Source organism: Otolemur garnettii, unplaced genomic scaffold (genome assembly GCF_000181295.1).
Source record: "Otolemur garnettii isolate 467f Iridium unplaced genomic scaffold, OtoGar3 scaffold00001, whole genome shotgun sequence".
In the NCBI taxonomy this organism is placed as follows: Eukaryota; Metazoa; Chordata; class Mammalia; order Primates; family Galagidae; genus Otolemur; species Otolemur garnettii.
Window position 1 is genome coordinate 35,781,661 of NW_003852396.1, and position 72,089 is coordinate 35,853,749.

The 72,089-nt window shown below is 38.3% G+C and overlaps 2 protein-coding genes and 1 pseudogene across 3 annotated transcripts; all 3 read left to right on the forward strand.

Moving 5' to 3' along the window:
• The first annotated feature begins 11,916 nt into the window (after nt 1–11,916).
• Nucleotides 11,917–39,677, forward strand: NLRP14 (NLR family pyrin domain containing 14). Of its 2 annotated transcripts, none has more exons than XM_012801917.2 (11): nt 11,917–12,268; nt 13,411–13,482; nt 15,578–17,174; nt 19,936–20,106; nt 23,574–23,744; nt 26,271–26,441; nt 26,876–27,046; nt 28,514–28,684; nt 31,078–31,248; nt 38,458–38,628; nt 39,329–39,464. In XM_012801917.2, exons 1-11 carry the CDS (start codon nt 11,977–11,979, stop codon nt 39,462–39,464), a joined length of 3,294 nt encoding a protein of 1,097 aa, XP_012657371.1. In that variant the 5' UTR covers nt 11,917–11,976. The 2 variants fall into 2 exon arrangements, with proteins under 2 accessions (XP_012657371.1, XP_003781107.1); XM_003781059.1 differs by having other exon boundaries at nt 11,949–12,268; nt 19,942–20,106; nt 39,329–39,677.
• An 8,301-nt stretch (nt 39,678–47,978) lies between these two features.
• Nucleotides 47,979–48,407, forward strand: LOC100965024 (annotated as a pseudogene).
• A 10,839-nt stretch (nt 48,408–59,246) lies between these two features.
• RBMXL2 (RNA binding motif protein, X-linked like 2) lies at nt 59,247–61,175 on the forward strand. Its single transcript, XM_003781060.2, has one exon. It carries the CDS (start codon nt 59,383–59,385, stop codon nt 60,562–60,564), a length of 1,182 nt encoding a protein of 393 aa, XP_003781108.1. The 5' UTR covers nt 59,247–59,382; the 3' UTR covers nt 60,565–61,175.
• Nucleotides 61,176–72,089: the final 10,914 nt, after the last annotated feature.

Consider the following 72,089-nt stretch of genomic DNA (forward strand, 5'->3'; position numbering starts at 1 on the left):
AAAAATAAAAATAAAAATACAAAAAACTGAGGCAAGAGGATTGCTTGAGCTCAAAGAATTGGAGGTTACCGTGAGCTATGATGAGGCCATGGCACTCTACCCAGCTTGAGACTATCTCAAAAAAAAAAAAAAAAAAAGTTGATAAAAGCAAAGAAACTAATGAATAACAAAATGATAGAAAATCTCTCTGTGTTAAAAATTTGTTTAAAAAGCTCAAATCTGCAGATCTAAAGAACACTCAGACTAGCCATATAAAGGTATAATTCCTATACTCTTAAGAGTGAAGAGAATACATGCAAATTTTCAGGCAAAAGGGGCAAGTTATCTGAAAGAAAAATGACATTGGCCTTCTCATTTTTAATGCTGTAAGCTAGAAAACTGTACAGAAATATGTAGACCAATAAAAAGGCTGCAATCTATAAGCCAAAATATATCCTAGGAAAAGACATATTTGAAAATTTGAAGAATTCAGAGTTTGTATTGCTCAGTTCTCCCTCATCTGAAGAAACAATTCAAGAAAGGACTCCAAACAACAAATAAACCAAAAAGAGAGATCCCCCACAAAACAAGTATGGGAAAGGAAACAGAGAAAGCCATAATATAAAATAAATAATAAACCTAAAGTAACATATATAAAGAATACAATAAATTATCAGTAGTTATGCTAAGTTGAATGGTCTGTATTTTCCTATATATTTTTATTTATTTACGTATTTAATTTTATTTTTTTCTGAGACAGAATCTCACTCGGCCACCCTGGGTAGAGTGTAATGGCATCAGCCTAGCTCACAGCAAACTCAAACTCTTGGGCTCAAGAGATCTTACCTCAGCCTCCATAGCTGAGACTATAGGTACCTGCCACAAAGCCCAGATAGTTTTTCTATTTTTAGTAGAGATGGTGGTCTCACTCTTACTCAGGCTGGTCTCTCACTCCTGAGCACAAGCAATATACCTGCCTTAGCCTCCTAGAGTGCTAGGATTGCATGCATGACCCATCACGCTTGGCCGAAATTCCCCATATAAAGGCAGAAGCTGTCAGGCTGGGTGAAGTAACGATATCCAGCCATGTGCTATTCATAAGAAATACCAGTGAGTTTGGTTAAAAAGATATCAAACAAGAAGAGCAACTAATTCAAGAGTAATTTGAGAACCAAAGAAATATGTTGACTTTATATATTGATAAAAGGCACAATTTATGAAAAAATATGGTTTGCCGAATATATGCAGCAAAAACGTACAAGTTTGAGACCTTCACAAAAAATACAATTCTGTGGGAAAATTCAATACGTTATGTCTCAAAATTACAGACAATAAAGCCATACAGAAACTAAATAGTATAATTAATAAACTTAAGAGGTATATATAGAAACTTTCATCCCTGGAATAGAGGATATATTTTTAGTATCAATAGAACATTTACAAAAAGTAATTATGAGCTTTGCTGTCTTCATCCCCAGATGCTGAATGTTTTTAATTGCCCTGAGAAAACAAGCAATCAAAGTGAACTTCCATACCCAACCTCACCCACTACAATAGATTCACACACCTTATCTGCATCAGTGGTGATTTGGTCTATTCCTTACTATGAATAAAAAAATGTCTGTGCTCCTGGCTAAGAAACACATCCACTTAGTCATTAGATTCTAGCCATTCTTGCCCACATGTGGACCTACTCCAGCAACTTCCCTCTCCTACAACATGAGTTTTCCTTTTTTAGATCTGTCCCATCAACAAGTGTACTTTCATTTCTTCAAAACAAACATTGAAACAAAATGAAACGTTCTAGGGCCCTGGGATTCTGCAACAAAAAAACCAGAAATCATGTGGCTTATAAACAACAAAAGCCAGGCGGTGCCTGTGGCTCAAAGGAGTAGGGTGCGGGCCCCATATGCCGGAGGTGGCAGGTTCAAACCCAGCCCCAGCCCAAAAAAAAAAAAAAAAACAACAAAAGCCTATTGATAGCTCATGGCTCTGGAGTTTGAAAAGTCCAGTATTAAGACACGAACAAGATTTGGTGTCTGGTGAGGGCATGATGCTTGGTTCATTATAGCCATCCTCTTGATGAGTCCTCACACGAATGAAGGAGGCAGGGAGTCTGTGGGGACCTCATTTATAAGGGCCCATTCATAAGGGTTCTGTTGGTTATTCTTTTGAGTTACTTTTTATATAAATTGTATAAGGTAGACCCCTGATTTCTGACTGTAATTGAAGTTGTTTGATCCATCTTGTTTACTAGCATGCTGAGCCCTGAGCTCCTTACAGTATACGTGTGCTTAATGTCAACGAGTACTGATGCCTAAGTTGCCAATAAAATTTAAAGCTCTCTGTGAAGATTCCAGCTTAAGAAATGCTACCTTAAACGAGGTGATGGTTAACTCTTGAATCTCCCAAGTCTTGCTGCTTTGTGAAGAAGTTTTTCAAATGGGTTATTCTTTATACTTTATCCTGTAAAGTCTAAAAAATCAAAGGTTTCTTGGAGAAGCCCAAGGACACTCCTACGAGGCCTTCCCCATGGTAACCCAGCCCTTAAGAATTTGTAAAACGTAGCTACCTAGGTCCTTGAAACTAAGGTTTTCTGCTTGCTTCTCCTTCTGTAAACCCTGCAGATGATTGGACACCTCCTGTGAGAAATAATATGGTAATTAATTCGTCTATCTACTTGTGAGTCCAATAGAAGGACAGGGACAGAGCTGATGGCCTGCTGAGTTTCTCCACTGGCAAATAGAATTCCTTCCCCTATAATCTTTGGTGAGAGTCTATTTGTTTTAATTTGCTGGTCCTGCAACAAAACAAGAAGTCGTCCTAACAGAATACCCATTTACCCATTTGATCCAGAGGCCTTTCATCTAAGAATTAGATAATTCTAATTCCTGATGCTGCTGGATCTATTAATTTCTAAGTCTGTCTTCTGGGGCCAAGGGCATGAATTCACCCAAGAGCAATTGTAGTCATGTGGGATTTGGACGAAATTGCCTGTTCATAAATCACCAGATGGTGACCACAGTGGTTGATTTCACTGAAATGTTACTCAAATATGTCAAGTAGGCTTTTGCCTGTGGGCCTCTGCACTTGCTATTTCTTCCTCCTGGACTGTTCCATCTTCCAGATGCCAGCGTGGCTCATTCCCTCACTTTCTGCAAATGCCACCTTCACTGGGTCTTCCTTTTCCATTCAAAGAGAACTAAGACCAATCTCTTCCTTCCCACCCCAGCACTATATCCCTTACCCCACTGATTTTCTTCACAACAGTGATCAACAACTCATATACTACAATTCATTATCCACGCTTATTCAATAGAATGTAAGCTTCCTGGGGAAGAGGGTAGGAGAGCAGAAATAGTTGTAGTCTAGAGAGAGCCCAGAAAACTTCCAGGCAGGAAGTAGGTGCTCAATAATTGTATGGATTATTGGATGGGCCAATTAAGGGATATTGCTTATTAGGAGTCATCCAGGCTGGAAAAGGTCATCGGAAGCTATGATTCAATTCTCCAACCCTTCTTTCCCCCAATGTTATCATTCATTAGAAAAGGAAGGAGGAAGGCTATGTGCCAGCAGATGTACTGAGCATAGGGGATCCTATATTGAACAATGTATCTTCTCTGGGGGAGATGCATGGTAGGAGTCTGCCTCCGGAATAGCAGGATTACAGCCACAGTGCTAGCTCTTTTTAAAAACAGTTTCATGCTAGTTAATTTGATTCTGTTTTATTTGTCAACGTTGGTGTTAACTTTTATTTTTAGCTAAACTTAAAGCTCTGTTTTCTTTCTTAACATTTTAATATCACCAAACTAATTAGTCGCTCCTAAATGCAATAAATTTGATTATTTGCCATATAAGTTTGTCACTGAAGCAGAGTATTTTGACTCTGTTGATTTGACCATTCAGAATATTTTTGTATAGTACTAAAGACAGTTATAACATTATACAAAAAGTGACCCAATTGTATGGAAAAATTAGATTAACAGTATATTAGGCTTCTAGTTACAATGGAAGAATTTGGAGTGATCAAAAAATAATGGCTTAAAGTGTGAGTTGTTTCATGGTTAAAGGAAAAAAAGTTGCTCATTTTCTCATGCATTTTCTAAGAAAGAAATACAAATTATCAGTCTTTTGTAAAATTCAAAATGAGTATTACTGTTAAGAATGACATCAAATAAAAATGATTTCACTAAATAAGTAAATAAATAAATAAATCCGAGACATAGATCGGGAGGAGAAGAGTGGGAACACCACTCTTGGGCCCCGCCAGCCAATGGAGAGAGAGATTCGCTGATGGGCGTGGGCATCCAACCACGCCCAGCCCGCTCCCCAGCCCTCCTGCGTCAGGGTTTGGTCAGGGTTTGCTCGGCTAGCCTGGGAGGAGGAAGATGAGGCGTTAAGAGCCAGGGCTTAAGCTTCCCTTTCTCATCTAACAGCAAGTGCCTGTGGAGCTTCTACTTTCCACTTTTCCTTTTTCCTCTTTGACTCCTGCTTTTCAGCGCTGGGATTTAACCTTTGCTACCCACGCCCACTAAGGCCTAAGGTATGGAATAACCCTCCACTTCTCTGGATACGTGTTTTTCACCTCCAGAATAGGAGGTTGGACTCTGTAGGAGTCCTTCCAGCGCCCAAGTTCCACGTGGAAGATAGAAAGGGTCGGACCTGGAATGAGGCCCAAGAGCAGACGTTGCTGGACCCCCTGGGGTGAGAAATGTTGGTGACTTTCAAAAGTGGTGCAGGCGATGACCAGGCCGGAGAGTGACTTTCCAAGCGAAAGGCGGTGGTCACCTGGGAGTGGAGGGTGGGGGTCGGGGGTCCTGAGTCTAGAACGGGAGTTCACACGTGGGTAACGAGTAGCTTGCAGGTGGATACCAATATGGCCTTTAACTCCCGTGCAGTGCCGACTCCTAAACGTGGTAGGAACAGCCCCACTTTGGTTCTGAGGCCTCAAACACGCCCCTCTCGTCTCTGCTGGGAGCAGGTGTTAGTCCTTCCATCCTAGGCTTTTCCCGCCACCTGGGTTCTGCAAACATTCCTCCACTCCGGGCCTCCTCTAGGCCCCTTTCGTGATTGAAAATGGAATACATCGCCTGAAAACTTTACAGTTCCCCTGCTCCGCTCTACATGTCTCTTTCCCTCCTCTCACCAGAGGTCGAAAAATAATAACGCATGCTTGCTCCCTGCGTCGGACATCTCTGCCCAGGGTAGTTTGTCTTTATCACTCCCGCTGCCTCTACTCCAGAAAAATTGCTGTCTCTACAGAGGTTATTTATATCGATGATCCCTAATCTACCAGATTTCAAGCACAGTTGGCGGCCTCTTTGGAATTTGCCAAAAGGATATTTGTCTTTTTATCTTTTTATTTTTCCACTTTTTAAAGAACTGTGTTCTGCTTTTTCAAAAAGTCACAAATTGTCCTAAACTCCAAAACCGTGATTAATTTTTATGAGGCAGTTTTGTTTTAATGTCTTAGTTGTAAGCTTCATATACCTGCCATCTGTTTGGAATTGTGCACGCATTGTATTGCTGCATGGTAAGATCATTGTAATAACTGAAAACTCAAACGTGTTCTCTATTTTTATGCATTTAAATCACAATTGGATTATTAATTTGTTGACAGTTATTCTTTATTCAAAATAAACACCCTTATGCACAAAACTTTGTGTATTGGGGATTCTTTTCATTGGAAAATTTCCTAGAGAAGAAGGTACTGCTTGAAAAGTTATGCATGTTTTTAAAAGTCTGGGTAATTGTGAACATGTAGTTTTTCAGTTTTGTAGCAATTAACATTTATACTAACAATATCTGCTTCACTCCATTCTTAACCATTATATGGTCTTGTTTTCTAAAGCTTATTTTTTCCATTTTGATAACTGAGAAGGTTTATCTCCTGGTTTACATTAGTTTTGGTATCTGCTTAAGTCTAAAATTTTCTGAAATACTTGTCAGCCATTTGCTTTGCTTTTTCCTCTGTGAATAGGCTATTCGCAATAAATTTGCTTTAGATCTCTTTTGTATGTTGCTTTTCTGGTGATAGGAATTTTTTATGTTTTTCTCTGAGGTAGAGTCTTGCTCTGTCCCCAGGGTAGAGAGAAACGGCATCATCGTAGCTCATTGCAATCTTCAACTCCAGAGCTCAAATGATTCTTTTGCTTCAGCTTGCTGAATAGCTGGAGACTATAGGCATGTCAGGGTGCTCTACTCTGCTAATTTTTGTTTTCTGTCAGGGGCAGTGTTGCTTCTGCTAGGGCTGGTCTTGAATTTCTGAGCTCAAACAATCCACCCGCTTTGGCCTGCCAGAGTGCTAGGATTACAGGCATGAGCCACTGTGCCCAGCCAATAAGAAGCTTTTAAAAATCATATTTCAGTGTGAACTATAACTCTTTCAGAAGGGTAAAGTAAGCATAAACGTGTAGCTTAATAGTTGATTATTATCACCCATGTACTACAGATGGATTCTTAGATCTTGTTCCAATGTTTAGGAATTGTAAACAATGTTGTTATGGTTATTCTCTATACACATTTTCCTAAAGACTATAATTGCTAGGTCATAGGATATGGATATCTCCAACTTTTGAAAAATAACCATTTTATTTTAGAATAACTGTTTTAGAATTACAAAAAGTTCATATATGCCTCTCACCTAATTCCGCCTATTTTTAACATCTTTCATTACTATGATATATTTGTCACAATTAACTGAGACAATTAAGTTGCATTTCATTTGGATTTCCCTAGTAGTGTTCTGTTTCTATTCTTGGATCCTATTCATTATACTGTTTTGCATTTAGCCATTTTATCTCCCTGGTCTCCTCTTGTCTGTGAAAGTTCTTCAGTTGTTTCCTTGTTTTTGATGACAGTATTGGTCGGGTATTTCTCAGGTCAGATATAGTCTCTTCTCTGGTTTGAAGTATTAGCTATTTACTGTATATAGGATTTATTTTATAAGAATACCAATTAATTTTTGTCTGAATGGTTTGCAAGTTATCCTAATGAATTTCTCTGACTGCTTCCCTTCCTAATTATGGTAATTAGAGTATCTCTTAAAATCTCCTGGGGAAGGCCTTTTCTGAGCCATTTACTCTGTTTCTTTGATTTGTTATGATTTGATTTGTCCTTTGATTATGGTAGAAGTTGTGCACTCAGTAGTAGAGGGTAAAGCTTTAGAAGTGGCTTCAGCTGGCAGCATTTCTCTGCCCTGGGGATATTTGGCAATGTCTGGAAACTTTTTTTTTTTTTTTACATCTCAATGTGTGTCCTATTTATTTAGGCTCTTCGTACATACCTTATGTCAGACTTTATCCTTAAGTATTTATTTTTCCAATACTTTATCCTTAAGTATTTATTTTTAATACTATCATAAGTAGTTTTTTACATTTCAATTTATAATTGTCAATTCTACCTTATAGATATACAGTTGATTTTTATTATTATTTTTTATTGTTGGGGATTCATTGAGGGTACAAAGAGCTAGGTTATACTGCTTGCATTTGTTAGGTAAAGTCCCTCTTATAATTGTGTCCTGGTCCCAAGAGATATGCCGCACACCTTGATCCCTTGTCCCCTTCCTACCTTCCCCCTCTCCACTCCCCCACTCTCCCACCCTATCATGTACTAGCAAAATTGTCCTCATATCAGAATTGAGTACATTGTTTTCCTCCTTCTCCATTCTTGTGATGCTTTGCAAAGAAGACTGTGTTTCAACTCCATCCAAATTAATACAAAAGATGTAAAGACACCACTTTTTTAGTGGCTGAATAGTATTCTGTGGTATACATATACTATAGCTTGTTAATCCATTCCTGGATTGGTGGGCATTTAGGTTGTTACCACAATTTGGCAATTGTAAATTGAGCATCAATAAACAATCTAGTTCAAATGTTCTTATGATAAAATGATTGTTATGTTATGATGTTCTTATGATAAAATGATCTTCTGGGTAGATGCCCAGTAATGGGATTGCAGGATCAAATGGGAGATCTAGTTTGAGTTCTTTGAGGATTCTTCATACTTCCTTCAAAAAAGGTTATATTAGTTTGCAATCCCACCAGCAATGTAAAAGCATTCCCTTCTATCCACATCCATGCCAACATCTGCAGCTTTGAGACTGTGATGTGGGCCATTCTCACTGGGTTAGGTGATATCTCAGGGTGGTTTTGATTTGCATTTCTCTTATAATTAGGGACAATGGGCATTTTTTCATGTATTTGTTAGCCATTCATCTGTCTTTACAGAAGATTCTAATCATCTCACTTGCCCATTGATATAAGGGATTGTTGGCTCTTTTTATGTTGCTTAATTTGAGTTTTCTGTAGATCCTAGTTACCAAGCTTTTGTCTGATTTATAATATGTAATTCAGCACAGGGTCTTGGTATCAGAAAACGTGGTCACACAGATTCCATGTAACTCTGAATTCCTAATGCCTAGGAAAATGAAGTGAAATTAAAAGGCAGTGCCACATAGTAGAAAGAGAATTAGCTTTGTAGTTTAATGAGCCATTTGTCAACTTTGTGAGCTAGGCAAGTTTCTTAATTTCTGAGCCTCTGTATCTGTAAAATATGAGTAAAACCAAATTTTCAAGACTATTTAAAAAATGGAGAAAATTTTCATGAAGAACCTTTACATAGTAGGTTCTCAACAAATACAGTCATTATCAATATGAGCTTAATTTATATTGAGCAAATGTGCTTTAATTATCATAGTCAAAAGTTCATATCAATAAATTTGCAAATTGAAATCCTTGTAGACTATAGGTTTCCATTTTAGTTCAGTACATTTAGGAATGAATGTATGCCTTCACATAAGAGAAACACACACACACAAAAATCTGTTTTCCTCTTTCTAAAAATGTAAAAGAAGACCGGAAAACAAAACAAACAACTTCAAGAACACTGTAAAACCTTTGTGAAGGAGGCTATAGTATATTGTACTCTGTCATAATTATAGATACATATCATGCTATAGAAACCCTATTGCAGCAATTCTCAACCTGTGGGTCACGACCCCTTTCTTCCATTTGTAACAGCATGGCAATTAGGAGGTTTGAGAACCACTGACCTATTGGCCACTGACCTAAACCGCTATAGACCTTGCTGAAAGGTATGTCCAAAAAGGGAGGAGGAAAATGAAGAAAGTTTGCGATTATGAGAGCCAAGGGGACATAGAATATCAGGGTGAAAGGCATTTTTATACATGGGTCATTATGAAAGTTTTGAGATACACAAAAATCAAGAAACGTAAAACCCACGTGGATGGAAACAAATGAAGCCCTCCCAGCAATATCAACAAGCAGAGCAAGTTGAAACTTGCATGGGTGAATCAAAATGGATGCTGCTCTGTTTCTTGGAAGTGAAGTAATGGACCGTAACACAGTCTTAAAACGTTTGTAATGACTATGTACTACCATTATTAAATGTATGACACCTTGTAAGTTAAGTGCATACATTAGCTTCTTTAATCCATGCAGAGGTAGGCACTCTTATTCTTCTATTTATAGGTATGAAAATTGAATCTTGGTTCATCTTGCAAGGGTACAAGTGAATCTTTCTATGAGTAGAATATGAATGTTTTGACATAATAACTAAGAAAGTTACATGAAGGCTATGTTAACCAGTTTGATGGAAGTGTCTTGGATTTTCTATGAAAACACCACACTGTACCCCCAAAGTGCATCAATGTACACAGTTACCATTCAATAAAAAAAAAAAAAAAAGAAAATTGAATCTTAAAATGTCTCTTGGGACATTGGAACAAGATACAAGTTGTTATGAGTTGTCTCAGTAGAATTGTAGTGACAAAAGTTAGGTTACGGGTGGCACATATATTATAAAAGATAATTATAGAAAACTCTGAAGAAGTTTGATTACAAAAATGAAGGGGATGTGGAATACAGGGACCATTTGTAGAAGACTAATTTAGATTTGGGCATGTTTTAATGTCAGTGAGGACTTAGTGGACAGGAAAAATTTGAAGCTAAGAAGAAAAAGATCATTGATGGATTAAATCCCTCAAGGGAGAGTTGCTACTGAAATTCGGTTTACAAGAGCGGAAATGAGCTCTCTTGTAAGAGAAAAGAGAGAGCCCCCTTTTCTTTGTTACAGGAAAGAAGAGGGAAAATGTAGGCCCACACATGTGGTGACATTTGTGAATTTCTAGGTACAAAGTTGAGGGTGTTGTGTTCTATGCCTCACTTTCCCTTACCTACCATATTCTGTATGTCCTAGACAAATTTCACTGTCTACTTTGAAGTTCCCTCAAATTTATCCTTTATTTCTCCTTTTAAAAACACTACCAATAGTGAGATCCATCAATAATCTAGACTATTTCTCCGGTGTAGTTAAACTTTTGTGAGATCCATCTTTTTGTGAGATCCATCTTTTTGTGAGATCCATCAATAATCTAGACTATTTCTCCGGTGTAGTTAAACAACCTTAAAGCAGCCAATCGCTCATCAATTATTATAGGATAAAGTCCAGATTTATCATGTAATTTTTGAGATAATTCACCTTCTGTTTAAGAGGTAAACTTATATTTTTGTTTCCCTATTTCTGTTTTCCAATCCCATTAGCAAGAGTATGGAGAGGATTATGAAAGGCTGGGGAAGACAGCAGGTTTAGAGAAAGATCCAAGTTGAGTTTTAGCTTGTACCACTTATAGCTGTCTCTTCAGGCAGATCACCAAAGAGGAGATGAGGAACTTGAAACTGTGAAGGAAAGTGTGCTTTAAGTGATTCATTAACTGGAGTGTCCATGCTAAATAAAAAATTGAATAAGGTTCTTAAAATGCTGGTAAATAAGGGGCTCACAGGGATTTCATGGTGTTTGAAAAACCGTCACAATGAGAGTGAGGGCATGAAACTGCTCAATTAACTGGATTATGGGAGTTTGCAATTCAAGAGTTTGAATAGTTGTTGCTGATAAAGAAGAACAACTTGAGAGGGGTGAGAGCATCAGAGAGAGCTGCCAGAGTGCAGTAAGGTCATGAGAATTGATGTCATGGATATAAGAGAATGAGGTTTCAAATGAGCTTTAACCCTCAACTCACCCAGAATAAATGTGGTGTTGGGCAGTGGACATGAAAGGAGCTTGTCATCTAGGAACAGACCCTCAGTGACTACGTATAGATTTATGACCAGAGATAACATGACAAGAAGAGGTAGATGATGACACATTCTAATTGCATGTGCTTCAAGAGTAGTAATATGTTGGTGGGAGTATAAATGTTTTTAATTTATTTTATTTATTTATTTTTGAGACAGAGTCTCATTCTGTTGCCCTTAGTAGAGTGCCATGGCATCACAGCTCACAGCAACCTCAGACTCTTGGGCTTAAGTGATTCTCTTGCCTCAGCCTCCCAAGTAGCTGGGACCATAGGTGCCTACTACAGTGCCTGGCTATTTTTTGGTTGTAGTTGTCATTGTTGTTCGGCAGGCCTGGGCCGGGTTCATACCAACCAGCCCTGGTATATGTGGCCAGTGCCCTAACCCCTGAGCTAAAGGTGCCGAGCCTATAAATGTTTTATGAGCTGAGATATATATTAAGTGTTGGTGGGGGAGAGAAGGGATGAAGGAAGTTACCGATACTCAGGAAATAGTATGCCAGGTGATACATGAACCATACCTTGTTTGGTCCATACTACAGTCCTCTGAGATTGAGTCTAATATCTTCATTTTGCAGAAGAGTAAACTGAGGTTCAGGGAGATGAATTGCCTTTATTTTTTAATAGTTCATAAGTGGTAGGACTAGAAATACATCCTGGCAAGGTGGAAGAAATATGCAGTATTATATATTAGAGGGATGCTTTATGAAAGAGAATGTGTTACATTCTCTCTTAGGATGCTAAGTTACTATGAGCCTAAGATAGTGGGCTTTATTAAATATTAGTTGAATTAATCTATTTTGATAGGTCTTTCATTTTCCGATCTTTCCCATGTGTCCCATTTATTCCATGTACTTTTATATTCCCTACTGAAGCCCGAATACTGATCCACGGATAAGATGACAGATTCGTTGCCGTCTTCTTCATTCTTTTCTGATTTTGGGCTGCTGTTGTATTTGGAGGAGCTAAACAAAGAGGAGCTAAATAAATTCAAGTCACTCCTAAAGGAGACCACAGAACCTGGGCGCTGCCTAATACCCTGGACTGAAGTGAAGAAGGCCAGGCGGGAGGATCTGGCCAACTTGATGAAGAAATATTATCCAGGAGAGCAGGCCTGGACTGTAACTCTCAGAATCTTTGGCAAGATGAACTTGACCCATCTGTGTGAGAGAGCAAAAGCAGAAATCAACTGTGAGTGATGCTAGGGGCAAATATGGGGGTTGGCAGGAGGAAGTGTTTCCTGGAGCCCATTGGTATGATTCTGTTAATATAAGCGGGACTTAGGCATTAAATCATTCTGTAGAACACAAACTCCATGGTGGTCTTGTATATCATGAGCACGTTAGATCATCTGAGGAACTCTAAAGAGACTGGCAAGTTTTGAGTACTGTTACTCAGCCTTGCTGCCTATTTGGGGGCAATTTATCCATCTTGTACCAAATCATTATCAAAGGAATTGCATGATATAAATGTACTACATTGAACAATTTTTTTGCCTTAACTAAAAATCATAAATCAGGTTAAATTTTAAGTAATCTTGGCTCGGCACCTGTGACTCCAGTGGCTAGGGCGCCAGCCACATACACCTAAGATGACAGGTTCAAATCTAGCCTGGGCTGCCAAACAACAATGACGGCTGCAACCAAAAAAATAGCCAAGCGTTGTGGTGGGCGCCTGTGGTCCCAGCTACTTGGGAGGCTGAGGCAGAAGACTGGCTTGAGCCCAGGAGTTGGCGGTTGCTGTGAGCTGTGATGCCACGGCACTCTACCCAGGGGGGCAGCTTGAGGCTCTGTCTCAAAAAAAAAAAAAAAAAAAAAATTTCAGGAATTTCAAATATAACTTAACGTATTTGCTGAAATATGAGGAATGAGCTAAAAATGATTAAAGGATATAAGCCAAGCCAGTATTTTTAGTCATTCCCAAGTGTGAACTTTTGAAGACACTTAAAATTTCTTACTCATTTACAAGGCTTTCCAACTACAAAATATATATCCATTATCTCCTTTGAGCCTCAACATGTCTCTTTGATGTCAACAGGAACTGAGAATTCTATTGAAACTGAGGCTTATATGCAGTACTTGCAGTAGAATTATAAGGGGTTTGTGTCAGGGGAATGTAGCAAGAAGTCTCCTACCTCGGTGTTGTTTGTATCATACTACTTCTCCCCTCCACTAAGCTTGTTAGAGTCTGAGGCTCTGTTGCACTAATTTTCTTAAACCCATATGGTCATAGAACTGAACTACTGAGGAGAATGCTGGCCTCTCCTCTGGCCATATTACCAAAGTGCTTCTTAGTTTTAGTAAATCTCATGGTCTTCTTGGAAACCATTACAGGGGCAGCTCAGAGCACAGGCCCAGAGGGTGCCACAGCCGGAGAGACACAGGACGATCAGAAGGCAGGGCTGGGTGAGTAGTAAGCTTTTGTCAGATTCAGGAGGTATTTAAACTTTTGAAGCAGGACAGGGTGTTTATCTATGCAATGCTTATTCACTTCTACTACCCCACCTGTTCCCTGAATATGATTCAAAGAGAATCAACAGACTGGCTCTCTGGTCAGGGTCAGAATTTGGGCCATGTTAAATCAGGGCATAAAGAGAACAGTATTGGGAAATGCCTGGTCAAAAGTTGACAGTTTTATGCACAAAAGTATATTCATGTTTGTGTTTACGGACTTAACACATTTTTACCCTTCCATTGGAGAAGGTGCTCTGAGTTCCAGGAGTGGAGATCAACAAGTCCACATAAAACCTAGAACCAGATCTCAGTTTTCATTTAATTCAATTTCCATTCCCTCACTTTGTTTTGAATTCTAAAAAGTTTAACTCCAGTTTCTATAAATAGAACTATAGTAAAAAGAAAACTGGACCAGGTAAGAAACTTTTATTATTAACCCAGTTATACTGCTTTCTAATAGGGCACATTATTTAATTAAAGAAATAATTGAGAACTTGCTGTATCTCAAACACTGACAAATAAACATATTTTAAAACTTTGAATATAACTTCATGTTCTGACTTTAATTTGTGATTTGGTAAGGAATTTATGTTTGTGGTATTAGAGGAAACTAATGGCTATTAGTTTTTGTGATTTTATTATTTCAAACCTAGTGGTTATTTCCCTCATATGTGCACATATTTGGACACAGATAGCTAATTAAAGGTCTCTAATTTATTCCTTGAAAGTTTGTGATAAAAGAAATCTGTACTTATTATAGTAACTTTGGACAGTAAGTACCACAATGAATTACTGATAACGCCTCTCTCTGTGTTAACACCACACAATTTTAATTATTGTAGTTCCATGATGCTTTAGTTTTTGGTAAATGGTATTGCCCTCTTCCCTTCCTGGCCAGTCATGATTTTTGTTCTTAAAATTTTTTAGGCTATTGTTTGTTACTTTATTTATATCTTTGTTGTTAAACCTCACATAAGCAAAATAAGATTCAAATATAATTAAAGCATATAAAGTGAGTTTTTCACTCGCTCCATTTTCCATCCCCAGTCCTGCCATTTGACCAACATTAACATTTTGATGCATATCGTACAGATTTTGAGATATGTAAAGTTCATTGTTTTCTAATACGGGGTTATATTGTACATCTTTCCCTGAAGCTTTATTTATTTATTTATTATTATTATTTTTTTTGGTTATAGCATAGACTATTTTTTGGATCTTCGTAAATACAGTTGTACCTTATTTTATTCAAAAGTTACAAAATATTCAATTTTATGATTGTATTTTTTCATTTTTTTATTCAAATATATTTGACACCATGTGTGCAAGGAGATGTATTAGACACTGGAGATGCAATGATGAGCTACAGATGTGTCTCTAACCAAGCGCATCATTTCTTTAAAAAGTAAATATACAAATTATGATTTGTGACATGTGCCGTGAATGAAAAATATACTGTGTTTTGAGAATATATGAGAGAACTATTCTAATGTTGGGGTTCAGAGAAGGCTTCCCTAAGATCATGTCATTTAAATGGAGATCTAAAGAAATAACAAGACCTAACCAGGTAAAGATGAACATATTTTCTTTCTGTTTAGATCCTTAGGAATTCTTTTTCTTCAGAATATTCTTTAGGCTATGCTATAATGTTTATTTCTATTAACTTTCTTCTTGTATAGTCTATTTTGGTCTATAGATTCCCAGCTCTCTTAGTTTTGTCCCTGTTATTGTTAATTGTTGTCTCTGTTCTTAATTTTAATTTGTATTACAACTCTGTCATCATTTTTCATTGTGGAAGAAAGAAATATTTCTACAACGAATATTTTTATTTTCTATCACAAATAGAAATTTGTTTTTTTTTTTTCATTTGAATTCTGCTTATTTGATTTACATTACGTTTAAAATATAAGCCAGCTTTGATTTTGGACTATATTATTTCTTATTTCCAAGTTTAATGTTCTTAACATTGTAATTCATAGCATTGTTTTGATCAAATATATCTTTGTTTCTGTGGGCTTTTTCCTCTGGTCCATTCTAACTGACTTAGGTGATAGAACAGAATACAGAATTCAAATAAAGGAAAAATTTGGCATCGTATGGGATAGGAACTCTTTGCTTGGAAAACCTGAAGACTTCCATCAGGGAATTTCTCAAGGTCAAAAACTATTGGAACATTTGTTTGATGTGGATGTAAAAACTGGTGAGCAGCCACAGGTGGTGGTGCTCCAGGGAGCTGCTGGAGTTGGGAAAACAACCTTGGTGAGAAAGGCAATGTTAGATTGGGCAGAGGGCAATCTCTACCAGCAGAAGTTTGCCTATGTTTTTTATCTCAGTGGGAGAGAAATCAACCTGATGAAAGAGAGAAGCTTTGCTCAATTGATATCACAGGACTGGCCCAGCATAGAAGGCTCCATTGACAGGATCATGTCCCAGCCAAGTAGCCTTCTCTTTATTATTGATAGCTTTGATGAACTGAACTTTGCTTTTGAGGAACCTGAGTTTGCACTGTGTAAAGACTGGACTCAAGAACATCCAGTGTCCTTCCTCATAAGTAGTTTGCTGAGGAAAGTGATGCTCCCCGAGTCATCACTATTGGTGACATTGAGACTCACAGCTTCTAAGAGACTAAAACCTTTGTTGAAGAGTCACTACCATTTTGTAGAACTACCAGGAATGTCTGAGGATGCAAGAAAGGAGTGTATTTACCAATTTTTTGAAGATGAGAAGTCGGCCATGAATGCATTCAGTTCCCTAAGAAACAATGAGATGATTTTTAGCATATGTCAAGTCCCCTTAGTGTGCCGGCTCATTTGTACTTGTCTGAAGCAGCAAATAGAGAAGGGTAGCAATGTCTCATTGACCTGCCAGACCACCACAGCTCTGTTTACCTGCTATATCTGTAGTTTGTTCACAGTGATAGAGGGACACTTTCCTAGGCTGCCCAGCCAAGACCAGCTGAGCAGCCTGTGCCACTTGGCTGCCAAAGGAGTATGGACTATGACATATGTGTTCTACAGAGAAGATCTCAGAAGGCACGGGTTAACTAAATTGGATGTCTCAATTTTTCTGGACATGAATATTCTCCAAAGGGACCCAGAGTATGAAAACTGCTTTGTGTTCATTCACCTACATGTTCAGGAGATTTTTGCAGCTATGTTCTATGTGTTGGAAGGCAGTCAGAAAGCCAGGGGGCATTCCTTCCAGCCTTTTGAAGACATAACGCTGTTACTTGAAAGCAAAAGTGATGAAGACTCCCATTTGACACAGATGAAGTGCTTTTTGTTTGGCCTTTTGAATGAAGATCTAGCAAAACAACTGGAAAAAACTTTAAACTGTAAAATGTCACTGGAGATAAAATCAAAGGTCCTTCAGTGGCTGGAAGCATTAGGAAACAGTGAAAGTTCTCCACCACAGTTGGAATGTCTGGAGTGGTTTCATTATCTGTATGAGACTCAAGATGAAGCATTTGTAAGCCAGGCAATGAAGTATTTCCCAAAGGTTGTTATTAACATTTGTGGGAAGACTCATTTATTTGTATCTTCGTTCTGCCTCAAGCACTGCCAATGTTTGCAGACCATCAAACTGTCTATAACTGTGGTATTTGAGAAGAAGATGTTAAACACAAGCCTCCCAGCTGAAACTTGGTAAGTGTGTTAGGTTAGTTCTCCGGAAGTAGCCCATGGAGAAGTGAAGGAAGTAGATTTTGTTGGAGGGATGAGTTGGTTAGCTGAGGTTCAGCTGGGATAACCCTTCAGAGTTGTTCTACCTTGAGGCAGGGAGGCCAGGCATTTAAACCCCTATTGACCAGTAGTGATTGCTGGTGCAAAATGGACAAAAACTTCTCAGAGGTGGCTTTCTTGGCCTGAAGGCAATTCCAGGAGAGGAACTGGGCTGAGACCTCTCAGCTGTCAACTTTCCCAACAACTTTAATCCTCCCAACAGCACTCTAGTCCTTAGAGAGAATGTGATATAGCACACACATCAATTACAGTAACATATTTAATTTCTAAAAATAATGTCCTCTAGAAGAATGAGGAACCAGACATGTCTCTCTGAACCTGGTGTACTATCATCTATTTTTATTATATTTCTCAGAACTTTACTGACCTAGCTCACCTTCCTCTTCACCAAGACATAGGTCAATCTTTACTTTATAGTTCATGAAAGGTTTCAGCCCTTTAATGCCTAACTGGAGACAGCCAGAGGTTGGTAAGAAATAGGTTCTGAATGAATATTTTTAAAAGAAGAAATGAACCTTCAGCATTTCATGTGTATTATTCTATCCTATTCCCTTCCTCAAGTTTTCTTTGTTAACTATTCATCTAAATATAGGGAAAGAATTGAACTACAGAATTCGCTTTAAGATTTAACTAAAATTTGTTGAAGGCTCACTATGTGCTAGTAAACTGGATACTTAACATATCCATTCTATTTTAAAAAAGATGTGCTTGAATCCAGGGCATTAGAATGTCTTTCATGCCTAAGATAATATAACCCCAGTGGCAACCGTATCTTAATTTAGTTTAAAGATCACAACATAGAGAGAGAGGTTTATCAAGAAAGTAAGTATACTGTTTTTGATTCAAACACACATCAAATAATAGCTAATATTTACTGTGTACTTGCCACATATCTGACAGTCTTCTAAGTCCCTGAATTCATTTAGTCTTCCAACAGTCTTGTGAAGGAACTGCAGTTATTTCCATTTTTCTTATGAAAAAAGTAAAGTACCAAGAAGGTATCCTGAGGTCACACATCTGATAAATCCTTTGTTTGCTAGCTTTACCAGGCTGTCTTATTGCCATTGCATACAACTGAAGAAATATTCCTCTCTTTTAAGCACGTACATTTCATTTTTCTCTTAACTATGGGAGTAGAACTTATGGGCAGGGGCTACCCTGATTGGGGGGTTGTGAATAATTGTTAGTTATTTTTCTTAATTCTGACTTGGGCATTCTATTTTAAAAAGATGTGCTTAAATCCAGGGCATTAGAATGTCTTTCATGCCTAAGATAATAGTAAATGTTGGAAAGGTATTCTGGCCACTGCTAGATTCCCTCATCTTTGTTGTAGAGTAGTTTTTTCTTCCTTTCTTTTTTTTTTTTTTTGGCCGGGGCCAGTTTTGTACCTGCCACCTCTGGTATATGGGGCCAACGCCCTACTCCTTTGAGCCACCAGCACTGCCCTTTGTTGTAGAGTAAAACACTAGAGTTGGCATTGCTGCTAAAATTAAAAAGGCGCCTGAGAACTCAGTGTGCTAGAAGAGACAGTGTAGGCGACTTCAGTTTCTTCTACCACATAAGTACATTGTAAACTTTACAAGGGCAGGATCTCTGTCTTGTTTACCATTTTGTCTACAAAGCACTTGAATGTTTGAATGAATAATTTCTTGTTCACACAAATTTAAGACCTCCAGTGATTGCAACTCACTCTGCAGTGTCCTTCATTCCAATGTAAGGTATGGGAACCAGTATTGAGTAGTTATAATATATATAAGGCAACACACTAGACTTTCACATATTTTAATACATACAATAGATATTGTTAGGAACACTTACCACATGAGACAGTTGCTAAACATTTTTTATAGATTGCTTTATTGAATCTGCACAGTATTTCTAAAGAATGGATACTGTTACCTTCATTTTTCAAGATGATGAAGCTGAGGCTCAGGTTGGTTAGTAAATTTGTCCAAATCACCTACTGTAGTTAGTGGCAAAGCTGAGTTGTGACATTGGCTGCTCCACTGTAGAGCTTATGCTTATAATCAGTAGGCTATCCTTAGGTGCATCTCTGTTACTCATTATTTATCTATAATGAGCCTGTTAATGATATACCTAATAATTAAATCATCCAGTATTTTAAAGCTTACCAAGTGCTTTTGTGTCCCTACTAAAATAGACCATTAAGCCTGCAAACCCTGTGAAGGGAGGTTTTCTTCATTTTATATATAGAATTGATTTGACTTGCTCAATATAACATAGCTAGTAAGTAGTAGGCTTGGGGCTCCAAGCCTGTGGTTTTTAATTTATACCACATTATATTTAATGCCTACCCACTAATCTTTAAGCTTTTTTTTTATGTTTGCTTATATAGTATTTTTCTTCTTGATATTGGCTCTTCGAGTATTTGGAGTCTTCTCTCTTGTCACTTGGAACTCTTCCTCCAAAGTAAAGCCTCTCTGGTTTTTATTTTCTGTGTGTTGAGGGTGTGGGTAGGAGGTTAGGGAGCTATTGGGTGAATAAAGCATCTGGAGAGCCCAGAGGAAGACTTGGTAGATTGTGTCCATGATAGAGCTGCACTGGATGGTCTTACAGAGCAACTTAGTTTTACCTCATACCATCTTCTCATGGTTGCCTGGGCTAAAATACATTCACTGGTCTTTTCTTTTTAAAAATTGTTTAGGCAAAGTGATGTTGATCGCATTACTCATTACTGGCAAGAGCTCTGTTCTGTGCTTCATACAAATGAAGACTTGAGAGAATTGGAGTTGTGCCATAGCAACCTTGATAAATTAGCAATGAAGATCTTTAATCAAGAACTAAGGCACCCAAAGTGTAAACTACAAAAACTAAGGTAAGTCAGACTTGAGAAAATTGAATGGAGTTATTCAAGCTTCTTTCTTTGTCTCACCTTCTACTTGTTAGGGGAAGCCAACAGTAAACAAATACTTAAAGGCCATTGTATAAAATCCTGGAAGTGGATGGAAATGACTGGGGCTGTGGAAGTTTTACTAACTTGTTTTGGGAAAGATTCCACAGAGTGTACTAGCTGTTGACATAGATTTTTCAGACTTGATTCGGAATTTTCTAGCTGAAGAGCACAGTATTGAGATAGTCTCCGCAGGTCAATAAAGCATGTTCAAAGACATGTTCTGGAGCTACTCTTTTTTCTTAATTTTTTCTACTAAGGAATAATTTACACTTCATAAAATACACAGATATTAAATGTTCAGTTTGTTGAGGTTGGTGGTGGTGGTTGTTTTTGAGACAGCATCTCACTCTGTCACCCTGTGTAGAATGTCATGATATCCTAGCTCACAGCAACCTCAAACTCTTGGGCTTGAGCAATCCTCTTGCCTCAGCCTCCTAAGTAGCTGGAACTACAGGCATGTGCCACCACATCCAGCTAGTTTTTCCATTTTTAGTATAGATGGGTTCTTACCCTTACTCAGGCTGGTCTTGAACTCCTGAGCTTAAGCAATCCACCCACCTCTGCCTCCCAGAGTGTTAGGATGACAGGTATGAGCCACTGTGCCTAGCCCAGTTGGTTGACTTTTGAAAAGTGTATAAACATCTATAAAACCAGCACCCAAAACAAGATAGAAAATATTTCCATCACCTCAGTGAGTTTCTTTGTACCCCTTTCTGTTCAGTCCTCTTACCCCATCCAGTCCCAGAGGCAGTCATTTTCTAATCTGTCACCACAGATCAGCTTTCTCTTCTTGGAAATCAATTTTAGAATGATTCATATAATATGTATTTTGTGTGTGTATCCATCTTCTTTCACTCAACAAAATGTTTTCTAAAATTTATTCATGTTTAATGTTTCAATAGTTTCTTTTTTATTGTTGATCAATATTCTGTTGTAGGAATATGCTTCAATTTATTTATTCATTCTTTTGTAACACCAGTTTTTAGCCATTATGAATAAGGCCACTATGAATATTCTTCACATGTCTCTTTTGTGATATGTTTTCATCTCTTGAGTTAATACATGGGAATGGAATTGCTAGTTTGTAGATGTATGTTTAACTTCTCAAGATGTTGCCATACTGTTAGCCAAAGTGGTTGTACCATTATATTGTCCCACCAGCAGTAGTTCCAACTCATCCTCATCCTTGCCAACATTTGCTGTTTTCCATTTTTTCCAAATTTTATTTTATTATAATTTGATTTGGGATACTCTATCACTTTTTAACATTTGCTTATTTATATTGTCCTTTACCCTCTTGTCTATTGGCTCTCCTAGGAGCTAGAATAGATCCTATTTTCCTTTGCATTTTTTAACCTATCAATGAGCCCAAGGTCCATTTGGTACTTAGAAGTAGTACAGTAGAATCTCCATAGTTGACCACCTCCTTAAGTTGATCTCATTTTCATAGGTACATGTGGTACATGTCCAGTCTATCAGCACAGAAGGCCTAGTTGCCTATGTTTGTTGGCCACCTCTTATGTTGACCAATGTGTTACAGTCCTTTGGGTGGTCAGCTTAACAGGTTCTACTGTATATACTGAATGCTGAACAAATGATAGATCTTTGTTTCCTTTAGCACTAAAATAGGTATTCTTTGGGTGGAGGGGGGTCAGGCTGTTCACCAAATCTTTTCCAGAATCTGGATTTTTTAATGACTAAAATAGGTTGGTCTTGCATAGGGAGATAGAAAGGCAATTCCATCTGTTGCTATGGTTAAGCCATTCCTAGAAGTCTTTTTTTCACCCATCTGTAAACATCTCCTTTACGTAGCCCTGTCACTGAATGTCACTAATCCAATGGACAATAGTCAATGCCTTATTTGGAGGTATATGGCTTCCTCTTTCAGAATATAAGAGTCCCTTGGGGGATAAAACCATGATAACTATTCTTAGTCTTTGCTCCCTTTATGTAGTTCCTTTTCCCTAACAAGCAAGATTGTGCTTTAGTGTATATTTACTGAGTACCTTAGGTATTTTTACTAGATGAAGATGGTTAGTGCACAGTGGGTAAAATCTTTATTTTCTTGTGTGTGCTTGGCTAGGGGCACAGGGAGTAAGGATGGGGATCGGGGGTGGGTAGAAAGGAGGGGAAAGTTGCATTACAAAGGGAGGTTTTGAACAGTTAATGAGCACTGTACAGGCATTGGGGGCTAGCAGAGGCACTATAGAAGAATCAGAAGTATTTAACATTGAGTTAGGAGATAGAAAATAGGAAAGAAAATTGGCAAGATTTATCCTACTTGATATTTTGTTTTGGCTACCTCTTTTTATTTAACAGAGTCCACAGGTGATGGCCTATTTTGCAATAATGTGTTTTGCTCTTGATGCACATCTAATAATTGATTATTTAAAAGATTTAGATATTGTAAATAAATGTTGTTACTGCATATGTGGAATGGCTCTGATAATTTCTGAAAGGTGTAAACAGTGACACCCAGAGATGAGGCCACAGAGATGTTCAGGCCAGGTTTATTGAAAGGGGAGGGTGACCCACCTGGGCAGTGCGAAGGTGGTGGGTGTGCCCAAGGGACAGTTAGATGGGGCTGTGGGGGGTAGCCACATTTGACAGGTTGCTTGTCAGGTTAGGGTCTTTTCACTGGTACTTCTGGGAGTGGGGATAGCTAGATCCTTTGTGCCTTTATTTTAGAAGGAGAGAAGGAAGATGGGAAGGGGGAAAAGGTTTGTGTGGGACTACATTAGGCCCCGCAAAAATTTTGGGGAGTTATTCTTGGGATGAAGAGATAAGAGGCTCCTTTTCTGCCTTTCCTTATATTCACTTTCTTTTCCTTTAATGTAAGAAAAAAAAGTTTAGAGTATCAGTCTTTGGGATATAAATGGAAGTCGAAATTGTAAGCCTATTGTTTTTCTAAATAATGTCTTAAAGATCAGATTTATGATTTGACCTGGAATCTGAGAAATCCAGAGTAAGATAAGAGATGAGAATAGAGGCTCAGCGCCTGTGGCTCAAGTGGCTAAGCCACCAGCCACATACACCTAAGGTGGCAGGTTTGAATCCAGCTCAGGCCCACCAAACAACAGTGACGGCTGCAACCAAAAAATAGCTGGGCATTGTGGCGGGCACCTGAGGTCCCAGCTGCTTAGGAGGCTGAGGTAGGAAACTTGCTTGAGCCCAGGAGTTGAAGGTTGCTGTGAGCTGTGATGTCACAGCACTCTACCCAGGGGGATAGCTTGAGGCTCTATCTCAAAACAACAACAACAAAAAAAAGAGATGAGAATAGGATAAAAGAATATTCATATCATATGCAAGTATTAGATTAGAAAAGAAAGATTCTATGATCATGGACAAGGATGATTTTGTAATTCCTCCTGTATATCTTTCTTCCAAAGGTTGAGTTTTGTCACTTTCCCTGTAACTGCTTGTCGGGGTATCTCTAGTTCTTTGACTCATAACAAGAATCTAATGCATCTTGACCTGAAAGGGAATGATATAGGGGATAATGGAGTCAAGTTATTATGTGAAGCTTTGAAACATCCAGAATGTAAACTACAGAAACTGAGGTAAGTCTTGAGTTTTTTTTAATGAAAATTTAGACTTTTTTTCTGTCAATATAGATTCTAACAGCCTGGCCTTACTGTTCACAGGGCTTCCCTAAATCTACTCTTGTTATATAGAGTAGCAAGGATCAGTAGAATCAGGCTGATTACCTCCTGGGAGGATGTCTCATTCCTCCCATCCCCCCACTGAAGAGTTCTCATTGTATAGTTCTGAGCCTTCATCTCTTCAATCCAGGGGAAAAAATGAGAGAAGACCAAGAATTTATAAACATTTAACACTTTTCATATTTAAGCATTGGAATAGATTCACTGGGTCTTTAAACTCTTGTAGAAAAGAAGGCACAAATGCTAACTAGGAACAGTGCTAGGACAGGCTCAGTTTTACTTGATTTCTGATAGTGAGTTCTTCTTAATCTATAACCACAGCTCAGTGACCAGGCCAGAGAGTTGACAAAGAGCAGTGTGGCAGTTGTCAACTGTCAAGGAACTTGCATGCTATCACACACTATTGATCTTAGTGGTGACCGGCTGATTATTCTTTCTCTATGAATATGAGGGGATTACAATCATTCATATTGTGTATCAGGTTTTAAGAACTCATAGTCCAATGAAAGGCAATTAAATCAGTAGCTTACAAAACTAAAACAAAATAAATTATTACAGTAAATTTTACTTTGGAAGTTTTTGTAATTCCTGGGCTCAGTTTCCAGGTGAGTGATACATGAAGGGCCTTGGTAGGTCTGTATTTATGGGGAGTAAATTATACTCCATGTGTAGGGAAAATACCTGAAATCGAAATAAGACCTCATTTGAATTTTTAAAAATACTTAATTAGTTTTTTATAAAATGGAATTAAATTTACTGATAGACGGTCTGGAAAGTTGGATAATTCTTGGACATGGATTGAGTTCAGTTGTCAGTAGGCCATGTCAGAGTTAGAGGGGTCTCTCTTGTTTAGACTGTTTCAAACTCCTGAGCTCAGGCAATCTACCCACCTTGACCTCCCAGAATGCTAGGATTACAGGCTTGAGCCACTGCACCTGGCAATGTTGTCTGTTTCTAACTTAATTGGTGGTTATTTATTACCCTTCAGATTTTCCTCCAAAACATATGCTTAAACTATGAAATTCAAAAAGTTTAGACATTTAAAATATCCTTATTCAAGGGAATACATTTGGCATACTCCATTATATAATTTCCAGTACGTTAACTTAACCTGGGATTATAGGAAATAGATTTCTTTCTTTCTTTCTTTCTTTTTTTTTTTTTTTTTTGAGACAGAGTCTGACGTTGCCCAGGCTAGAGTGCCATGGCATCAACCTCCCTCACAGCACCCTCAAAGTCCTGGGTTCAAGTGATCCTCCTGCCTCACCTCCCTAGTAGTTGGAACTACAGGCATCCACCACAACACTTGGATAATTTTTTTCTATTTTTAGTAGAAATGGGGTCTCCCTTTGCTTAGCTGGTCTCCAACTCCTGAGCTCAAGCAATCCACCTATTCAGCCTCTGAGAGAGCTAGGATTACACGTGTGAGCCACCACACCCAGCCTTCTCAAAACATTTTGAAGAGCTCTATGTGCACCTCTTCAGCTTCTCTTTCTCTTTTACTTATTATTGGAAACTTTTTTTTTTTGAGACAGTCTCACTTTGTAGCCCTTGGTAGAGCGCTGTGGCATCACAGCTCATAGCAACCTCCAGCTCTTGGGCTTAGACAATTCTCTTTCCTCAGCTTCCCAAGTAGCTGGGACTACAGGCACCTGCCACAACATCTAGCTATTATTTTGTTGCAGTTTGGCTGGGGCCGGGTTTGAACCTGCCACCCTTGGTATATGGGGCCAGCGCCCTACTCACTGAGCCATAGGCGCCTCCCCAGGAAACTATTTTCTTTATAATTTATTTCTGTTTTCATTCTTAAGGACTATTCCTCAGAAAACATGAGTAGGCTTTCATGAATAAATTAACTCACCAGTTACAGTTTTTTTTGGAGACAGAGTCTCACTTTGTCTCCCTTAGTAAAGTGCCGTGGCATCATAGCTCACACACCAACCTCAAACTCTTAGGCTAAGCAATTCTCTTGCCTCAGAGAATTGAACCGGTGAGCTAAGGCAATCCACCCACTTTGGCCTCCTGGAGTGCTAGGACTACAGACATGAGCCACCGGACCTGGCAGTGACATAGTGTTTGCTTCTGACTTTCTGTCCATCTCTGTTGTTGCAGAAGTCAGAGCATACAAGGGTACAGTCATCCTTCAATCTATCTTATTCTAGTCGTAGTTAGAGAAAACTCTCAGATTAAAAAATATTATCAAAGAGAATTGGGGAGGTGAGGATGGGTGAAACAAACTCTCTTTCCCTACCCTTTTAACTCTATTAGAGCCTTATGCTTTAGTTAAATAACTCCCATTCTATGTAGAGAAGCTGGGTTTTTCAGGTAAAGTTCTCCAAAAGACTGGGAAACTTCTGGCTAGAGTTTTGGTTGTACCTCTTCTGTGAAGAAATAGTCATTTCTGTTTTTTGTATTGTTTTCCAGCTTAGAATCCTGTAACCTCACTGAAGTTTGTTGCCTAGATATATTTAATGCTCTCATCAGAAGCCAGAGCCTGATATTTCTGAATCTGTCAACTAATAATCTACTGGATGATGGAGTGAAACTGTTGTGTGAGGCCTTAAGATATCCAAAGTGTTACCTAGAGAGACTGTCGTGAGTCTGTTTTGTTTTCTGTAGAGTCTTTTTTCCCCTTGTGTCTATATAGATTAATTATGATCAGCTGGGGAAACTGCTTGGGTTATGATAGTAACTAGCTCAGTTATCAATCCTGGATGAGCGTTACCTGCACCCCACTTTCCTTCCTCTACCTCCCTGCCCTTTATACTTAGCTTTTAAACACTCCTTTTCTTTCTGATTGACCCCGTATTTTGTTCTTTTCTGGACGTCTCCTCTCTCCTTTCCTGTTTTGTTTCATTAATCCCTACATAACAACTATGGTGGAATCCATCATTTAAGTAAGTTTGTTGAGGTTGCTCCTATAGCTGAGGGATAGGTTGTTAGCCATCAGCTCATTTCCCCATGAAGGAGAAGAAAAGCGTGAACTTGAGAAATGGACAGATGTCTTCTCATCTTTGTTCCTCCTTCAGCTTAGAAAGCTGTGGCCTCACCGAAGATGTTTGTGAGGATCTTTCTTTGGCTCTCATCAGTAATAAAAGGCTGACTCATTTATGCTTGGCCAACAATGCCTTGGGAGACAGTGGAATAAAGCTTATGAGTGATGTCTTGCAAAATCCGTGTTGTACTCTGCAGAGCCTTGTGTAAGTGTCTACTGTTTTCATCCTTCCAATATAATGTCCATTTTGAAATATAAAATGGGAAATTATTATGAATATATTCTATGCCTTGCCTTTTTCCCATTACCCTAAATGATAACTAAGAAGATAATGATATTAATAATTGCCAATAATAGTTAATAATTATGTCCTTACCCTATATCCGATCCTGTGTTAAATTTACTTAATCTGCACAACAGTACCTGATGGTATCAAATTGGTTACCTGCTTTCTAGGTGCCTCCCTGTAGGGGTGAGGAATGTGAGGTTTAGGAAGATAATGCACCTTTCTACTTCCTGAAGCAAGGATGAATTCACAACTAAAGTCTACCACTTTTCTAGCCCCGTACTCTGGGCTTGGAATAGAAATACAACATTCCATAGTATGGCTGATCACAGTGAGATTATTTGGTCCATTTTTGTTACATAATTTCTTAGGCATGGAATTAATGAGCCAAAGGTTTTATTTTGTCAAATATGGTTAAATTGCCTTCCAGATACATTGATTATATTCCCCATGGTAGTCGAGGGGCCTGCATTGTAATACCTTCACTAGGTATCCACAGGTTTTTTTTAATCCATATTAATTAGATAATTAAAAAATAACTTTTAAAGTAATTTGATGTTGAGCATCTTTTCAAATGTTTTCTGCCTTTTACATTCAGGAATTGCCTCCTTATAGGCTCAATTTTCTTTTGATATTTTCTGTTATACATATTACGGTTATTAATATATTGAATATATTGAAAATAATTTTCCTAGAATATTAGTGACTTTATTTTTAACTTTCTTTATGGTTATTTTTAGGATATAGAGGTTTAAAATTTTTGTGAAGTCAAATTCTGCTTTATGACTTGTAAAAGTTTTGTCATAATTGGAAATACCTTTATGAAAAAAAACACTATAATTTTCTCAGATATGTTTAATTTTAACATTCACGTGTTTAATTACTCCAAATTTATTCCCAATTTACCATTTACATGTTATTCAAAAATTTATTTTGTTATAAGGTTGAAACTTATTTCCCTCAGTATAAGATTTGTTGTACAAAACTCATTAAGGGTATAATATGTCTTCTCCTTACTGTTTGAAAATGCCACTTTTATTATGTACAAAATGTACTTATTTTATTATAATTTCTCCAGTTCTCCATCTGCCTGCTCTTTATGCTTTTGCAACAGGATACTGTATTTATATGCAATGTAAAGAGGCTAATGTTTGCCTTATATATTTAATATTAAGAAAAATTCTGAAGAATATGAATCCACTTGTAGCCCAATTGGATGTAAGCCTTAGTTTCCTGAGTTAAACAGGCTGGCAGTGAGGGTGCTTTCATCTGAGCTGGAGTGTTGGCATGTAGATAAGGTATTATAACATGAAACTTTTTCAAAGATACCAATCTCCGGGAAGTAGAGTAATGATTCCAACTTTCCTCCCATTGTCCTTCCCACAGGCTGAGGCATTGCCATTTCACTTTGCTTAGCAGTGAGTATCTCTCAACCTCTCTGCTACACAACAAGAGCCTGACACATCTGGATCTGGGATCAAACCGGCTGCAAGATGATGGCGCAAAGCTTCTGTGTGATGCCTTTCGGCATCCAAGCTGTAATCTTCGGGACTTGGAGTAGGTTTTCTGTGACTTTTGTGTAGTTTCAACTACAGAGTGTCTATGAAGGGAGATTGGAAAAGAAAGCCTGAGAACTGGGGAACTAGTAGAGAAAAGAATATGCAGCATATTTTCTCTCTCTCATTCAGCCAGAGACAAACTGGGGAACACTGCTCATCAATTTCTTAAAATAATTACCAGAGCAATTATAGTCAGCTCCCCTCAGGTACGGAGGACCAGAGGTATCAGGCTGAACAGTAGCTGTTTTATTTCTTCCTTGGTTGTGCCCTAGTGAATCTACAGTGTATCTTCCACTTGATATCCATGAAGCTGAAATTACTCTGAGTTTTTCTTTCAGTTTTATATTTAAACTCAGATTTATGATTAGGTAGGATTTCAAAGAAATTGAGAAAGGAATTTAAAAAAATATTCTATAATCCATTTTTAAACATTGACCATTTTTAGTACTATTACGTTCTCTGTTAGTCTGTGAGCAGGTATACAAACATATACATGGTATATGTAATTGTGATTATTGTATACACATGACTTTGGAGTTTCCTTTTCATTTGGCAGTATTTCAGAAGCAGATTTAAATACTTATTTAAAAATCATCTTTTTGACTTATTTCGTTAATGAAATATTATTGTGGCTAGAGTGAAGCCAGATAGAGGTGTCACTTAGCTATCTCAGCTCAGTCATTAAAATAAATCAAAAAGATTGTTATTTCATTAATGAAATGTTAAATATCATGGCTAGAGCGAAGCCAGACAGAGGTGTTGCTTAGCAATCTCATTTCACTTTCCCCTTAGAACCTCCCATGGGACTAGTAGCCTGAGTGAGTCATTAAAGGCCTAACTCCATCATAGCTTTTAAGAACTATAAACTCAAGCTTGTTTGTATACCCAGAAGTGTTTGCCTTGACTAGACTGACTCATGATAACCAAACTTTGGAATGAATTTAAAATTAATTGTGTTGTCTATAAACACTAAGGTATTTGAACTCTAGGATCGAATAAGCATCTGTGCTTGCTTTAATAAAGTGTAGATGATATGGGTTATGTGTAATTCTCTGAAATTTCCTTGATCATTATTCAAATGGAAGGCAGTATTTTACCTAATGGACGTTATCATTAAATACGGTGCTTTCATTCAACTACAGAGATAATTTCTAGGTAACCTATTCTCAGAGTCTGCACTCAGCCCACCTTCTTTCTTTAGCATTACTATAAACACATGGACAAATTTGTACTTTCTTAGTTACCATCATAGCCTCTCTTCAGGCCATGCCAATACTCTCAACCAATATTTGCAACAAATAAGTGCTAGAAGCTGAGGGGACTAAAGGTCTTGAAGGTGATGCTGTCTTCCTCAAGTAACACACAATGCTAATGACAGGAAAATAAGTACAAAGACAACTGTAATAAATTCCGTATGTTGTTATAAGGTGGCGAAAGTCTCAAAGAGCAAGGGGTCGGACTTCACAGTGGTAACAAAGTTACTTTATGCTTGAAAGATGAATAGGATTTTGTTTTGTGGGGCTATCCTAGGCATAAGGAAAGGAGAGAGCATAGAAGGGGAATAACAACAGATGTGGTATATGTGGAGAAGAATGGGGAGAAAAATGGACGTGCATGATGAGAGAGTAAGGTGGGACAAAGTATGTAAATAGAAAGCTTGAGGCCAGGTAGTTATGGCATTTGAAAGCCATAGAACCTGGAAGAAATATCTTCATATGTGGTTTGCTTCTTTCTTCTTTGGAGGTAACATTTTGAGATAGATTGCTGGAAAACATTTTATTTCAGAAATATATTAAAAACTAAAAGTCTAGAGATGTATGAGTTCTTTAAGAAAGCATGTGTCCATTTTTTAAGTATTGGTAAAAATAATGTTCATACCCTTGATTTTGAAAGCTTTGTGGTAACAACCTGTTTCTTCTGCTCATTAAGAAATCTCTTCTGGGCTTGGTGCCTGTGGTTCAAATGGCTAAGGTGCCAGCCACATACACCTAAGGTGGCAGGTTCAAATCCAGCCCAGGCCCGCCAAAAACAACAATGACGGCTGCAACCAAAAAAAAATAGCCGGGCGTTGTGGCGGGCGCCTGTGGTCCCAGCTACTTGGGAGGCTGAGGTAAGAGACTCGCTTGAGCCCAGGAGTTGGAGGTTGCTGTGAGCTGTGATGTCAGCACTTTACCCAGGGGGACAGCTTGAGGCTCTGTCTCAAAAAACAAAAAAGAAATCTCCTCTGGCAATATATCACTGTCTCATTTGCATCCTGGATTGTATATAGAAAAGAATCAAAAAAAGAGGTTCAGATACTTGAGCATTTCTCCTGAGAAGAAACTAATTAACAGTTTCTGTGATTAATAGCTCACGACTGGAGGATTCACTTCTCTGTTTTATTTCTTGCAGATTGATGGGCTGTGTTCTCACTAGTGCATGTTGTCTGGATTTGGCTTCTGTTGTTTTGAGCAACCCAAACCTGTGGAGCCTGGACCTTGGAAAAAATGATTTGCAGGATGAGGGGGTGAAAATTCTGTGTGATGCTTTGAGACATCCAGACTGTAGCATTCAGAGGCTTGGGTGAGTTCAATTTCCTATTAGGAAATGATACCTATTTGGCTGGTATAGTGAGAAGAAATTTAGTACATGTGCATGGTGAGAGGATGAAACATAAATGGGGCTAGAAGTGAAGTTACTCTGAGAAATAAGAATGTAAATTTCAAACATATGGATCAATGTATTGTGTGTTCTTTAGTATAGAAGCTATATCTCACATTTCTTTGTATTCTTAGTGCCTTGGGTAGATTGTATTAAGTGAATGATCCCTCACTGGGGGACTTCATACTCTGTCACCCTTCAGATATTCTATTTGTCCTTGAATTAATTTCTTTATTGAAGATTTTACTAATCATCTTACATCTGTAAAACACTATGTGTTTTATAAGCTTAAAGAGCTTATAATCTAATAAATGTTTTTATTAAATGGATAGCTTTTTATAACGCCTTAGTTAGGGCTATTAAATGTGCCCATCACCCAAATAGTATTCATTGTACCTGTTAGGTAGGTTTTTACCCTTCCCATATTTCCTTCTCCCCTTTCTTGATTTCCATCAATTGTTACTTCTTTTTGTGCCCATGTGTGCCCATCAATTAGTTGTCAATTATTAGAGAAGACTTGTGTTGTTTATCCATTCCTGAGATACTTCACTTAGGATAATGGTCCCAGTTCTATCCAATGCTGCAAAAAACATGAATTCGTGTTTTTTAATGGCTGAGTAAGTACTCACTGGTCTTTGTATGTGTGTGTGTGCATGTGTGTGCATGCACATATGTGTATAATTATCACATTTTGTTAATCCACTTATGAATTGATGGACACTTGAGTTGATTCTACATCTTTGCAATTGTGAATTGTGGTGCAGTAAACATTGGAGTACAGCTTTATGATAAAAATGATTTCTTTTGGGGGGAGGTTGAGGGGAATTGCTATCTAATAGTGGGATTGCTGGATCAAACTTTTAGTTCTTTGAGAAACCTCCATACCAGCTTCCACAGAGGTTGTACTAATTTGCTGTCCTACCTACGGTGCATAAGCATTCCTTTCTCTCTGCATCTATGCCAATATCTATTGTTGTTTTGAACTTTTTAATAAAAACAATTCTGATGGGGTAGAGGTGAAATTTCATCACAGTTTTAATTTGAATTTCCTTGATAACTAGTGCCCATTGAGCATTTTTTTCTTATATATATTTTTTTGCCATTTGTATATCTTCTTTTGAAAATCTTCCATTCATGCTTTTTGCTCACTTCTTAATGCAGTTGTTTCTTTCTTGCTGATTTGAGGGGTTTTTGTATATTCTAGATATTAGCCCTTTATTAGAAGAAGTTTGCTAATATCTTCTCCCATTTTGTAGCTTGTAGATTTGCTGTGGAGATTTTACCCAATGCTTTTTGATTTAATCAAGTCTTATGTATTTGTTTTTGTTGTTGCTATAATTGCCTTTGGAGTCTTAGTCAGAAATTCTTTGCCTAGGCTGATGTCTAGAAGAGTTTTCCCTATATTGTAGAATTTGTATGATTTCTTGCCTTACATTGAAGTATTTTATCCATTCTGAATTAATTTTTTTTAAGTGATGAGAGATAAGGATCCTGTTTCATTCTTCTGCCCACGGAAATCCAGTTTTCCCAGCACCATTTATTAAATAGGGCTTCTTTTCTCCAGTGTATGTTGTTGTCTGCGTTGGCAAAGATTAGTTGGTTGTATGTTGGTAAATAGATGGTTTTATGTCTGGGTTCTCTGTTCTTTCTCCCATTGTTCAATGTCTCTATCTTTATTTAATCTTGAACTGATTTGGCTGGTGTGTTCTCACTTATACAACATGAATCATTGACCTCTGGGTCAAGAACTGTGCTCTTCATGTGGGAAGCCAGAACATGATCTGTTTTCCACTAAAGGAATTTTAAAGTTTCCCACAGAAATCTATTCTGACTCTTTCAAAAAATTCTTCTTTTCCTATTGACTGTTTACATATCTTTATTAGAACAATGATGAAGTTGTAACTGTTGGATCTGAGATTTAATTTTATCTTGTCTATAACCTTATAATCTAGTATGTTAGCCTATTGTTGTTTCATGGATTCAGGCAAAAACTACAAGACTCCTATCAGAGACAAAGGACTTTATTACTTACAGCAAGTGCACAAACATTAATAATATTTGTATCAGTCCCTTTCATCCCCCAAGTCTCACAGAGGGAGACTGACATGGATTGAGATGGGTGCCTACACATGCGATGGGCTGCGCCCAAGAAGAGCAACATGTGTGAGGGACCCACCCTCAAACTATTTACTTATAGCATGCAATAAGTAAGCTTGCTCTTTGTCCTGGAGGGAGATGTTAACTTCATTCCTCAAGGTTGCTCATTGCAATCACAACCCTAGGAAATGGCCCATGTAAAGAGTTGTCAGGGCTTTGCATTGTTGCTAGAGAGAAATTCCTATGGAAGAATGTCTACCAATATCCACCCCTCATTTCCACACAGTACAGTTTTGGCTTCTGGTGAATTGTCACGTGGTATGTCACTGTATTGACCACTCTGATTAATCTGACCTGCAGAGGCTATGACCAAATCTATTCAGTTAGTCTCATATACCATTTAATTAAGTTCACTATTAACAAGACTTCAAGCACAAGGATAAGGTCAACTTGTAGTATTGATTTCAACCAAGCCTCAGGGTCCTAGGCTCAGCCAACTGAGTAAGTCTCACGGAAAACTAACAGTTCTTTGATCCATTAGAAATCCACACAAGGAAGTCTAGAATGCTGATTGCTGGTATCACTGGCAATAAAGGGCAAAAGATTGTATAGTGGTCCAAAAGCAACCCTCATGCCCAGTAAAGAGGCATTTAGTGACCCACTGTTCCCCACATGCAAACATATAACCCAAAGGAGCACAGGTCACTCTAATTTGAGATTTGTTATTTGATCTGGGTCATCATTATACTAGTATGGTTAAGCCATACAGTCTTACTGGTAGTCATGGCTGCCTTGTCCACCATACACAGTACAACCCAAGACTGTTTTGGCATCAGAGAAGCCTATGAATTTGTTTCAATCATATTGGAATAAGATTATGCTGCTGTTTGTATTTGTACACATAGGATAGGATCCACATTTGGAGGTTGATGTCATCAGGCACAGCAGAATAGTTCATGACCTGCTATGTCCACATGAGATTTTCTGTTTTCATAGCATGTGGACAGCACTACAAACCAGGCAGTGGGTCAGATTGCCAGCCATGGCTACTGCTTGACTCATACAGACCATATAATTAATTTGCCAGTGTTGGATCTGGGGGCGGGGAAGAGCATTAATTGGTCTCCCACTCTCTGTACGATCCAGGTTCTAAGCTGTTCCTTCTCTAATATTGTTGCTGCTCTTCCCCATACCCATGGTATCAGTGTGCTCCATACCAGTAGCTATAATTTCACCTATTTTCTAGTCATTCCCCACTTGCACCCAGACTGTTGGTCCAGAAGGATCAAACAGGAGGGAGACAAAAGCATCTTTATAATATTTATAGTAAACCATTATATTCCACACATTATATTTCTTTTTTGTAGAGACAGAGTCTTACTTTATTGCCCTGGTAGAGTGCTGTGGCATCACACAGCTCACAGCAACCTCCAACTCCTTGGCTTAGGTGATTCTCTTGCCTCAGCCTCCCAAGTAGCTGGGACTACAGGTGCCTACCACAATGCCCAGCTATTTTTGTTGTTGTTGTTGTTGTTGCAGTTTGGCCAGGGCCAGGCTTGAATCCACCATCCTCGGTATATGGGGCCAGCGGCCTACCTACTGAGTCACAGGCGCCACCCACATTATATTTCTTATTCTAATACATTGTCTCTTAAATGTCAAAGGCAAATAATGAAGTTTTGGGGTCTTTATCTTTTAAAAGCATGGTTGAAGATAAAGTCCAATTTACTATTTTACCTCTATAGATAATCATTTTTTTATGGCAAAATTTATTGAAATTTCTCCTTTCTGCTTGGCAGGGGTAGTTACCTTTGTCATAAAATCATACTTTCATTGGTGCATCTGTTACTGTGTTTTCTTTTCTTTTTCTGTTTGTAATTCCCAGTCCCAACAATGTACTATCTTAATTAACAGAGCTCTATGATAGGTCCCAATACCCATTAGACCAAGTCTTCTCATCTTGAAGAGAGTTTAGGTTCTTCCCCTTTGCATTGCCAAATTGAAAATAGCAGCTTATCAAGTTATCCATACATGCACATGTACCCCCTGCCAACCTCCCATTCATTCCATTTTGAATGGAATTGCATTGATTATTATTTAATGCCTCTACTGATACATCATTCTGTATGTATCTGAATGATGTACAGATACTTAGGCCTATCAGTAAAACTTAGAAATTTTTCTTTGTGCATTTCTGTATTTTGTTGTCATTCAACTTTGTTCCAAAGTCTTTGCTATACGTACATATTTCATTGCTGTTGTAAATAGTTATTTTTTTTATTATTTTTTTCACTGTTTATTCCTTATACATAAAAACACAGTTGGTTTTTGCATGTTGATTTCATATCCAGTAGCTTGCCACATCCTCTTGATTTAATTGTTAATTTGTAGATGTTTTTGGACTTTCTAGGTATACAATCATATCATTTGGGAATAATACAGTGTAGTTATTCTTTTCCTTCTTTCTACATATATATACATACATACACACACATATATATTTTTATTGCCTTAGTAAATATTAATATATGTGATATAATGTTAATATGTCTGGGGATAGTGGGCTTTCTTCTGCTGTTCCCAATTTTGAAAGCAAAATTTGAGTTCTCCTATGTATCAATTTAAGGAAATTCCTTTCCACAGCTAGTTTGCTAGGAGTTTTTTTTTTTTATAATTTTTCTTTTTAATTCATGAATAGATGTTAAGCTTAAGAAATTTGCTAAATGTGATGAATCATATTAATTTATGTATTATGTCAACCTTGCATTTTTGGGCTAAAACCAACTTAGTCATGGTATCTCTTATAAACTTTGTGTGATTTATTTTGTTAATAAATGACTATTTAAGCATTTTTGTTTGTAATAGAGATTAGGTTATAATTTCTTTGCCCTCAATCAAAATTACAGTATTTTTATAAAATGAGTTTAGGTATGTTCTTTGTTTGTTTGTTTTATAGTTTCCTGGGAGAATTTTTTTTTTTTTTTAAAGACAGAATCTCACTTTATTGCCCTTGGTGGAGTGCTGTGACGTCACAGCTCACAGCAATCTCCAGCTCCTGGGCTTAGGTGATTCTCTTGCCTCACCCTCCTGAGTAGGTGAGACTACAGGCACCCACTACAAAGCCCAGCTATTTTTTTGTTGCAGTTTGGCCGGAATTGGGTTTGAACCTGCCAGCCTCGGTATATGGGCACAGTGCCTATGGCTCAGTGAGTAGGGCACTGCCCCCTGGGATAATTTTTATAAGGCTGGTATTATTTCTTCCTTAAATTTTGTTAAAATTTCAGGTGAAACTATCTAATCTGGAATTTCCTTTTTTAGACTTCTAATTTAATTTTTGAAATAGTTATACATTATTTGGGTTTTTTCTTTCTCATTGAATACTTTTTGGCAAGTCATATTGATTTTATCCATTTCATCAAAATTTTAAAACCTACTGGCAGGTATATAATAATTTATTATTATCTGCTTAACTTTTTTAGTGATTTCTCCTTTTTCATTCCTGATATTGGCGATTTGAGCCTTTTCTCATTTTTCTTTTCAAAGAACACAACATAAGTCCTTTCTATTATATGTACACATTCTATTTTAATTTTTTTTGTGTGTGTGTGCTTTTGCTGGGTTTATCTTATCAGTCTTTTTCTAAAATCTTGTGCTGGATGCTTAGATCACACATTCCCATTCTTCTTCTCCATCACAGATACTTAAGGTTATTATTTCCTTTTATCACATTGACTCCATCCTGCAAGTTTTAATATTAAATGCAGTGTTTTTGTTGTTTTTTATTTTGTTTTTCTTCAGTCCATTCATAATTTTAAAATGTATGCCTTAATTTTCAAACATAAGAGGGTTTGCTTGCTATCTTTTTATATTTAATCTCTACCATTGTGGTCACTGCACATGACTGCAGCTTTTTGAAATGTGTTGGCATATGCTTCATGGCCCAATCTATAGTCAGTATTTGTATGTGTTCCATAGTGCACTTGAAATAAATATGAAGAATTACTGGTTGCAGTATTCCATATCAGTTAATTGAGATTGTGAATTCCTTTCAAACCATCTATATCTTTACTGATTTTTGTTTGCAATATCGAAAATTTAGTTACTATGAAAAATATATTAACATTTCCATTATAATTATGTGTCTTTGTAGTTGTTAGTGTTTGTTTTCTCTATTTAGAGATTGTTATTAGTGACTACAAATTTAAAATGATTATGTTCCTGATGAATCCTTGATAATTATGTCTTATACTGCTTTTCTCCCTAAGGTGCATTTTGTGCAGTGCTTATGTATTTGTAACATTATTAGTGGGACTATCTCTTCACACTGTTAATGTGAGTTCCATGTGGGCAGCAACTTAAATTTTGTATGCTCTGCACCCATGTAGGTATTCAGTGTGCAGTGGCTAGGTAAACATAGAGTGACAATTAAACTCAATTGGTTGGGGGAACATCAGCTACAGAAGGTTGAGTTTAACATTCTTCCTCAGTTCATGTATTGCACTATCACTGGCTTGTCCAGAGGCCCTTGATTGACTGACAAGTTGATCAGTTTGGTTAATTTCTCTCCATCAGCAATTCTCCTTCCCACCTACTATCACAAAATGTCATAGAATTATGACTATTCTTGTAAAACATACAATACTGGTTTTTGGTATGTGCATTTTATTTGCAGAAATGTTATGGTACTAGAGACCTATCATTATATTATCTGCTTTTAAAACATTCAATACCACATTTTAAAACTACTTATGTTGCTTTATTTTTAATGTTCAAAGATTCAACTGCATCATGGTATTTTATAGTGTGTATATTTTATTTATTCCCTGGACTAAAATTATAAATTTGTAAAAGCATGATTTTGGATATTCATAATAATGAATATTATAAGTACTTGTAGTCTTTGAATTTAACTGTGCTCATATTTTTAAGCTTCTGGACCTATCCTCTACAACAAGCTCACGGATCTTTTGTGTGCTGCTTCTCTGTCCTGGGATAAGGTAGGTCATTTTTGTCTTTTGTCTGTCTTCTCCACAGGTTGGAATGCTGTGGTTTGACCTCACTGTCCTGTGAAGATCTCTCCTCTACTCTTAGCAGCAACCAAAGACTGAAGAAAATGAACCTGGCACAGAATGACTTACGATGTGAAGGAATTAGGAAGTTATGTCAAGCCTTGAAATCTCCTGACTGTAAACTACAAGTTCTAGGGTAAGTCTTGATTGACTTCTCAGGGGAGTAGTTCCCTGTAATGAGGGATCTGGGGAGCCATTCATTTATACAGGCCTCAGAATCAACCTCCTAGTATATCTTTAAGTATTTATCAGGCACATATTTGTTTTTCTCTCATACAACACTGAAATTTAAGAAGATAATGTAGCATTGTAGTAGCATAGTAGCACAGTAGTTTGGAACCAAATTACCTGAGTTTGAATACTAGCTCTACCTTACTAAATATTAAATTTAGGTTATTTCCCTAATCTCTCTATTTTGGTTTCCTTATCTGTAAAGTGAGTGAAATGATTAAAATCTACCTATAGGAGGATTGTGACGATCCGAGTCAATATAGGTCAAGTGCTTAGAACAGTGCTTTGGATAATAAGCAATGAATGCCTCAACTGGTTTTATCATTTATCATTAGTGGTAATATTTTTCTTGGCTTACAAAATGCTCTTGAAGGAGACTTTCATATTTTTGTCTTTTTCCCTCCCTATATTCCATTTTCCTTCAGTTGCTATATCTCCCTCACTATATCTCTCTCAGTTCCTTTCCCCGCTCCCCATCTGTGTTATAATATTCTCTTTCTACTTCAACACAACGCTTTTTTCTTCCTCCTAAAATCCTTCACAGAGAAAGGAGAGGCTATAGAGAAACTGAGTTCAAAGAAAGAGATGTTCCCTTGTTTCCTCAGGTTGTGCAAAGAGGCATTTGATGAGGAAGCCCAGAAGCTGCTGGAAGCTGTGAGAGTTAGCAATCCACACTTAATCATTAAGCCAGATTGTAACGATAATAATGAAGAAGATGGGTCCTGGTGGCGGTGTTTCTGATTTGAAGAACTTGACATTCCTTAAAATAAATAAATAAATAAATAAAACCTCAGAAGGAATGAGGACTTGGGTTCTTAGCTTTAGATATTCTATTCCCAGAGATACACACTTGATCTTTGTTAGACACAGGTCAGTCCCTTCTCTGTAAAACGTCTGTTCAACTTCACCTGGGACTTAAATAGGCTAAAATAAAATGAAAAACATAAAGCTCTCCGAAAAGTGTAACATAATTTTAATTGGATACAGTGCTTAAAAACTCAGGTGAGAGAAATCTAAACATGAGATTGTAAGATGGGGCCAGGGAAGATCAGATAAAGCGCTTTATTTTCTTTCCCATTCCCCCTGCCATGGCTTAGTTCACAACTTTGACATCTCTGGTGCCTTTTATTGGAATGTGTCTCCATGTGTGTTCTCAGGACTACCAGCGTCAAGATCACTTGAGTGTCTATCTTAAAACACAGATTCCTGAGCCCCACACAGATTTAGTGAATCAGAATGTGGGCGTGAGGGTCCTTAGTAACCAGCGTTTTTAATAATTTCCCAGGCAAATTCTTAGTTATTCTAATATTTGAGAATCATTCGTTCCAATAGAAATAGGATTCCACTTCCACATTGAATGTTTTTTGTAGCCTTTGCAAAAGGAAAAAAAGGCTTTTTCTTTTGCACAAGCTACAGAGGAATATGAGTTTATTTGGATTAGAGCTAAAAATAAGTTTTTCCATTTGGAAAAAACGTGACACAATAAAATTGTCTGTGAAAGACTGTTCTGATTATTTATCTCTGTGTAACCATCCCCAAACTTACTGGTTTGAAATAATAACTATTTCATTAAATCTCAAGACTTAGTGGATTGGAAATCAGAAAGGGCTCATCTTAGCATTTTTTGTACTCCACATGGTATCACTTGGGTCTCTTGCAGGTATTCAGCTGGCAAGCAGGTTGCTCTGGCAGCCTCAAGATAACTTTTACTCACATATTTGATGCTGTGACAAGGATGGCTGAAAGGTTTGGTTCAGCAGGAACCTTCCTCCTCTTTAAGGGCCTCTCCACATAATCTTTCCAGGATGGAGACTCAGGCATTACAAGGGCCAAGTGGAAGCTGCCAATTATTTCAAATGCTAGGCTCAGAACCAGTGTGAATTCACTTCTGTCATCTTCATTGGTGAACACAGTCCAACCCAGCCAAGATTCAAAGGCCATCATTTCTTGAGGGCAGTAGCATCAAAAGAATTTGTGGCCTTCTTTAATCTACTACAAATTCAACTTTTTAATCCCTCTATGTAGGCGATAAGGAAGCTCTCAACTGATTATAAAGGAACAAAAAAAAAAATCACTTTTTCTCATACACACTGAACCCACACACTTTTGGTTGTCAAATGTGTGGGGTTTTACTACATTTACTTATGTAGTAAATAATAGTTATTATTTTCCAACTCCGACTGTGTGGCCTACAATTTAATTCAATTCTGACACTATTTGGAGATAGCATCAGATCCCACAGGCTAATAGTTCAGCCCCACAAAACTTCCCCCCACTTTTGATTGTAACTCTCAGGTTATGACCTGTACTTCTGACTAAATGGCTATAAATTGAGGTTCCCAAAACTGTCTCCTTGGATTCAATAATTTGCTAGGATGTCTGATAGAATGCAGGGAAATCATTTATTATAAAGAATGATCCAAATGAACAGTCAGATGAAAAAGATATACAGGGTGAAATTAGGAAGGATACTTCTCCTGTGGATTTGGGGTACAGTACCCTCTCAGCACATGGGTTTGTTCAGTAACCAGGAAGTTCTCCAAACCTAATCCTTTTTAGTTTCTGTGGAGGATTAACTAGGTAGACACGTTTGATCATTGGCCACTGATGAGAGTTCAAGCCTTTTAGTAACAGGGTTGGTTCCTGTGGCAACTAGCCCCAATCTGAGCCCATCTATCTATAAGCCCCCACCCCCCCATCATCTCACTAGCATACAAAGATACTAATCATAGAGATTCCAGAGGTTTTAGGAGCTATATGCTACTAAAAGGAACATAGTATCACACTGGTATTATAGCCCCTGGATCAGTATGGCAGAGCTAGAGATAAGAGTAGATCATGGGAGTTAGAAGGGGGCAAATTACAATCTTATGAAGATTTACAGGAACTGATACGTACACAAAACAATGACACCATTGACATTTGGCATAGATGATACAATGTGGGGAGGAGCATTGCTGAGGTTGATTCACAGTGATGGGAATTATTAGAGAAATCTAACCTGGAAGTGTCATAACACACACAGAAAAGAAGGTATGCAGTGAATCAATGGCACCTCTTTCACACGGCAGCCTATTTTTTTCCTGTAGTTTGAGCACTTAACTCTGATCTTCTTCATTTGTCCAAAATTCCTTTCTAAGAGGGCCTAGTGAGTCACACCTACAATGATAACATCTCACAAAATAGGGCTAGTTAACCCAATATAATGTGGTTTATTTCCCAATCTGATTCCAGTACAGCATCATGTGAAAGGCAGAAGACCCAGTCTTCAGCATTTCCTTTCCACGGATGCCTAGTCTTTTAGACAAAGCCTAACTCAGCCAGTTATCAACTAATGAATCCCTAAACTCACCTATGATTTGTAAGCCCCCACTTCAACATGTACTGCCTTTTGGGGCTAGACCAATCTATGTCTTCCACGTACTGATTTATGACTTTTAACTCCTATCTCCCAAAATGTATAAAACCAAACTGTACTCCAACCACAGCAGTGTACCTACTCAAGGCTCCCTGGGTGTGGCTCTGAGTCATGGTCCTCAAATTTGGCTCAGAATAAACCTCTTTAAATTATTTCAGAGTTCAGACATTTTCTGTTTATAAGTTTTTTAGATATTTTGAGTCTTTGGTACTGGGTAAGAGGTGAGAGACGTCTCACAGGCAGCTCTGACCTCACAAGCTTTCATCTTAGCAACCAAAGAGAAAAGATACTTTTATTCCTCTGCTTTACATTAAAATGTCTTCCAGAGACACTAATTGATCCAGTATGGATCCAATGATGCAATGAAAATATAATTTTCAAGAAGATTAAAACTTGGTTCTTTTAAAAATACAGAATAAATGCTTGTCAAAGATTTATTTTCAAAAAAGGAACCAATAAGATGGTAGTTCAAAAAAAATTTGAGGAACAAGGGTTTACATATCCATTAGAAAAAGCATTTTAAAAAATGTTAGAATAACAACATTGCTAGGTAGACACAAAACTAATTAATGTCCAACAAGGCAATAACCTTTGGGATTATGTTTTTAAAAATATAATTTGTACTACCAGCTAACAATTATTTGCATTGCTATCAGGTTCCTACAAATCTCTACCATTACCAAGTTGTAAGTACTTGATCAACAGCTAATTAAGAGTCAAGTAAAGATACACATCTCTAATCAGAAAATCTCCAATCTGCTAGTGCCTAGATTACACAGAAAGAATATCCAGTTATCTCTTTTGTCTATCTTAGATTTTAGATAATTTTTCTTAATATCTTCCAGAACACTGGATCTCAACTAGAGGTGGGGATTTGGTTACTGAAACCCCATTTTGGTGACCCATAGCAATCATTTTTGGTTATCACAACTGAGGATTGCTACTAGCATCAAGCCAAGAAGGCAGCTAACATGCTATAATGCACTTAAAATCTTCCTACTGTTAGGGACAGATAGGGAACAAGGTGAGAGAGGGAAGAAGAAAAAGGAAGAGAAAAAAAGATTGTTAGCTTAGATATGAACAGGGTAGAGAAGATAGACTCTTGTAGGCTAATACAAAAGCAGAACTAGCTTAGATTGTGGTTGAAAAGTTTTAAAATTCAGAGACTGTTCAACTCCTAAGGCCCCTACAGAAGATTGATCAATAAGAACTTCTTTAAAAAAAAAAGCTAGTCACCATCCCATGATTAATGAATGCTCTATTAATAGTTTGGAGATTTTCCAAAGGAGAAGTTAGTAAAGAATAGGGTGGAGTCAGTTTGATCAAGACTGTAGGTAAAAAGAAATGCATAAACCTTAGAAGTAAGTGGAGCAAAGCTAGGAATTAGAGAATAAATACAAGAGAAACCATTCATAATGGGTTCTTCTTCATTCACAAGGAAGAAACCCCTACCTCTCTCTTAAGCGCATGCTATTTGCTTAAAAAATTAAACTTTTCTGTTAAATTGCCACTCGGCCTGACTTCTTTTCATGCCAGCTCTGCTGCTGCTTGGTTTCCCTTTTTTGTGCCTTTTGTGAGCCAAAGTGCTTTCTGATTCTGGGGGCCACTTGCTAGTGGCATCCAGAGAAAGCCCAAACTGGGGCTGAGGTCTTCATAGCCCCCTGACATTACAGCAAACAAGTATCCAGCCTAATCTTGACAATGCCAAGGTTAAGAAACTTGTCTTAGACTGAGCACTAAGATTAAAGTTGAGATTGTTATGATCAATCCAACTTGGAAGGAGATTCAGAATTGCAGATGTACCTCTCCATAGCCAAATATGGAAAAGCTGAGTTCTAAATTGTGCCTCCTAGCAGGTAGAAAATAAGGGACCATGGAAAGAAGTAGAAAAATAAACCTGTGAACCTGGAATCCAAAGATGTGGGATTTAGACCTATTACTATTAGCTACAAGCTCTGAGATTTTGGAAAATATATTACATATATATATATTTTTCCCCCCTACAGTTTTTGGCTGGGGCTGGGCTTGAACCCACCACCTCTGGCATATGGGGCTGGTGCCCCACTCCTGTGAGCCACAGGTGCCACCTATATGTAGTAGGCATTATCCATCAAATGGATGTCTCACTAACTCCCTTGATTGTTAGCCTAGAAGAAAGTGAACTTTAAAGGTGGAGGAGGCGGGAGGATAAGGCAGAGTAACCATTTGTATCCTTCTGTCATCAATATATACTTCTTCAGAGTGAAAGAAAATTACAAGGGAAAACTAAGTTGAAAAGATTTCTTCTTTCTAATCCTCTTACCATAGTTTAAGTCATTTCCTACCTAGTCTTCTGTCTTCTCCCTTATTGCATTCTACTCTACCAGCAGTTTCAAAGTAGTTTTCTTTGTGTATGTGTGTGTGTGTGTGTTTATTTGGGATTCATTGAGGGTACAAAGAATAAGGTTTCACTGATTATATTTTTAGGTAAATTCCCTCTTACAATTGTGTCCCACCCCCAAGTACCAGTACTTTCAAACACGATACTGCCGTGTTAAAGCTCATTGTTTTGTTCCTGTACTCCTTTGCATGTATTATTCTGTAATGTTTCTCTCTTCCTATCTTACTCTTTATTCCTTTATTCCCTGTACATCATCATGGATACCTTTCCAGAATATAAGTATTGCTTTTAAGAATAAAGGATAAAAACTAGCACAATGTTTTGTTATGTAACAACAGAAGAAAGAAAAAAGACTATGAACTCAAATAGTACTTCTCTTTCAGATGCAATTAGTTTAAACATCCCCCTTACTATTTGTTTTCCTTCAGACTATCCAGACCTAGCATAGTGCCTTCCATATGGTAGGTGTTCAATAAATATTTGTTGAATGAAAGCATAGATGATGTTAGAGCTGGACTAAATTCTTTTTATTCAAAAGACTACGTAATTTGGTTTCACTTTCAAATTTGGCACTCTCCCCCCTCACTTCTGAAGTCCTTCAATACTACAGGTTTTCGTGTGCTTGAGATCCACTCTGTCCGCTGGCTTCTGAACTGTCCCTTACACTGAAGTTTAAATATCACCTCCATGGAGAAGTTGAACACTTATCTTAAATACCACCATCAATGTCCCCCTCCCCCACAAAACACTGCATTTTTTTCCTCCCACTATCACAAAGATTTAATTATTTCTTATTGTTTATTTTTCCTCATCACAATGAAAGTTCTGTGAGGTTGGAGACCAGGCTGGTTCCTTCCCCGTTCATTTCCAGCCCACAGCAGCACCGCCTTGCACCCTGTAGGCTGTTACTCAGTAATGAGGGAGGGAGGGAGAAAGGGAGGGAGTGGAAGCAAAATACCCTGCTCTCCTGGGGAACATCTGTCTGTCCAGCTTCCTAACAGCTCAGAGGGGTGGGTTACCGTGGGACATACTGTTACAGATGCCCAGCTTCTATGGAGACTTCTGGAATCACATCAGGCGGGATGGAGTTACTGGGCATTTCTCAGTTCTAGTTGGCTTTTGAGATTTATTAATTTAATTGGGTGGATGAATCGGCCCTCAGATTGCTTGACAAGGCCCATAAAGGAGACGGGGGCATTCGCACTTCTGGCGCACAGGAGGAAAGGAAGCCAGCTGCACTCTCGGGTGCTCAGAGTACAGAGCCCCTCCACCGCGTGTCAGCGGGGTCCGGTTGGAGAGCAGCGGCCTGGCCTGACCTGCGGGAAACGGGGGAGGCGGGTCCTTTGCTCTGAAGTACACCAAGTACAGCGGGATGGATGGACCCTGCCTTTCCACTGCCAGAGTCTTGGTATCTCCCTTAGCCAGGTGCTCTCGGAATTCAGCAAGGGGAATTCAGCAAAGCGCGTCTCATTGGGACATGAAAACAGCTGGCAAGGAGGTGACCCTCCCTGGCCTCCAACAACAAAGAAAGCAGGACCCTGGACAGCGCTTAGAAACAAGACCTGTCGCCTTGCATTTCTCCTCTTAGTTTATTTCTACACCGTCTTTAAGCTCAGGAGCTCTTCCGTTCACAGGGTAGACCTATTCCTTCTCCAGAATGTTCTGTGCTTTAATAAGCTTTGGCCCTTTGCCTGCTTGTACCTGCTCATTAACTCCCTGGACTGGGTACCAGTAACTATTTGTCAATACTGGAAACCATGAACCAACTTAACACTGACCTAACATGGCTTCACACCTGACAAGGGCAAGAAAGAAAAACTTAAAAACTTCAAAAGTTGTCAGTCATCTTTTTCTGTGGGAAAGATTACATAGTCATACCAGCATTTTCTCTCAGTCTCTCTCCTTCCGGTCAACCAGAAAAACAGGAATCTGTCTAGGGGGGATACTCTCATCCCTGCCCCCTCCAGAGTATGAGCATACGCTCATGAAGGCCAGCCCTTCATTCCTTTATGTTCTCCCATTTTACTCAACTAACATTTCAATGGCCTGTTCTAATTCTCTATCAAACTGTTACTTTAAAGAAGATAATTCTTTGCTTATTGTTGAAATTACAGTTTGCAAAGGGCATTACTTAGTCTGAGGAAATGTGACTTGGTAGTCCAAATTGATGAAATATCTCCTTTTCTGATGCTTTTTAGGCAAGCTAAACATTTGCATCTATCATTAGGTACACAAAGCCCAATCCAGTCAGTGTACATTCCTGTCAGCCAGCATTAGTCACACTTACCAGCTATGTTCAAGGCCTTTTCCCAGGGATCTGAAATAACCATCTACAGTCTCTGCCTCTTCTGTTGCAAGACGAAGATTTTAGTAGTATTTTATGCCTCAGTGGTACAATAATAGGAATATATTTATGTTAGATTCAACCATCTTTGCATTGCTGCAAGCCTCCAGTGTCCATTTATTTCCTAGACCCAAGTGGCCACCTCAGGCATACACACTGGGATATCCACTAGTCAATTCAAGCTACCTTATGAACCTACTGATAAATTCTTTTGATGGGAATCAACATTTTCCACTTTAAAGTACTCCTCACATTCCCATGGTGATTCCATATGGGCAACCCTGCAATAAGCCAGTTTTCCATTGCATCTCCCAAGCCATCGCCATTCATTAGTTAGTAAAAACTCAAAAATATAGGATGTTGTTATTGTTCAATTCTTCCATTACTGCCAGGAAAACAGCATGTGCTTTAGTCCATCACATTAATTTGTTTTTACCTTCTTCAAACACAGAGGTGGCCTCCCAGTGAGGATACTGTCCTATGCAACTGCTATCCATAAACCAAGCAACTCTTTACTAGTCCTTTGAGAACTGTTCACAGGGTACTAGCCATAGAACAGAAGCTAGCAGGTTCTCACAATATTCCAAAATCAGTCATAGGGGAACATAGTCTACTTGCTTGTGAATCTGCTGAGTAACTCTCTGCATTCCCCCAGTAGCATATTCCTATTTTGACATAAGAAACATATATTTGTAATCTGTTGAAAGTTGTTGACACAAAGTTTCTAAAACCCCTATAATCTCTTGAGCAATGGGGTGCTGGAAGCATTTTTTGTTCTAATATGTGGTCTTTTGCCCAAGTTTCCAACACAGAAACCTTATTTTTTTTTATATTTCCTGGGTGATAGGATTGTCCTTTATTTTAATGAGGTGACTCTTGGTGGCCTCCTTAATACCTCTGGGATGAAGGCTGTTCACTAGAAAGGCCAGACCATGAATGGAAGCTTGGAACTTTCAGCCCCACTTCCCATCTTCCAGTGAGGAGAAAGTAGCTATAGACTGACTTAATCAAGGGTGTCTATGTCATGAAGCCTCCACAGAAATGCACAAAAGGTAAGGTTCAGAGAGGTTGGTATAAGAATACATCCACTTGGGCTTCAGAGTTACTGCCATCATGGCAAGTCAGTCGCAGGAGATCCAGCAGTTGCTGTAGACCGAGAAGCGGGCCAGCAAGAAGGTGGCCAAGGCCCGCAAGCAAAAGAACCAGAGGCTGAAGCAGGCCAAGGAAGCAGCTCAGGCTAAACTTGAACAGTACCACCTGCAGAGGGAGAAAGGGTTCAAGGCCAAAGAAGCTGCGGCACTGGGATCTCTTGGCAATTGCAGCAGTGAAGTGGAGAAGGAGACCCAGAAGATGACCATCTTCCAGACCTACTTCCATCAGAACAGAGATGAAGTCTTGGATAACTTCTTGGCTTTTGTCTGTGACATCCAGCCAGAAATCCATTAAAACTACCGTATAAATGGATAGGAGAAGAAGAAAGAAATGCCTGTTCCATGAGTTGGCATTTTAGATGCCCTCATGGAGTGTGAAGCTTTAGCAAAGCTCGAGCTGTTCTTATGAAAAGCATTACATTATTTCTGTATATTATACTATACAGATCCCTTCACTTTTTGGAGAACAAATCTGGCTTCTTTGGAAAGATTTAGAACTCATCTAAAGATTTCATCTTTTTACCTCATATTTCTTAGAAATTTAATAGGCATATGCTATCTGTTTTCCAGTGCTTTTTAGCTCAGTTACCATATTTATCAGTGCTGACTTTCTTAAGTGCTAATTTAAAAAACAAAACAAACAAAAACAAAAATTCTTTGAAGAAAGGGATTAAGTAATTTTTTTCCCTTAATGCTTTCTTGAAGGTCAGGGGCTTTATCTATGAAAAAGTAGTAAGTAGTTATTTGTAACCTGTGTGAAGCAGCTAGCCTGAAAATAGCCTATTCTTGCTATTAGTTAGAATAAATGGATACTAATATAATTGTTAGGGCTGCTTTTAGTTTCTGTTACTCAAAATTACTAGATGATAGACTTCAAGAACTTGTTACATGTTATTACTTGGTGTATTGGTGTATAATCATTTGGTGTATTGGTGATAATCATTTAAAAGTAAAGACTCTTTATCATGAAAAAAAAAAAAAAAGAAGAAGAATACATCCACTTGCCAGAAGGATGGCACATTCCAACTCCTCAGAAACAGCAGTTCCTATACTTCCAGACTTCAACCAACATACCTCTTTGTCTGGTGTTCATTTGTATTTTTTTTATCATATATTCTATTATATCCTATAATAAACTGGAAACGTAAATGTTTTCCAGATTTTGGTAAGCTTCAACGTGAATTTTCAAACCTGAGGATAGGGCTATAGGAATCCTCAATTTGTAGCCAAGCTGGTCAAGAAATGTGGGTCAGAGGAGTTTGGGGCTGCAGTGAGTGAGCTATGATGACACCATAAGAAAAAAAGTGTGTGTTAACTAGAGTCTGAAGTAGGGGCAAGCTTACAGAAATAAGCCCTTAACCTGTGACGTCTGTAGTGAAATTAGTAGCTAGTGTCATAATTGAGTTGTAGGACACATAATTGGTGTCCAAAGAACTGGAGAATTGGTTGGTGTGGGTAAAATATACCAACTGATTCTTTAAAAAGAATTTTTTTTAACTGAGGTAAAATACACAAAACACAGTTCATCATCTTAATTTTTTTCTCACTCTGGTACCTGGGCTAGAGTACAGTGGCTCACCTGGAACCTCAAACTCTTGGGCCCAAGTGATCCTCCTGGCTCAGCTTCCTAAATAGCTGGGACTACAGGTACTACCACACCCAGCTAATTACTTTTATTTGTAGAGACAGGGTTTCACTCTGTTGCCCAGGCTGATCTTGAACCCCTGGCCTCAAAGGATCCTCCTGCCTCAGTCTCCAAAAGTGCCAGGATTACAGGTGTGAGCCACTGGGCCCTACCTTAACCACTGTAAACTATTAAGTTTAGTAGTAGTACATGTATTCATATTGTTGTGCAGCCCATCACCAGAACTTTTTCATCTTGCAAAATTGCAACTCTATATCCATTTCACAACAGTTCCACATTTTTCCTTCCCCTGCCCTGGCAACCACATTCTACTTTCTAGTTCTATGAATCTGTAGATACCTCATATTAGTAAAATCATATAGTATTTGTCTTTTTCTGACTGGTTTATTTCACTTAGCATAATGTCCTTAAATTTCATCCTGTTATAGCATATTCCAGAATTTCCTTTTATTTCTTCAGGCTGAGTAATAATATTCTTTTGTATGTAAATAGAGTAGTCCCTCAGTATCTGGGAGGACTGGCTGTAGAACCCCCTTCAGATATCAAAGTTCCTTATATAAAATGGTGATGGATGTCAAAGTTCCTTATATAAAATGGTGATGGTTTTTCACATGTGATCTGAGGGACCAAAATGGAGGCCCCCATATCAATTAAAACTCACCATAAATTAAGGAAACACAGCTACCTACTAATCACAGATTTAGGGCCCAGATAGCGTGGCAAATGTCTAAATTCCTATAGCTCTAAACTCCCCAACAATAGGAGCTATCAGGCCCCTCTTAACTCCGACAAACAACACCAACAACTACAACTCTTACTGGATAGAGGATTGGCCTTAGATTTATTTCTAATGATCAATTGCAGACTTTAAGCCAGTTTTAGCCAGTTTATGGAGGTTGTGCACAACCTGTATTTGTGTCATCTAGTTTACTTTTTAACATTAAGAGCCAAATTCCACCTCATTTCAATGCTACAACCTTGGCCCATTATGAACATGGGGTGCATGTTACACGTTTACTTATTGCGTATGTACTTGACTCCTTTTATATATGTGTATAGCTTTTATCTCAAACCTGCTAAATATGTGTGACTTACGCTCTGGAAGGCACAAAAACCAACCTATCCGTCATCTTTTCAGTGAGAAAACAGAAACTAGAGACTATTTCTTTGTGGTTTACAAACAGATACTGTCAATAATGCTTTCCTTTCTACTATTTACCTATCCTGGTGGTCTTATGGATCACACATATAACCTATGCACATCCTCTGATATGCTTTAAATCATTTGTGTATTACTTATATACCTAATATAATGTAAATGCTATGTAAATAATTTTAATGAGGTATTATATTAAGAATAATAACAAGAAAAAAGTATACAAGTTCAGTACAGACACAATTTAAAAAAGTATTTTTGATCCTCAGGTGGTTGAGTCCACTGATGCGGAATCCAGGGATACAAAAGGCTGCTTGTGCTACATTTTTTATTCCTTTTTCTGTTGTTGGATGTTAAGTGTACTGTAAGGGCCGTTTAGACTATCTTGCTAAGCTAGCTTAAGGGGAGCTATTTTTCTTCCAGTATGCTGTTGGCTTGTTCTGTCTTCAAAGTTTATAATGAACCTGCTACTTGAGTACACAACTGCTGGGCACAAGATTAGAAAATGAACTTGAGCACAAATAGATCAAGAATCTGGAGCAGGCCAACTATATATGGCTGGTAACAAGATCTACCAGATGACCTACTGTTTGCTGATGATAGAACAAGTCCTGATGGTACACACAAAGCTCGCTTTCTGCTACATACCCCCTTTACACTTTCCCTTTATAAGTTCCTTGGTAAACAGAGGAAGATGAGATGGTAAGATAACAGTCTGCCATCTCCTCAGGCTGCCAGCACTTGAATAGACAACCTTTCCTTTACCAACATTCACCTCTTTTGTGTGGGTGGCCAGTAGCCAAAACTGTATCCAGCAGTGTGGACAAATGAGTTGCTTACACTTCTTGACTATTGTGATTAATGTTTCAGTTAATATGGATGTAAAAATATCTCAATTATTTTGGTTATACATTCAGAAATGGGATTGTTAGATCCTATAGTAATTCTGTTCTTATTTTTTTCAAGAGTTGCTTTACTGTTTTGCATAGTGACTGCACCATTTTACATTCCCACCAGTATTCCATGTCCTAACCAACACTTGGGGTTGGGGGGGGGGTTGGGTTTTTTGACAGTGTAGAGGTGAAAGGTAAAACTTCCTCTCTGAAGATTTGTTAAAAGTCATTGACAAGGTGCAAATTAATGGGAGAAAAGGCATACACATTTTTTTTTGGGGGGGTCATAGTTTTATGTTACAAAAGAACCTTTAGAATGAAAACCCAGCCACACAATGGGGTAGAGAAGCTTACATGAGTTTTCAGAAAGCAACCTTAAAAAGTATGGCTAAACGCATGGCTAAATATGAGGTTATAGTAAGTTATATGACAGAGAGGAAACTTGGCCAGCAGAAGTGGTCTTGTTAAGTAAATGAACATTATAGGTAGCAACTGTCAGAGAATAGATGGTAAATGTTTCTTTTCAGACCTTTAAAGGTGTCAGGCTTTTGGTTAATCTTTCCTAGACCTGAACAAAGGAAAGCCTGGCTGCATTAATGCAGATACTCTACAGATGCAAATTTCTCCCACAAAAGATAGATTTGCAGGTTCTCTTGTTTGCAGGCTCTCTGACAGCTATCTCAAAATCTGTCAAAGAAATATATTTGAGGGTAAAATATTTTTATTTCCTTTAATTTCATTTCACTTCCTACTGGGTGCAAGATAAGATTATTTTATGTCCTGCAGTCATGGGCAGTTTCAATTAATGTGTGAGAGAAAGCTAGTAATTGCCATAAATGGAAATTCTCTAATCCAAAGTCATCACTGGGGGGCTCTCACAGGCTTTTGCCATAAGCTCCAGTCTGAGCTACACAGAGGTATACTGTGCAAACAGCTTGTCCATCTTAGTGATGCAGGGTTCTCCTACTCAGGGCTGGACAGGAACCCCCTATTTTCTATGCATGAGTGAGCTCAGAAATCAGTCTCATTGCAGACCCATCTCTATGCACAAACAGGCTCAAAAAAATTAGCCAGACCAGTATCTATCTGGGTTGCCTCTCCTAGAACAGGGAACCCACCCTAAATAAGAGGCTGCCCCTCCCAGAGCAGAAAACACACCCAACTGGGACCACATTCCTGCATGGGGGCAGTTTTAAAATTAACTTCTAGCCCTAAGCCCCTGGCACCAACTGGTTGTGACAGTCCATCTCCCCAGTAGTTCCTGTCCACAGAATAGGAAAAATAGTATATAAACCCCTGGACAGAATGCCCATTTGGAGTACTGCTTGGGTCTCCTCTTTGCTGCAGCAGAGTTTTCCTTATCCATTTTATCTACCTATCAATAAAATGGATTCATTCTTCAAATCTCTGAGACCAAGAATCCAACAGAGAGACATACCAGCTCTACTAGCATTCCAGCTTTTATCCTACACTGTGTTTGGGTGATCTTATTCATTCCCATTTTAGCATATACATATTATTGTTAAAAGTCTAATTTTTATGCCTTATGTTTTACAATACTAGGTAGGGGAACCTAGTTATCCATTCCTATAATACATTCAGGTAACAGAGACAAAATCACTTCACATAACTCCTAAGTAAACATTCCAATCTTCACCTTATCAACTCTTGCATTTTTGTATTCTTTCAGTTTGACTGTAGCTCACATTAGGGCTTCCCCAGTACATTTTGGTTTATAATACTTGGCAGAGAAAACATTCCCTAGTCAAATATAATATCTATTACTATACTTACATAAAACAGTCAAGTAAAGGACACATAACTTCTTTACATAAAGCCTGTTTAAACATTTCAATTTTCATTCAAACTTTTACCTGAATCCACTTATTCCTTCCATTTCTATATTTTCTCAAAGTATAGCTGTTAGGGCTTCACCAAGCGTTTTGGTACACAGTCTCATGGCTCTATTTCAAAGAGTCTCAGAACTTTTCTTCTCCACTCCCTGATCATTTGACTCACTCTTGTGGGTAAGACTCTTGGTCTCCAGTGAGGAGTCTAGCCAAAGGGACCCTGGCCCTTTTGGCAATCTTTATATTGATTAATTTACCTAACTGTTCTTTCAGTGATTCCAAGTCAGGTTTCTCATTGTAGTCTCTGCCTTAGGGCTTTTAAAATTCCTCCAAAGAGGGGTAACTAGAGCAGATTTTTGGGTCCTTAAATGGCAATGGAAAACCAGGAATAGGTATCCTTGGTTCACCCAAACTTAAATAGTGTTGTATTAAGACTTTAGTTTTAACCTCATCAACATCCATTTGATTCATCCCATTTCTCATAGACCATCTAAAGATTTCCATCTTTCTTGGACAGGTCCCTTGATTCTTCTCTCTGCCTTTTCTATTTTATTATTAATTAATTTAATGTATTCTATGAGCAGCTGTAAAGCCCCTGAGAGAAAGCTGAGACAATTCACAATTACCAGGATAAAGGGTATATTCAGTGGATGACTATCCTGATTATCATGAAGCCAGTAGATCATGGTTTACATGCAAAGCTGCTTCATGTGGGATGCTGCACTGCCATTTATAGGAGTTGTTGGACTGTCCTCCTTCTCAAGATACACTTTTTTTTTTTTTTTTGAGACAGATCCTCAAGCTGGGTAGAATGCTATGGCATCACAGCTTACAGCAACCTCCAACTCCTGGGCTCAAGTGAATCTCCTGCCTCAGCCTCCCAAGTAGCTGGGACCACAGGTGCCCACCACAACGCCAGGCTATTTTTTAGTTGCAGCCATCATTGTTGTTTTGGCGGGCCCGGGCTGGATTCAAACCTGCCACCTTAGCCACTGGAGCCACAGGCACCAAGCCTCAAGATAAACTTTACTGTAGATTTTCCCCAAGCCACCAGGTTGTCTATTCCCTTAAGAGTAACCTGTCTTGTGTCTGGATCATGGCTAGCCACCTGCAATTGTTCCATAGTGAGCTATGGGGCGTGAATGAAACCAAGCATGTTCTTCACTCTGCAGCATTGAAAGCCAAGATACCACTCTTATCTCCCATGAGGCACAAAGGACTGAACCCTGTGCTGAGAGACATGACCAAAACTTTGTCTGGCTTCCATTTGTACTAGGTCTTCTCCAAAACTTTTATTCTGAGTCTTTGCTTTAAAAAAAAAATGCAATGCTGCAAAACCACAAAATGCACATTTTCCCAACATATTTCTGCCCTTGGAAAGTTTGTTGAAAAATCACCTCACAATAAATCAGAGCTTAGAAGTTTATATGCCTTTTTGATAAGGTAGGCTATGGGAACAGGGATAAAGAAATTCTGTTGAGGGGCAATAATGGATTGCTAAGGAGGATGAATGAATGGGGAATGAAGATTAACTAGCAAATATTCCCCTTTGGAATTTAATCCAGTCTGAGAAATGGAACATTGTTTTCTTAAAGAGTCTTTTAATGTCTGGTCACATCCCAGATCTTACAGGGTGGGATAGAAAAGAATAATTATTCTCCTAAGTAGGTCTACATCTCAGGTAAATAAAATAACTTCAGTGATTTTGGTAAAGTAGATAGTGATGGTGATGGTCTCACAGAGACCTTGCAGCTTCTTCAGTAAGTCCAACATGTCAAAATGCCAAATTTTGGGGTAAAAATAGTCACTCTAATTTCCTTCAAATGCCAGACCATCTTCAATAATGTTCTACTGATCTCCATTTTGTATTTTCCCATTTCCCCATAACCTCCAAGCCCTTTTATTGTTCTTCCCCTTTGTCTTAGATAGAGCTGAGCTCAGTTTATATAGTTTAAGTTTATACTTTACTCTGTCTTGCCACCTTTAACAAATGTCTGATCCTGTTTCTCTTTGACAGTTCTATGGTGTCAGGACTCAGATCTGGGTCAAAACAATCATTGGACCCTTGGACATGACAAATAAATGACTCAAGAAAACACAAAACCTTTTGTCTCCAATCTGCTTGTCTGTTGGTGAGTCTGACTCCTGATCCAGGATTCTGGAAGCAGGTTTTAATTTTTTAAATTCCAAGTATACTCTTGAGGCTAGGATAAAGTCACAGGTGTCTTTGTCAAGTACCATTAGTTAAGGATATGTAAGGTACCATTAGTTAAAAATATGAAAACTACACTCTTTCTCTCAAACCCCCACAGACTCTATGCTTTTCCCCTATAGCCTTAACATTCTTTATCATTGGCAAAAAATTTTATTAAAGATTCTATTGAATTGCAATGGTGCCTGTGTAGCTCTTGGGACATTCCCAACTGTCCATGCAAGATGAGTCCTGGAACAAAAGGGAACAAAAATTTCAGGTGTACAGTGTTTCTTTTAATTTGCCTGATATGAAAAAGCCCAGAAATAGCTTGATCTCCAGCCCCTTTCCCTTCCTTGGAGGTGTAGCAGGGGTAAGGAGATACAGGTTCTAACTTGGAGTCTAACCCCCCCCCCCACCCAACCACTGGGTTGTGGGAAGGGACACAGAAAATGGGGGTTTAAAGGAAATAGGAGACAAGCCTGGCCTGTTGCATAAAGAAGTCTAGAGGGCTTATTGAATAAAGACTGGAGGGCTGGTAGAATGGGAACACTGTCATCTGCACTCAGCACTTCTCACTAAAAAAGGGAAAAGAAAATGGACATGAAGTGATGTAGGTAACAAATGACCAATAGAAAGGAGCAATAATCAATGATCAATAGAAAAGGGAAATAAAGCCTGAAGGTGAAGAGAGACCAACAAAAGAGTTAAGATTTCAAACAGAAAGAAAGGATATTCATGCTTCTACATTGTCTTCACATCTCCAGTCTTTCATTACTCACTCATGAGAGGAACCCACTTCCAGTTCCATTTGGAAGTGCTCTAAGCTTTCTCTTTGCTCTTAAATAAAATTTCTCTTTCTTATACTAAAACTTGTGCAAGTGACTTTTACTTTCTATTTCACGATGCCTGTACTGCTCCAATTTTACTTCCATTTTCTACCTATGTTCACTTTCTATTCATGCAACCCTTGGTTGAATAAGTAATGGAACAGGTCAACTAGGGTTAGGAACCAAGACTCCCAACCCCCACACTTGGCTCCTTAGGCAACCAGCTCCCATCTTAAAGTGTTGGAGGGGCCTCAATTACAGTCTCTTTATTAATATAAACTCAGGTATGGTTGTCACGGACTTGTTATGAATAACAAAAGACATTCCTATCACTTAGGAATTGCCAAGGGTTTTAAGAACTTTGATAAGAAGCAGGAATAAAGATCAAATATATATATTTATGCCAGGTGGCAATAGTTTGTATGAAGGTTGTAGCAGTGCAGAAATAGAAAAGTACATGGATTCCAGATGTATTTTGAGGTTGAGGCCAAAAGGACTAATTCAATGGTGGGTGGGGCATTGTGGGAACTGGAAGAAACAAGAATGAGTCCCCAAAATGAAAACAACCTCTATCACCAGGAGAATTGAAAAAATAAATTGTGGTACAGTAAATGCAATGAATACCAAAAAAATTAAATAAAAAGAGTAAACTGCTGGTACAACATATAGATGAATCCCAAAAATACACTGAGTGAAATAAACAAAGCAAGTAAGAGTTCATTCTGTATGATCCCAATTATGTAAAGTTTAAGAACAAGCAGAACGAATTCATGGTTGATGTAAATCAGAACAGTGGTTACCTCTGGGAGGAAGGTATTATTCTGAAAATGCTCTAGGATGATGGAAATGTTATAGATTTCAATGTGGGTCATAGTTATATGGATATACACATATGCAAAAGTAAATCAAGCAGTAAATTTAAGATTTTCTAAGTAAATTTATAAACTTAGTGTTAATATTATAGTACTCAATAAAATCATTTATAGTAATCCTTTAAAGAGCAGAAGAACAAGGCACAACTAAAGACAATTCATTTGCTACAAAAAGAAAGGTGGGGGAAAGAAGCCAAAAACAAACATGGTTACCAGAAAGCACACAATAAGTTTACATGAAGAAATATCAAAAATATTATAAGGTGTAAGTACCAAAATATACAGACTAAGGTAAGAATATTATGAATAATGAGAATAATTACATAATAAAAGGTATTCATCAGAAATACATAGTCATTCTCAATATTTCACAATATAAACTTAAAACAAAGAAATTGACAAATCCATAATTATGGAGAATTTTAAAACAGTTCTTATGTATATTCAACATTAAACACACACACACACACTCATATACTCTTACCATATTAGGTCACAAGGCAAATCTCAATAAAAACAAAAATAGATATCATAGAAAGCATGTTGAAAAAATCTAAAATATCCATAAATTGGAAAATTTATAAACATACTTTTTTAAAATTCATTTATCAAGCAAGAAATATTGAAAATGAGAAAATGAGAGTGGCACCTGTGGCTCAAGGAGTAGGGTTCAGGCCCCATATACTGGAGGTGGCTGGTTCAAACCCAGCCCTGGCCAAAAACTGCAAAAAAAAAAAAAGAAAGAAAGAAAACGAAAACACCATGAATTACAGCTATTAACCAGTACATAGAGAATGAATTTTTAACCTTTGAGGTAACAATTAGAAGAAACATTTTTTAGAACTCTCAGTGTGCCAAGTGTCCTGTTTTAAAAATCACAGGAAGAATATTTAATACAAACTGCAAATGCAAAAAAGTTAACTTTTCACAATAACAGCCTCTGAAATATTTATAACACTTTGGAGCAAACAACCCAAAGCACACTAAATCAATATAGTAAAGAAAAATATTTTTAAATATTACTGTTTCAAGGAAATGGTCATCAATTCACTTTTCACTCTTCCATTTAGATCAGCTAGTAAAGAAATTGGAATTGTGTGATTTGCTTGAATGAACCCCCGAAGTGTTGCTTTGCTTAGGTGTGCTTCCTCTTTCCAATGAAGCATGCTGGTGTGAAGGCTTCACTTATTAATACTCAAATGCTACTTTGATGATGAGTGTGAAAGTGCTCTTAAGTTTTGCTAAAGGTAACTTTTTATGCTATCTGTATCTTTACTTTAAAAAGCAGTTTGAGTCCAACATAACTGTGAACCCTTTGAAGAAAATGGGTGCATTCAAAGAATGACCCTCTACTTCCTACTCCACCACCATCAAGTCTTGCACATAAAAATGTTACTTTATTAAATTTTACGTGCAACAAACAGCAAACTGTATCTTAAGACTTTTAAATTATTTTATCTTTCAATTTTTTTTTTCTGTTTGAAAATGGTTTGGGTAACTTGGCTTGGAATGCATAATAATACTCATTCGTGAGCAATGGAAAAAAATTTTTATCCACCTAACGGCTTTCCATTTAGCGGCAAGAGCTCTCAGGAATGAATTAAAACCGTTAAACCAGGGTCTGGTTAACTGGAAGTTAAAAGACTGGAAAGGAGTCACAAAAAACTGCCTTCTTTCGCAACCCACTCCGCCCTCCGGAGACCACCAACCAATCGCAACCAGCAGGGGGAGCCCGCCGGGCTGGGGGACATAGACCCAAGAGGCACAAACCAGAGAGTTCCGCCTGCGCAGCGGGGACCACGACTGCGGTTCCGGACTCCGCAACGCGCCACCAACCGGTAGGAGCCGCTCTCGGCGAGCGGGATCGAAGGCCGCGACGGGCGCTGCCTCTTTCGCTTCCTACCTCCACTGACCACTCTACCGGCTGCCATGGTTGAAGCAGATCGCCCGGGGAAACTTTTCATTGGGGGGCTGAACCCCGAAACCGACGAGAAAGCCCTGGAGGCCGCGTTTGGCAAGTATGGCCGCATCGTCGAGGTGCTCCTGATGAAAGATCGAGAAACCAGCAAGTCGAGGGGCTTCGCGTTCGTCACCTTCGAAAGCCCGGCAGACGCCAAGGCCGCCGCCAGAGACATGAACGGAAAGTCCCTGGATGGTAAGGCCATCAAGGTGGCCCAAGCCACCAAACCGGCGTTTGAAAGCAGCCGGCGGGGCCCGCCGCCGCCGCCGCCCCGCAGCCGCGGCCGCCTGAGGGGCCTGCGCGGAACCCGCGGGGGTCCGCGGCGACCCCCTTCCCGGGGCGGGCCAGCAGACGACGGCGACTATGCGGGGGATTTTGACCTACGGCCCCCCAGGGCCCCGATGCCCATGAAGCGCGGGCCGCCGCCGCGCAGGGCCGGCCCGCCCCCCAAGAGGGCCGTACCGTCGGGGCCGGTTCGCAGCGGCGGCGGAGGTGGAATGCGCGGGCGGGCCCCGGCCTCGCGGGGCAGAGATAGCTATGGGGGCCCACCTCGCCGAGAGCCGCCACCTCCGCGCCGCGACCACTACCTGGGCCCCCGGGAGGAGGGCTACTCTCCCAGAGACAGCTACTCGAGCCGAGACTACCCGAGCACCCGCGACCCTCGGGATTTTGCCCCCTCGCCCAGAGAATATACCTACCGCGATTATGGCCATTCCAGTGCCCGGGACGACTGTCCATCGAGAGGCTATGGCGACCGAGATGGCTACGGGGGTCGCGACCGTGACTACGGAGATCATCCGAGTGGAGGCTCCTACCGAGACCCCTTCGAGAGCTACGGGGACCCGCGCAGCGCCGCTCCTGCGCGGGGGCCACCGCCATCTTACGGAGGAGGCGGTCGCTACGAGGAGTACCGGGGCTGCTCGCCCGACGCCTACAGCGGTGGCCGCGACAGTTACGGCAGCGGCCGGAGCGACCGCTACTCCAGGGGCCGAGAGAGGGTGGGTAGAGTTGATCGTGGGCTTCCCCCATCCATGGAAAGGGGGTGCCCTCCTCCGCGTGATTCCTACAGCCGATCAGGCCGCAGGGTGCCCAGGGGTGGAGGCCGCCTAGGAGGCCGCTCGGAGAGAGGGGGAGGTCGGAGCAGATACTAAGCAGGAACAGACTTGGGACCAAAAATCCCTTGTCAAGGAAACTAACAATAAGAAGACGTGTTTTATGGTCACTACCCAAAGACTAGTACAAAGAAGATTTGTTTTTACCTTTTAAGAATTTCTTGTTAATTTCCTCTCTTATTTTTATGCTTTTGGGAGGAAAAAGTTAAAATTCATTTAATTTTGTTTTGGAATTGTTAACGTTTCTTTCAACAAGCTCATGTTAAAAGTATAAGACGAACCTGCGTACTAGTCTTCTTGTATTTTCAAGTAGAAATTTTCCTTAAAGGCTTCTTCTCTTCTAAATTTTTCTGATAAATGAGAAACAGTTCTGAGATGTTCTGAGTTTCATAAACATCTGCTCACCTAAAATGGAAAAATGGATCATTCTGCCCATTCAAACCAACTAGATTTTGGGAGTAGAGTGGGAGGGAATCGGTACATGTTACTGTTCAGATTTGGGGGTATCTTTCAGACTGAATCTCAGTGTTCCCAGTATTAAAAATCAAACAACCAGCAAAAACAACAAAAACCATTTAGATCAGATGCTTATGTAAAGAATTTTGTATTCATTCGGTAAATCTAAAAAAGTAAGTGGATAATGCTGGCCATATTTTGGTTTTTTTCCCTTTCTTTGGGAATCTGCAGGATCTATCCTTTGCTCCCCCAAATATCATTCATATGTTTTGAACAACAATGGAATACTAAAAGATTTTACCACAAAGCTGCAAAAAAGAAAAAAACAAAACCCAAACCCATCAATTGATAGCATTCATTTTTACCACCAACAAATTGTTAAGAAACAAGTAGAAAATACAACAATGGTGGATTTGGAGATGTAAATGGCTTTCATTTTTAACTTGAAGCTACTTGCCCTTGGCTCTAAAGTGGCCTCTGACTCCTGTGGATTGAATTGAGCTTCTTCCCCTAGGGGTGGAGGAGTCAAATGTGAGTAGTTTCAGACAGAGTTCAGGAGCAAAGGTCAGAGAATCCCTCAAAGAGCTTGGCATTTCATCTTCTGAAGATCTCAAACTGGTATGAAGGGGCTGGGTCTTCTTGTCCACAAAAGGCAAGGGGTTGGACTGGTTAAGTGTTCCTGCTTTAAAGGTAGGGAGTAGGGCTTGAAAAGGTTAGAATCTTCTTCCAAGATGCTTCAGGAAGAATGTAACAGTTTCTTCTTTTTATCCCAAGCTCAGGGGAAGAAACACCTTTTCCACTTAGCACCTGTGGAATTCCCCAGTTTATCTCAGTGAAAGGTAATTGTCCAGTCAAGGGATTCTAACAACCAGAGAAAAAAATACCAGGTAAAACTATTAGGACCCATGTTCAATATAAGAATTGCTGGAGGAAGCAAACGAATACCTGAACAACAACAAAAACGTATTTAAAGAGATCTGAATGTAATTAACACACATACACAATTCTTAAAAAGATTTTTCAACAAACTAATAAAGTAGGTGAATTAAAGGAGAGGACACACATTAGTGTGTCAGAAGATCAAATGCACGAAATAGCTCAAAAGAAATGATCGAGGAATTTAGCAGAACTGTGTAAGATAATTTGTGGAAAAATGTTAATCTTTATTAAAGGACCTAAGAGAAGAATTAAGTAAACGGAAATCCATATGTTCATGGTTGGGATGTCTTTTTATCATAACTATACTCAGTCTTACCAGATTAATTTGGAAACCAGGGTAATTAAATTGGAAAATCAGCTTTAAATGAAGTCAAAATATGATTTTTTTTTCCACACAGCTTCCCTCTTCTCTTTCTTAATAATACTATTTATTTGTATTGATCAGCGATGGAGTACTAAATGAGATTTGGTAAACCAACCACAAAAATCAAAACAATAACTTCATTTCACCACCAACAAATTACTAAGAAACAGGTATAAAAAAGAGATACTACTAGGAGATGTAGCTATTCCTAAAATTTACGTGGTTGAATAAAAAGAAGAGCCAAAGCAATTCTGAAAAATAATAGTTAGGAAGGACTCTATCCTACAGATACCAAGACTTACTGCAAAGCTCTAGCAATTTAAACTGTATGTCATCAACAGGCAAAGATACATACCAATAGACCAAAACTGTGGGCCTAGAAACAGGTCCACCTGTGTGTGTAAATGTGTTATATAACAGAGGTAGCTTTAAAAGTCATTGATGACAGAATGAACTTTTTTTTTTAAATGACTTCTTCTCTGTAAAAGATAAAACGAGACTCCCTAACTTACAGGCATGCACAAAAATACATTCTAGATGGTTTGAAGACATAAATGTGAAGAGGAAGTTTTTTAAACACTTAGAAGAAAAAGAAGAAATGCATTCACTACACTGGGGTAGAGAATTCCTTTTTAATACTTAAAAGTAACAAACCTATAAGGAAAATGTTGGTAAAGTTTTCCACATTGTTAAGGTTATTTTCTATAATAAAAGACACCATTAACAAGGTGAAATGTCAAACCATAAATTGTAAGAATATATTTACACTGGAATAATTTCCTGAAGCGTGCTTAAAAATCAATAAGAAAGGAAAAAAAATGGGCAATTAATCTTATCTTTCTGGTATAACATTGATGCAATCCCTTTGGAAACAATTTTGGCAATCCCAAATTGGTCATACCTATGACCCAGAAATTCCATTTCAAGGAAGAACTAAGAAACTTGCACATATTCACAAGGATATATGCACAAGATTGGTCTGTAAAGCACTCTGACAAAAAAAAAAAAAAAAATAGAAACAGTATACCTGGAGTGGATCAACAGCAATGTACTCTTACAATGAAGTTTAGTGTAGAAGCTAATGTGAATCAACCAGATCCACCTGTATCGACATGAGTCAATATCAAATTATTTGGTGAAAAAAGCAAATTGCATATAGAGTATAGTAAAAGCCAAGAATATGATTGGATTGATACACAAAAAATCAGGATATTTAGTGTGAGAAGGAAAGGAAAACAATGGGATGAGGAATGGGCTGTAGCTGGAACTGAAAATATTTTTATTTAAAAGCAACAGGTATTGACTTGGCACCTTTAGCTCAGCCACTAGGGCGCCGGCCACATACATCAGCACTGACAAGTTTGAACCTGGCCCCAGGCCTGCCAAACAACAATGACAACTATGACAAAAAAAAGTAGCCAGGCGTTGTGGCAGGTGCCTGTAGTCCCAGATACTTGGAAGGCTGAGGCAAAAGAATGGCTTAAACCCAAGAGTTTGAGGTTGCTGTGAGCTGTGATATCACAGCACTCTTCCGAGAGTGACATAGTGAGACTGTCTCAAAAATAAATAAATAAATGATAGGTATTAAGCAACTGATTCAAGTTTAGCATCTTAAATTTCTGTAGCCTGTATATTAACATCTCTTTTTATTCTAAAGTTCAAAATATTTCATAGTACAGATTTTAATAGGAAAACTAGAGCTTAGTGCAGCACCCAGCATACGATAACTACTCAAGAATGTTTACCGTTATCTTGAAACTCAGACATAACACTCATGAGAATAATTCTCCATTCAGGCTTTGTTCTCCCGTCAGTGTGGGTAATGCCTTGTTCTATAATATATGACTCAATTTGTGGAACCTTCCTATCCTAGACTGTGCCCACAGCTAGTTCAACATAATCTCAAGGGTAGAATTTGTATTTCTGAGAACCAAACCTTAGAGCAGGTGTAGCTTTTCTCTTTGATGTTTATCTTGAAGCATAGTAATGAGGAAATTTTTTTTTTCAGTTAACAGAGGCTAATTCTGAAGAGTAATCTTCTGAATATTAAAATGTTTAACTTAAAAAATGAAATATTGACATTTGGAAATACTCTTCCTGGGGCTTACATGAGGTTAAGAAATAATAACAAAAGGGCTGTCGATTTCTTATGTACATGTGCAACAGCCTGAATAGTTCTCTATTGGAAATTTATGTTATTAGACCTATCTTTGTGGGATCCAGTCAATTGAGAATATTTTTTTTTGCAGTTTAGGCTGGGGCCAGGCTTGAACCTACCACCCCCAGTATATGGGGCCAGCACCCTCTCCTTGAACCACAGGTGCCACCCTCAATTGAGACTATCTTTATAATCACTTTTATAATGATGAGAGAGAGAGAGCATAGATAGTCCTAGATGTTTTCTAGGACTCATCCATTAAGAAATTTACATCTCAACCAAAACTTTTATATTTTCTGTCTTGAACTTTCATTTGTACTCCTGAAACCCCAATATTTTCCACAGTCTTTTCTTTCCAAAATGATTCCAGGAGCCTTCAAACTTTTCATGTGACAACTGATAGCATTACTGAATCCTCACCAGGTAAGGCCTGACCAATTTTCATTTCTGATCATAGACCGAATCTTATGTGGTTCCTGAAGATACCTTGAAGAGCGCAAAAGGTAGAAGTACCTTTTCTATAGGGTAATACCCCCCCCCTTTTCCCTTTACCTCAGGCCAGGTGAGGTGGAAAAGGCATTTCTGCCTACTATATTCCTCCTAACTGGATCTTCTAAAACTACTCTGCCTTTATATGGTTTCCACGATCCCTCCCTTTTAGCCTTTGCTTTAAAGGCGATAAAACTTCTCTTCCTCCACAGACATTTCCTTTTAGGGGACAGTCAACTGTGTTCTGATATTTCCTCTTTGGGGCATACTTAAGAACTCACCCAGCAGAATCAGGTTATATTGCTTTTGTTGTGCAGACATGGAATCCAATGCTGGTGGGAATTCCTTTCAGAATCGTGTGTGTTCTGTTTGTTGATTCTGAAGCTAATTTCTCTTACAGCTTAGCACATCTAAGAATAACTGAAAAATTATTCGAAGTCTAAGTGTTTTAGGGTTAACACTGAGCAAGGTTATCAAGTGCAAAAAATTAACTCTAGAGGAATTATGTAGCAGTAATGACCCTAATAGGTCCTACTACCATATCATATTTGTTAAAATGCTCAAGAAAAATATGAGGACCTATTATTAAATTTTTTGGGAAAATATTAGAAAAAAATAGTAAATCTTTCTCTTAATGTTTAGAGTCTATTTGTTATAGTAGAGAGATACTCTTTTGGCTACATGGATAATTCCTCATTCTGTTACTTATGTGGCTTGGACAATTTTCTTAAAAAAATTGACCTTCGTTTTTTTTCATGTGCAAATGGTGATGATGATACTGTTTCATAATGACTAGGAAAGCTCTAAATAAGGAATGTGATGAAGTTCATTAAATGATAGTACCATAGCGTTCTACACAAAGCAGTGATACAGACTGTCCCCTGGAATTTATCATTTCTATAGCCAGTAAAATTACTTCTGTATTCAAGTCTTCAGGAAAGGTCAACTTGACAGTTTTATTGTATTTACTCAAGCTGTACTCACCCAGCTTGAAATCTTAGAGACATATTTGACTTTTTTGTTTTTGTTTTGAAATAGAATCTCAGGCTGTCACCCTGGGTAGAGTGCCATAGTGTCACAGCTCACAGCAACCTCAGACTCTTGGGCTTAAGCAATTCTCTTGCCTTAGCCTCCCAAGTAGCTGGGACTACAGGCACCCACCACAGTATTGTTGCAGTTGTCATCGTTGTTTTTAGCTGACCCAGGCCAGGTTCAAAGCTACCAGCTGCGGTGTATGTGGCTGGCGCCACCGAGATATTTGACTTTTTATAGCCCTCATTTATTTTCCACTGCCTCTGCCTTCTCTACCTCTTGAAAACTAGGGAGACCAAAACTCCTACCAGCAGGTTCAGTGCCCCATTGCTAACTAGTCTGGAGTGAGGCAGATATATGTTATTATCAAGGTCTTGATTCCTTCAAATCTAGTAGGGTTTACAATTACTACACTCTGGCTTAATTGGTTTAGATTCAGTTTTACCCCATAAAGTACAGACTATAGTGCCTAGATTTTTAAAAATAGCTATTGTTGTTGTTATTTTTATTTACAATTGATGCAGGGCTTGGTGCATGTAGAGACTTCCCTAAGTTGCAGTAAAGTGTAGTGATTTAGAATAAGTAATATGGGACCTGGTAGGGCTGAATTCAAATTATGTATCCAGCATTTACTAACTATGTGAGTTTGGTCAGGTTAGTTAATCATTCTCTGGTTTGTTTCCCTTGTTTATAAAATAGGGACCAGAATGCTTACCTCATGAGATTGCCCATCTGTTTACTCACTGGATCTAATGTTGAACAAATATTTATGTAATACTTAACAAATGTCAAAAACAGTGCTAAAATTGTGGCAATAAGGCAAACAGTTAAGCAGCATGTATACTTGGCTGCTAGATTCAAGTTTATTAAAGAAGATTCACAAAGGTAGAGCAGTAGCAATTACTAGTTGCCCAGATGCATGCTGGGGGAATCCACAGAGACTTAATGGTATTAAATATCAACTTTTGGAGAGGAACTCCTACATTTGGGCTGTGTGGCTTTGAGTTGCTTAATAAGGTAAGCCTCAGCCCCTACTTTAGAGTAATTAGGGATTAGGATATAATGGAAGTATGTCATAGCAGAACCTTAGTTTTAACCCTTCCGACACACAGCACTCATGGCTGAGGATTTGTAGTTTGCTTATTTCAGACCAATCCTAGCACTCCAGGAACCAAAGCGGGTAGATTGCCTGAGCTCACAGGTTCAAGACCAGCCTGAGCAAGAGGGAGACACTGCCTCTAAAAATAGCCAGGCCTTATGGTGGGCCCCTTAGTCCTCGCTACCCAGGAGGCTGAGGCAAGACTATCTCTTGAGCCCAAGAGAATGAAGTTGCTGTGAACTATGGTACCATGGCACTCTACCAGGGGTAACAAAGAGAGACTCTGTCTCACTGTCTCAAAAAAAAAAAAAAAAAAGAATGGGAGGGACACTGGGACTTCTGGTGGAGGATTTTGGCCAGTTTAGCAGTCAAAAGCTGGAGAAAGGAGAGGAAGCAGAATAGAAAAAAGGGTCTGTGAAGACGGTGTTACTCTGAATAATACCTATTCTAATATGTTGAGGGGCAGGGATCAAAGTCTTGCACTTAAAGATGCATAACACAGCAAACTAGTGGCTGGAATTGCTACTTCAGCATTTGTGATTGGAAGAACACCAGCAGTAGTTGTGGAGGCAACTGTGGACCAAGAGGTATAGATAACCATAATCGATTGCATAAAAAATGGGCCATAACCAGTTCTCAATGAAACGCTGCTGAAAGCCAACCCTTTTCTAGGAGGCCAATGTGCCAGGGATTAGTTTTGAATAAATTAATCCCTATCTCCTAGCCAAGCAATGGAGACATATTGGTGAACACAAGTAGACATTGATCATCCTCAAACAGATTAATGTTCTAAGGGTACACAGACTTTGGTTAAAGTATCATCCAAAAAGGTAAAATTTTAACTATGATAAGCGCTATTGAAGAGTGCTATGAGATACATTAATGAAAGCTTGTATTATAGGACATCAGAGAATACATCCTTAAGGAAGTGATAATTGTATTAAGATGTGAAGAATGAATAAATGTTACGGTTAACTAGGATAATCTATAAAAAGCATTAGCGCGTAGTAAGCTCTTAATGAATGGAGACCGGTTTTCTTATTGCTATTTTTTTGTGACAACAAGATGTAGCTGGAAGTTTAAGCTATATAGATGAAGATTAAGGAATCTAGATGAACAGCTAACAAATGTTAACTTAAGAGGTTGATTACCTCTTGATAACTTGATAACTTGAGGTTGATTACCAAGAGAGCAGAAATGAGGAACACCAAAATTTAAATCACCAAATAAGAAAGAGAATATGAGCTCAGTTCAAGGTCAAATGAGTAAGGAAAAATGAACTGATAAGATGCAGAAGATAGGAAACAGGCACGTATTGGCTGTATTGATGCTTTGGAATGAACTATGTGTACACTAATACCCCTTTAAAGTCAAAGAGCCAATGTCACTTGTTAAAGGCATCAGGGCTATTTGAATCTGAAGTAAACCAGACGCTGTCTTTATCCTTAAGGCACTCACAGTTTAGTGTAGGTGACAGATTGTTCTATATCAAACTATCTGGGATGCAAAATAGAAAAAATATTGAGATATGCATGGGCAATGTGCTAAGTGAAAGAATTAATTTTGATTAGGAGAAGGCTCTTGAGAGGATGTGAATTTCAGGATTTTCCCTGAAATAAGGAGGATCTTCTTCGGTATGTGTATGTTTTCCACTTTAAATACAGCTAGATTCATTTGCTTCTATTTGTAATTAATTTAAGTTTTGTCCTCATCTTTGTTTATTTCCCATTTCTGAATAACTTACATGTATTATGCCACTGTCAATTGAAAGCCATTAAAATATCAGAAGATAGGAGAGGTGATCTGAGTTGCACTTGCCTGTTATTCTCCTGGCATCTGAAAAATTTACAGGAGAGAGAGGCCAGAGGAAGAGGGTCATCCTCTATATAATAAAGCTTACATTTTTTGTATTTAAGGTTAGATTAAGAAGCTTTGTGAAGGAAAAGTGTGCTCCTGATACTAAATAGAAGTTACCCTATCATTACTGTCCGCTAGATGTCACCAAAAGCTCAAGGATTATGGAGGATGTTTCCTCCCTTGTACCTGCCCCATCACTCTTGAGCTCCAGGTCCTGGGGTTTTATGGCTAAGTAGTACTTATACCTTCAACTGGAAATCCTTGTCTAATCAGATTCTAAACAGTGTGTACAACTGAAAAAACCAGAAGTATATCCAAGTATCTACAAGTATTCAAGTTGGTAGCGAAAGGTGAATAATTTAATAAGTGATGCTGATTCAATTTATTATTTTAGAAAAAACCATTGTATATCTTCTAATCTTTATATACCACAAAAAGTTCCAGGTGGACTAACTTATTTTAGGTAGGATTTAAAACAGATTTAAAAAAAATTTTATTAAGATGCACTTGACAGAGTTTAACTGTCTTATCCATTTTTAAGTGCACAAGTTCAGTGGCATTATTTCATACTGCTGTGCTACTGTCACCACCATGCATTCATAGGACTATTTTTATCTTGACAAATTGTGGATTAACTTTTTTAATGTAAAAAACAGAAACAACAAAACGCCTAAAATAAGATAGAGGTGTATTTTTTATAATCTTGAGTTTGGGAAGATTTTTCTAAACCAAATAGCAAAGGGGATATCAAAAGTTATACACTGAGCGGGGCCTGTGGCTCAGTGGGGAGGGTGCCAGCCCCATATACTGAGGGTGCCGGGTTCAAACCCGGCCCTGGCCAAACTGCAATAAAAAAATAGTTGGGCATTGTGGCAGGCACCTGTAGTCCCAGATGCTCAGGAGGCTGAGGCAAGAGAATTGCAAAAGTCCAAGAGTTGGAGGTTGCTGGGAACGGCACTCTACTGAGGGCTATAAAGTGAGACTCTGTCTCAAAAAATAAAAAGTTATATATTGATACACTTTCTTGCATAAAGATTAAAACTTTGTTTCCATTTAAGTAAGTCTTAAAGTTTATTTATTTATCACATATAAAATGTATAATTTATCAGATATTCATCTCCATGTAGTTATAGGACTGAAGTCACTTGTCTTGCTGGCTTTTAGCCAACAGGCTACTATAAGTTCCTAAGGACCTCATGCAAGTCCTTGCCACATGGCCCTTTCATAGATCCTTGTACAATGTGACATTCTATTTCTTCCAAGCCAGCAACAGAAGTCTCCCCAGTCTGCTACTGCAGACTCTTATATACCACACCATCCCAACACAATCATCTTTGCTATATAATGTGACCTAATCAAAGGAGTACCAGCCAAGGTATACATGTATTTATAATTTCGAGGAAACACGAAACACGAGTTTTAAGGTGATACCAAAACATTGGATGGAAATCGTGATTTTGTGGGGCTTTGTAATATAATATATAGATTACAATTTTAATGTATTTTCAGATAAATTTAGGGTCTAAATTTGTATTGAAACTTACTGTTATAAAAAGGCTACACAGTGAAGATAAGAGATGTATGTACTTAGAATAAATAATAGAATATTATTAGAAATTATATAGTCATTTAGTTTGTTTAGCCTAATATTCTTCAAATTCAAAAATAAGTTAAAAGAGGTTGAGATAATTTTGACCTGATCTCATAAGTTTTCTTTTTGGTTCTAATGATAGAGAAATAACTAATATTTTTGAATGATTCCTCTGAGCAGGCAATGAGATAATTTACCTCATTTATTCTTCACAAGGACTCTTTGAAGCAGATGTCATTTTTATACCACCCACATTACAGATGAAGAAACCGAGGCCTCAAGAAGGTAAGTAATTTGTGCAAGGTTATAGAGCAAAAAATTTGGTAGAGTAATAATTTTAATCTAATTAATTGACTTTGGGAGCCCAAGGTTTTATTTACTAAGTTATACTGACTGAAAGTCACCTGTGCCAGGCAAGCCACACCATAAGAGCCCAAGTCTATAATGGCAATCTAAATGGCTCAGTTCTCACAGTGAAGTTCCAGGAAAAATTGCTAAGTAGGTGGTGTTTACCTCTACTTTAATAAGCATTCATATTTTATAATCACAGAAAAATATTTAGTAAGAAACAGAAATACATTAAAAATTAGGGTATAGATTACTTAACGAAGATAAAGCCTAGTTTCACTCAATGCATTAATATCCTTTTTTCTTTTCTTTCTTTCTTTTTTTTTTTTTAAGTGAGCATTCTTTCCTTGGGAACCATGGTCATTGTGTTAATATCTTTTTATAATTCACACTTCACCCACTCCATGGAAGATGTGTGTATATATGGATAGGACAAAAGGACATCTTGAGTGGCTGCTGGTACATTTTTTTGCTGGATATACCCATTCTTAATTATTTTTTATCATTAACTTTTTCATAGTTAGCATCTTATCCCTCAAACATGACAGTTATTTTGTAATAAGAAATCTCACAATAAATTTTGGATGGAAACTGATGTGTATGGTTTAAAAAGTCTAAATTTTTTTGTATCAAAACCAGGGCTAAGGTCAACTGTGCCAGAATCTTGGGGCTTATTACCTTCATAATGGCATTGTTTGTCATTGCAACTTGAGGTAAAACCCTTCTCAGTGTTCCCTTTCTTAGTTCAATCATGCCCTTACCAAAATTCTCCAATTATGCACAGGCAGCCATTCATTGACTTCTATTTGGGGTGGGATTGTAAACTAAGTCATTTCCTAATTCCCCTATGACATAATGACCCTGTCTGCTTTTAGATCAGTCATCTATCCTATTTTTCCAATTACAACAACATACTTTACTTAATAGGATTTTACCTGCGATCTTAAATTTGTGCCAGGGAACTTAATTATTACAGAATTCTTGTTTTTGTTTGTGTTTTATTTTATTATTGAGCGCCCCCTCCCACATGGTTTATGATTCTAGCCTTCTATTTAGTCTGGAAATTTAGTTGTTATAAGCCTTTTTCTTCAGGCTTTATTTTTTATTTGGGTGAGATGCTACACCTTCTATAGTTAATGCAATGATACACTAAAATCAGAGACCTGGGAAAATTCAATTAGGAGGAAATGTTTTTGTCATAGTAGTTGCTTTGGGCATTTAGAAAGTCTGG

Coding starts and splice junctions, on each gene's coding strand:
- NLRP14 (XM_012801917.2), top strand. CDS start 11,977: ATGACAGATTCGTTGCCGTCTTCTTCATTCTTTTCTGATTTTGGGCTG. Junction 13,483..15,577: donor CGATCAGAAGGCAGGGCTGG/GTGAGTAGTAAG, acceptor TAACTGACTTAG/GTGATAGAACAGAATACAGA. Junction 17,175..19,935: donor AGCCTCCCAGCTGAAACTTG/GTAAGTGTGTTA, acceptor AAAATTGTTTAG/GCAAAGTGATGTTGATCGCA.
- RBMXL2 (XM_003781060.2), top strand. CDS start 59,383: ATGGTTGAAGCAGATCGCCCGGGGAAACTTTTCATTGGGGGGCTGAAC.